Raw genomic sequence first — 72,089 nt, 5'->3', positions numbered from 1 at the left:
TAATTGATATTATGAAATTATGCAGCACATAGAATTTCTTTGTAACCTCCTGTTGTTTATCATGGATTTACTCGTTTACATATACTGTTGGGATCGTGAATGGATGGAAACATGAACCTCACTAGAAAGTACTTTATGCCTAATTAGCGGCACAAATGGTATTGTTCAGTCCATCTCTAAACAGTGTTGACATTCTATTTATGTAGACAGTTTCTGGTTTCAAGAATGATTTTACTATGGAAAACATTTATTTAAATTGAAATTTTTACTGTAGCAACTCATGTTAGTAGTATATAGAAGTAATTCAATCTAGTATATACAAGGGTGAAGTATGTTTGTGGACACAACCCAGTGGATTTGAGCTGCTACATAAATTTACACTAAGAGTGGCAGACGAGTCGAGCTCGCTCGATTTTGAGCTCTACTCAAGCTGAGCTTGAGCTCAATGCCTTCTGTTCATAAGCTTGCAAGTATTTTCTATTTTTTATTTTTTTAATTTTTAAAAGTTTTATATGTTTAATTCCATATTCAATATTTTATTAATTTTATATTCAAAATTGATTATATAAATAATTATTAATCAACATAGTATATTTTATTTTAGATAATAATAAATTATGGTACTTTTATTTATACATTTAATCTTTATACAAAAAACAAGCATAATCAACAATTTAAAAAAATTTATAATTTTTTTAAAAATAATTATTTAATATAATACATAAATTTTATGTTATATTTTAATATCTATTTGTAACTTCCTATACTTTTTTAAATTGACAAATACTAACAATTAACTTATGATTTTTTATATCTATTTGTGGGTTTTATATTTATATCGTGATACATAGTATGCAATATATTTTTATTAACTTAAATTGTTAAATACATGTGATTAGATTTACAATAATTAAAGTAGGGTGAGCTCGAGCTCAAACAATAAGAGCTTGTCTAGCTCTCAATCTCATTACACACAAATCTAGCTCGAGTTTGGCTCATTTACTCCCTTAATTTTATATGAGGCTCAAAGTATAAAATCTAAATTTGACTGTTGTTATATATAGAGAGAGAGGGTAAATCACAACGAGCTCCCTTGAGGTTTTGTATAATTATCTATACTCTTTGTTTGAAAAATTATCAATACCTCCTTGATTTTAATGTTGTCAATGATTAGTCTAATCTGTTAGCTTTCGTTACAATTCTATTCATTTTTTATGATAAACTGATTAAAATACGTTTGTGAACCGTAAATTATAATTTTACTTATTTTTTAAATTTTTTTGTGGACTAAGTGGACAATTTTTTTTATAAGTTTTCAAATTTCTTCATTCATCTCGTCTAATCTTTTTACAAATTTTCAATTTGTTTGAAAAAAAAATACATTAAAGTAAAGTTGATAATTCTATGCCTATAACTAAAGATTATATAATTTCATTAATTATTGGTGATATTTATAATTTTTAAATAATATAAGATATTTATAATTATGTCAAATGACTAAAACGGGCATGATACTATTGGAATCAAATAAGTTGTTATTTCTTGATATATTTTGCTTTAAAAAATTTTAAAATGCTTTTATAAATAGTACGCATTAGTTTATTCAAAATAAAAGTTTAATAGATAAACTTTTTATAATAAAAATGACGAATTATTACGTACACTTTTGAATAATAATATATATGTACATTTATACTAATCAAATATTAATGTAGATATATAGTTTATATTTTCTTTCTTAATCCAATGATTATTTCTAGTTGTATAATTTATAATGTCTTGAATTTATATATATTTTAATAATTATAATATTAATATCAATCTTATTTTTATTTAACTATAATAATTATTATTAAATAAATAAATTAATTTTTCTTTTTTCAATATTAAAAAAATAAAATAATAAAAAAAGTTTTTTAAATTCTAGAGAGGGAAAGTGTCTGTTGCGGTGTGTGTGTGTGTGAGAGAGAGAGAGAGAGAGGAGAGTGTGTGAGCGTATGAATAGGGATATTTTTGTCTTATGATATATTAATTTTATATAATTTATACAATCTTATACGATCCAAAACATCTTATTTTGAGATTAAAAAACTGATAAGCTCCAACAAAGTGTTTGGCTGATTTATTAAAGAGTTTATAAGATCCCAAAATAAGATGTTTTGGATTTTATAAACTCTTTAAAAGAAAATTAGTCAAACACTTTGTTGGAGCTTATAAGCTCTTTAACATCTTAGAAGATGTTTTAAGGAGTTTATAAACTTAACCGACACCCTCTAAATAAAAGATTAATAAGGATATTCTTCTTTAAGTTATTTTTATTTTAATATTATAGTTTGTGAATAATTACATAAGATGATTATCTTAATATTTGTTGAAATACAATTGTTTTAAATAATTTTTTTTGTGGGATATTTTCTTCTTCTTTATTTTTTGTTTTTTTCACATTCATATAAGACACAAGTTCAAAACAAATATTCAATACTAAAAAAAAGGAGCAAATATTTAATAAGAAGTTATCAAATTCATTTTTCGAAATTTAGTAATTAATCAAAATTTGAAAATTTTTCAAGAGTTCCAAAAAATAAAGTAAATTGTTTATTATATTATATTATTAAAATATTTTTAGTTGACGTACATTTTCTTAGATATGTATGTATTTTCACAAGTAAGGAATAAAAAAAAAGTATAAAAAATGATTTCTTCTTATTTTCTTTTAAAAAAAATGAAAAGTGAATTTCATTAAGTGAGAAAATTTAATTGGTATGCATAATATCTGGACCAATAATAGTATCGGGCTCTAATATTATAAATTAAAGGATTTAAATCAATTTTGGTCCCACAACTTGAGGAATTTCTCAATTTGGTCCCCTCCTTTTTCGATTTCTTAATTTGGTCCCGTATCTTTTTAAAATTGCTTTATTCTTGGTTCTTCAGACAAATTAGTGACCATTTTGCCCTTTTTAAGAAAACTGAATATAGTCCATACACATACCCTAGTTTGGCCCATCATGCTTCCGAAATAAAATAAAGCTTCCACAAATTCATACCTTGGTTTGACCGTCTTGCTTCTGGGTATTTCAAGTCCTCGGTTTTATGGACTTCTTCCAATCACACAACTGCAACTGATGGTTCACAAGTATTTGGCTCCTTCAGTAACAAAACAGCACAACCCTATTTCGTTTCCTACCTCAGGACGTAAAAGGTGTTTCAAAAATAGAGACTTAATAATATTTTTGGATAAACAAGTGGAACATAAACCTTTCTTTATTGAAGAAATATAGAGAATATTACATAGGTATTATTCCTCCATTAGAGGAGACAACTATTTAGCCTCTCATAAGATAGAGGACTAGACTCGTTGGGAAAACCCCCAAAAACTAAAAGATTAAAATACTAAAAAGTTTGAAAAAAGCTCAGAATTATAATGCTTTGAAGAGTAGAAGTTTTTCTGATGATTCCCCTCTGCTTCATTGCATCTTTATTTATAGGCCTCCACAGACTTCAAATTCGAACTCCAAACATATTTTTTGATGACGTCATTGCATTTGTCATCATCTTCTCTTTTTCCAATGACGTCATTACGGTCGTTATTACCTCGTCCTCTCCAACTGGTGGTCATAATGGTGCGTCGGTCATGTGCTTTCCAGCTGGCTTTCTTGCTTTGTTGACTATTGGCCCTTGTCGTTTTCTGCCGACAGCCTTATCCTTGCTTTTATATTTTTTAATTTTTACTTCTTTTTGTAAAATTTTTCATTTCTCCTTGTCCTGGTCTGGTTCGAGTTTATTTTGTGTGGCCCAAATTTTTATCACGAACAGGGGCTTCTCTTGCTTTTCACAGCAAGGGCATAGATGATTATGTTATTGCCCAAAATGCAACATGTTGCACGTCTTCATCTTTGTAGCTTCGGTCGCCGGCAGCTTATTTTCCCAAATTAACATTCTTTTCTTCTCAATTAAGCTCTCTGCGAACTCAGTGCTTTTTTCTTTCATAGAATTTAACAGGAATGATCCATTCGCTTTGTTGGAGAAGATTTTGAATGGATACTTAACTTTGTCCATCTTAGTGAGATAGACGCATAATTTTCAAGCTCTTCTAGTAGAGATATTATCTTCACTGATGGCTGATACCAGGGGAGCTTCTCCTTAGGTAGCTTTAATTTTATTGAAAGCAACCGTATCTGACCTCTGCAACTTCATAGAATGAAATGTTGGACGAGAACCTTTTCCTACTGTTTTTGGAGCAACTGATATAAATTATATCCAGAACATTGCTTCTCTTTAAGTGGGGGTTATTTTGCCATGAATCAAAGACCGCCCACTTATCCACTCCGGAAGTTTAGAAATCTCCGAAAAACTTGGTGACATAGTACGAATTAAAGCAAAAGCTCCAAAATCATACCATTCTCGGACATCTTCTAGTTTCGACCTTTCTAACATCCAGACCCTGTTATATTTTTCAGATATTTTGATAATGGTCTTGCCTGGGATTACTCGTTTGCGAGAAAATTATTCTTTCCCATATTCCCTAGTATTCCTGCCAAGTAGAAGAAGATATCAATTTGTTAGTATTAGCCTCTCTCACTCTTTAACCCCGATGCTGGGTTGACTTGAACCTACAGGAGTTTGCAGTTCCTGTGACTCAATTGTTGCCATTTCACCAGAGCCTGGTGATAGCCTTGTGCAATCGGTATTTGAATCCGACGCTACAAGTCTATAGCCCTGCACTCTAAAGGCATATTTTGGATCATGCTCCCTCAACTGATGAGTCATCTCCGAAGGTGACGCTTCCCGAATTAATTCTCGTAAGTCATTCCATAGCGAGGTGGATGCTAATAAGGAACTCTTTATTGCGACCTGGACAATGTCTAGATCAACTTTTTGGATTTGTCCGGCAACATGGGCATTAACCGCTAGCTGTCCGAACTTTCTGTCAAGCTCCTCGAGTTCAACATCATGGAGTTTGATTCAGATGCCACCATCTCTCGTCAGGAAATTTGCAAGAACATTTCATGAGATTATATAACAACAATATTATAACAATAATATTGGCATTCAACTTCCATCTGATAATACGAGCTTTCTCTATTTTCGATTTTAATTTATTTTTTAATAAAGCCTTGACATTAGTATTATCAACTTTTAAAGTAAATTCTTTAACATGTAAAAATAAAGGTCATTTCTTAAAAGCCTTCCAAACTGCAAAGAATTCTTTTTCATTAATATGCCAAACTTTGGCTTGTTGTTTTGAGAACAACCCTCCTGTGCATCTATAAGGTTCTTCCCTTGTAGTTGTCTTTTTCATGAGCACTGCTACCCTTCTGTAGTCATTGGCGTCTGTGTAGACTACCAATTCATCCCCTTCTTTTGCTATAGCAAGTTTTGGCAAGTTACTGCAAATCTATTTCAACTCACGAACTCTTTTTGTGTGGATTTCTTCTAATTTCCACTTTGAACTTTCTATTTCTTTCGAAAGTGGTCGAAAATCCTTCCTGTATCTTGCAAGATCTTTAATGAACATACTTGCAAAATTAACAACTCCCAAGAAGCTCTGCAAATGCTTCTTGTCCTTGAGCATATCTGGAAAATTATGGATTTTCTCCACAATATGGTCTTGTAACTCAATCCCTGTTTCATAAATAAGAATTCCTAGAAATTCGATTTTGTTGACAGTAATAGTAGTTTTTTCCTCAGAAAGTACTAAACCTTCTATGGCATGCATCGAAAATATTTCAAGATGTTTGATACATTCTTTCATATTTTTAGATGCGATCAATATGTCGTCGATATAGACAAACAAGAATCAAAATAATCATTAAAAAGATTATCCATCTTTCTTTGGAATATCTGGGGTGCATTAGCTAAACCCATTGGAAGCACATCAGATATATTGCCCTATGCCCTGTGGCGTGGAGAACGCAGTAAATTTTTTTGATTCACTCTCCATCTTAATCTGATAAAAATCAGATTTGCAATCGAATTTAGAAACTTTTGCTCCTTTAATGCAATCTATTAAGTGTTCTCTACTAGGAATGTAATCAAACTCTAATATCTTATTATTGCCTTGATAGTTAATTACTAACGTGGGTCACCTCTCTTATGACTTCTTACCAGAAATCTAGGGCTACTGTAGGTAGAGATTTCGGGCTCGATGAGTCCAAGACTGATATGCTCTTTGATAATCATCTGCATATCTTTATTGTCTTCCATGTTCATCTCGACAGGTTTATATCGAACGTACTCTGTACTTGCATTCCTCCTTGAGCTTTAGAGTAGCTTCGATCTTGTTCCTTTCCCACCATGCCAGAGGATTTTCACTGAAGTTCCTCTAGATGAGCCTTTTGACATTCTCAAGAGAAAGTCTGCTTTCCTCGCTAATATCTAGCGATTTTATTTCCAATAGTGCTTCCTTAAGGTTCATAATTTCCTCGAATTCCTTATTTAAGCTATCATTGTCTATGAGTCCCTATTGCCTGAAAGACAAAAGGATCTTACCAAATTTTCTCTTATCCTGCATTTTTGGATGAGTTAATCTGTCATCAAAATCACCACGTTTGCTGCAAAAATTTATTGGCATTATCCTGTTAAATGTCTTTTCTCTTTGCAACACTTGTATCCCACTACCACAGTTAGTAGTGAAGATTAACAAAAATTCCTCTGATTATCTTGCATATATTTTACAAATATTTGAATGAAATTGATACCCAACAAGATATCGGCACCTGTATCATGGAAGTAAATAGGAGGTATTTTTACCTTAAACCAGGGCGATCCGAATGCTCCTCCGATCATGATCTTGGCTTCTCGTATTTCTTTATTGAGTATCAGGATCTTTTGCGAAAATTCCCTTCCTGCAATAACGGGTAAGGTTTCTCTTGCTTCTTTAGGGAAAACTCCAGGTTTTGCCGTGCAAATATCTGATCCTGAATCAATAAAGCTGTGAAATATTTTGTCTTATATTGATCATACAACATACCAACAGATATGTATATAGAAAAGGGACTTCTCGTTCAATCTTTATGGTAACCCCATCAAGGTTGAATTCCATTACGTTATCTTTCCTTCCCCATGGTTTATGATTTTCGAGGAAACTTAACCCCAAAGTCATACACCCTGTTCTCGTCCTGCAACACTTGCAACTAGAACCTTCCCCATGGTTTATGATTTTCGAGGAAACTTAACCCCAAAGTCATACACCCATGTTCTCGTCCTGCAACACTTGCAACTAGAATTTCATGGCCTGCTGTTTCTAATATGCCTTTATATTTTCCAACAATAGATTGCTACAAATGATATAAGTCATCACAAGGGAAAAAATTTTCTTTCTTGGTGATGTCAATTATTACTTGTATTTCCTTCCATCCTTCAGGGCATCTAAGTTTTACGTTATCTACTCTAATCTCTTGGGAAGTTAAAGTTTTTAATAACTCTTTCTTCTTTCCTTTGTAGCCTGTAATCCTATTTTTCGAAAAAGACATTCGACTACTAAACTCAGTTCTAGAGCTAAGTGTTCTATCTAAAACTGGGTAATCTTTTATGATGATATCAACACCATATATTGTTGGTATCCTAATAGGATCTGATGTCATTACCTTGGCGAATTCCTTAAAAATTTTAGGAATCTCAATATACTCTTTTCTAATAAACAAATCTTAATGATGTGTATTGGAAAGGGCATAAACTATTCTATAAGTTATAGAATATGGTCTATTAGCTTCTTTCATTAGATCTTTTCTTTTGAAATCTTGATGAAGGGTTAAGACTCTACTAAAATCTTGATCTGCTAAGTTGTATGCAATCCTAGGGTGATTATCAAACATTAATTTTCCTGCATACAAATTACCTATCATTATCCCAAGACAACCATCTCTTAGGTTATTGATTCTTCTATTCATTATTGATAAATTTATTTCCGAATCAATTCCTTCCTTAAAATTCGCTTTTATTACTACTTCAATAGTTCCTATGTGGATCCATTTCGTAGTAACAACTACTTCTTCTCTAAGCTTACTTAATTCTTCAAGAGTTTCTTCTTTAGGAATTACTTGCATTTCCATCACATTACCAGTAAGTTCCATAGGTATAACAAACTCACTTGAACTTACTTTGTAGATTATGTGATGCTTCCTTTGGTTCAGTCCTATCTGGTTCAGGACTTTCCCAATTCCTCTAATCCTAAATCCATCGTATGGACTGAGGTTGGAATCTTATCGTATGATTCTTTCCATGGTTTTGTTTGACATCATCATTCTGGAAAAGAATCCTTATAGGCTTTTGGAAGTTTGAAGCCTATCTCCCTCGTTGTAATTATTCTGACTCGGTTGAAGATCCATCTGAATCAGTCTCTATTTCCTCCTCATAGACTCTTTCATCTGTCGAATTAGTAGATGGGTACCAAATTGCCATAGTAAACTGCATCTAGAATATCATACGTGGCTTCAAATTTTCTCATTTCACAACATTTCTGCGGGCAATCGGGAGATATATGTCCTTTTGCTCCGCAAGTCCAGCAATTGCAGTCTTTGAAACTCTCATTGGCTCGAGTATGGGCTTGTCTGAAAGTTCTTCTTGTAGGGGTTCTTCTCGTGGATCTTGCATCTGTTAGTCTGGATCCTTGGGATGATACCTTTGTTGGTCCTATTTTCTGACCAGATTTGTATGTTCTGGCTTTGGACTTGGACCACCATGATCGCCGTCGAGAAAAGGTTCTTCTGGAACTCGTGCGTATGAGTCACTATTTTGCTTCCTCCTTTTCTTTGGCTCGCTTGATTCTCCTATAATAGTTGAAAAATCATTATTATCACAACAGAGAGGAGTTCATTTGATTTTACCTCTCAGTCTTTTAATGTTCTTCTGTATGGATGCTTGATAACACCAATCCTTCAGTTTGTCTTTAAGGAAAGATATTCTTCGCGCCACTGAATAGCTGTCCTTCAGGTACTTTGTATGACTAGATCACATTTCCCTCCATGGACTGCATATCTTTGTGAAGAACATTGGAGCTGCTACTTCTGTTGCTACCCCACTCTGGAAGAAATACTTGCATCTACTATATAAATACTTCGTAGTTCAACGTTGAAGAGAGCTTGTGCATATTCTCTAGCCTTTTCTGCTCTACTTCCTTCGAAGTATCCATCTCCAATGAAGTCTACCTTGATAAGTCTTTCTAGCCGGTCTGCTATTGCGCCTTTCGAATCTCCGACAAGGATGTTGGGTTTGGTATCTTCTGAGGTATTATCCCATCCGATCTTAACAGATCCCTCCAAACTCAACTCCACAAGCTTTATGAAGTTTTCCTTATCGAGCTCTACGGTAGTTGTTGCTATCTTGATGGCTGTAACCCATTCATCTATCAATTTCTCGGTATTCAGAAATCAATAATATCCAGGTTCAGTATAGCACCATATGGATGTAAGGGCTGGAGCATGGTCCTTGCCGAAGGTGTATTTTCAGGCACTCTTTTTGGATTTCTCCCTAAATTTTCCTTTAGCTTGGTTCCCATAAACGTTGGAGTGGCATTAGTGTGGAAATCCGCACTTTCTCTCATTGGTAGATCCTTTGGAGGATCATTAGAGCACGTACTTCCCTCCAACGGTTGTAGTGCTAGAGAGATTTCATTTATTTGGATATTGACCAAATCCACAATCCCGTGTTGGGAAAAGGACTCTGCCAATTCTTGTAGATCTGATAGATCCACTCTTGTTACCTCCATTATTTTATAGATCTGATAGATGCGATAATCAGATCTTCTCTGGACTTTGGCTTTGGAATCTCCATGGCTTTCCTGGTACTGTTCCAAGGGCGTTCCTGATTCGCTCCTATCTGGATCTAAATGTCTTAGGGTTCTCCCTTTGGTTTCTCTTTAGATATGTTATTTCTGCCCTTAGATCTGTAACGCTCTTGTGTAGATCTGGAAGAATTTTAAGGACCTCGTCCACCTTTTCGCTCAAAGATTCTATTTCATAGATATATGGTTTAACCTATGTCCATAGTCTTGAACCGTCTTTTGTATCTCCCTCAGATCTTCGGAGATTTTCGATGTATCCGGCTCGAGTTCTTTACAATCAGTCATAATTTTTAGAACTGAAATTATGTAGGAATTTACCCGTTCCGCTTCTCCTGTTGGGATTCTATAGACGCCTTATTGCTTTTCCTAGTAGTACTTGTCGAACCTCAAAATTTCTCAGCCACTCTTGTTCTTCTTCTGGCGTGAGAAGTTTTGGATCGATCCTCTTGGGACCGTTGTAACACTTTTCAATAATTTCCATGAGAAATTCTCTTCTTTGTATTTCCAAAATCTGGAAATATTCCCTATTTTCAAAGTAACTCGAACTTTCGTTTGGTTCCATTTTCTCTCAAAAGTCTCCTCCATTAGTGGATAAATAATATCAAATGTAATATAACCATATATTCATTTAATAAACCTAGGCTCTGATACCATTCTAGGCGAGTATGGGTGAAAATATGCATAAAGATGCAAAAATAGTGAAAATGGACTAAAATTCGCACTTGAAAGTAATAGAGGGGTAAAATGGTCCAGAATTTGATCCAAATCCGTTCAGATTCTGGCAGAGGACCAAAATCGAGTGTTTTTGGAGAGTTACGGGACTAAAATAGGATCTCTTAAAATTAAAGGACTAAAATAAGAAATGGCCAACGTTAGGTGACTAATTTTGCCTTTAATCCTAAATTAAATGCATTGCTAAATAAGCAATTTTATCTTGATAATCACGTGAATCAAATACAACCATTAAATATAAATTGTCTGCTGGTAAATTTTAAATAAAAGGAGAAGTTCTCAGTTGCACCGGATTGAATTCAATTTAAGGATAATTACACTCTCCTTTCTTGAGGCATGTTGTAATTACAGCTAGACCCCCTGTGCTTTGGGATCTAACATTTAACAATCCTCAGATTTACTTCTTTTAATAAATAAGTCCCTCCATTAGTTAAAATTTACTGAATTTGTTGATATTACTAACTTATTGCAGGTCTAACAAATTTTTTCGACTAAACTACCCTTAAACAGTGGAGATATACCTCTTCACATGTACTATGAAGATAATTTGATCATAAAATGACTTATCTAACCTGTAATAAATCAGTAATAAGTTATTTTTTGGTTAATATCTACAAACTTGGTGAATTTTAACTAAATGATGGACTTATTTGTTAGACGTAAGCAAACTTCAGGGATAGTATATGTAATTTGTCAAACTACAGAGGATCTAAGTATAATTACATCAAATCTTAGAAGAGGAGAGTGTAATTATCCCTTTAATTTAGGCAACAATGAGATAGATAATCACGTGTCCATAGAACATAGCTTTTTTGATACACCTCAGGACTCAACCCCGATTCAGGATCAAATTGGCCTAATTTAAAAAGTGGATTGGTTGGGTACAGGCTCGTTTAGAATTAGATATGGCCTATTGGGCCATTTTGTTTTCCTTTTAATAATGGTTGGAATATGATTTTTTTTAATTAATTTAAGTTGGCTATTTTAATAGGTTTTCTTTATTCTTTTGAAACTCTAAAATTTTTGTTTTTATTATTCTACTTCTAATTTTTTACATATTAATTCATTAATGCTCTTCGTTTATTTGTTTTAAGTTTATTTTAAGCCTCTTTTGAATTTGTTATTATCTAAATTTATTATTATAATTATAAGCTTGTTAAATCAAATTATTATTTAAGCTCATTATATAGTTTAACATTTCTTTTTGTTATAATTTTTTCTGTAATTTAATTTATTATTTATTTCACAAAATAATTATAAAACTAAGTAGTTGTTCAAAAGAACACCTCATTTTCATAAAAAAAAAAAAAAAATAAACAGGCATAACTGGGCTTGGTCTAAGCCTCAACGGGGCTAGTTCACGAGCTGGACTTAGATTTAAAAATGGACCCTTTGGAGCCCATTTAAAAGTTCAAGACCACTCCAAAACCAGTTGTAAACAGTAGTTGATCAATCTTAGGCCGAGCTTTTTTGGACTGATCTGTGCTAGTCTAGGGCCAGCCCAACTATCTGTGCACCTTGAGGTACACCTTCAAAGCATGGTGGTAAATAAAAGAAAGGATAAATTATATTTTGTCCTTCAAACTATATTCATTTTTACACTTTACAATCTAAACTCTTTTTGTAGCAACTTAACATCTCAACTTTGAAAAATCTATACTTTGCAATATATAACCGTTTTTCAGTGATTTTTTTCTATTATAAAAAAATCACATGCACTGCACATGCGATATTTAAAAGTCATGTATAAGTAAAAAATTCACGTGTGTACTGCATCTGATACTTTTTTCAGCAAATAAATCGATCAAAAACTTGTGATATATGAAAAAATATAAATTTAATAAAGTTGATATAATAAATTAAAAAATAAAAGATAGCAAACTGTACATAGATACAATTAAAAATCGCAAGATGTGATTTACCCAAACAAGAATCACAAAGTTTCTTTAAATCATGAGGATTGTTTCGTTTTCGTAAAAGTGTCTGCAACAGGTAAAAGTTAGTATTCGTTATTTTTTAATTAAAAATAAATTGAAAATAATATATATATTTTTTAGTTTATGCCTTTAAATTGGTTGATGTGACAAATTTATAAATTTTAAATTGTTTTTCCATAATCTTCAATTTTAGCCTTTTTTTTTTCATCCTTTAATTTCATATTAAAATACTAATCACTTACGCATAAATAAAATTAACAATTTAACTTTTGCAGTATATGTCCACTCAAAGAATAAAAAATCTACTGCAAACTCCCCGCAGCAATAGTCTAAAGAATTGTGGGAAAAGTATTATTTTAGTTTTCTAAGTATGCCTAATTTTAATTTTAGTCCGATAATTATGTCCATTTTTTGTTTAGGTCCAGTAACTTACGAAATTGCTTACTTTTAGTCCTCTGACAGATTTTCGGACAATTTTACCCCTATGCAACTTTTGAAAGGCAGTTTTAGTCCATATGTACTCATAGGGTAAAATTGTCTAAAAATCTGCCAGAGGACTAAACATAAGCAATTTCATAAGTTACTGGACCTAAACAGAAATGGACATAGTTATCGAACTAAAATTAAAATTAGGCATACTTAGCGGACTAAAATAATATTTTTTCCAAGAAGTGTTGCAATAGTTTTGTGTGGAAATATAGGCTCGGCCTTAAGTTAGCTTCTCCAGCAAAAGGTGTGCACGAAGCGCATTTGCAGGTGAGAATTATGCTTTTTTGCAAGTTTTGAGAAAAATGTTTTTAATTTTTGGATTGTGGACTAATCACACGTCTGTGAATCCCCAACTTCTTCATAATATCCACCCCATATCTCATCCAACCTTTGTACACCTTCCTGATGGTACCAAACAAAAAATCACACATACAGGAACCTCTCTTTACATAAAAACCTTACACTCACAAATATGCTGAATTTACTTTCAGTCCCAAAGCTGTGTACCTCATCTTCCAGTAATTGTGTTTTTCACTCTACTCACTGCGTCTTGTAGGTCCAGGAGAATAGACAAATTCTTGGAGTAGGAAAATTGGTGGAGAGCATATACATTCTAGACAAGGCTTCTTTTTCTCCTGAACTATTTCACTTGTACATGAAACCAAAATGTTTCCATAGTCTTACTTCTGATACAGAAATGTGGACATCCTACCATGAATGTACTGCACCATGTTACTGAAATAAACAAATCTATCTCAACAACAAAACTGGAATGTACTGTGTGCCCTCTTGCTAAACAACATAGGTTATCCTTTCCTTCCAGCAGTACACACACCTCTCACATCTTTGATGAATTCACCTTGATATTTGGGGACCATATAAATTGCCATCTATTAGGGGTGTCATTACTTCTTGACAATAGTGGACGATTAGTCGAGCTACTTGGATTTTTTTCCTCAAACTTAAGACCCAAGTTCCACAAACACTAGAACATTTTTTAAAATGATTCAGACACAATTCCAAGCCTATTTCAAAACTGTAAGGTTTAATCATGGGACTGAATTTGTCAACATCCTTTGTCATACATTGTTCCAATCTCTTGGTATTATTTACCAAACTTTATGCCCTCACACACCTCAACAAAACGGGGTGGTTGAGATGAAGCACAAACTTATATTGGAAATGGCTAGAGCACTTTTATTCCATCCATCCTTGCCAAAGAAATTTTGGGGAAAGGTTGTTCTTATTGCTACTTATCTCATTAACAGATTACCAACACCTATCTTGAGCTAGAAATCTCATTTTGAACTCCTATATAACAAGAAACCACCTTTAGATCATCTCAGAGTGTTTAGATGTCTATGTTATGCCTCAAATGTATCACCTCATAAATCAAAATTTGACTCAGAGCATCTGCTTGTGTTTATCTTGGCTACAACCATACATAAAAGGGCTACAGATTGTATGATTTTCAGTTAAACACTACTTTCAGCTCCGAAGATGTGGTGTTTCATGAATCCACTTTCCCTTTCAAAGTCATTTATCCCCCCACAGATTCTGTTTCCCTTCATCTTATCTCTTTAGATACAGACACCACACATGACACTAATTCTGATGATCCCCCTTCTTCTGAATCTCATGTTCAGACCCTTTTCCAACCACAGATGCATCGCCACCCCTTAGAAGATCCACTGGACATATTTCTAAAACTATTTGGCTTGCAGACTATGAGTGTCACTGCTCCACCTCTTGTCATCCTTCTACGTTTACTCCTACACACATGCATTTTGTTGCTCTTTTGTCTTAACACAGGAACCAAGGACATTTGCTCAGGCTTGTAAGGACCAACATTGGGTGGAGGCAATGGAGAAGCAAATACATGCACTTGAAAGTGATGAAACTTAGGAGATAACACAACTGCCACCTGACAAGAAAGCAAATGGTTCAAAATGGGTGTTCATGCTGAAAATGAACCCGAATGGTAGTGTGGAAAGATACAAGGCTTGTCTTGTGGCTAAGGGTTATAATCAAATTGAGGGAGTGGATTTTTTTGATAGTTTTTCCTCTGTAGCCAGAACTGTTATTGTAAGGGTGTTGTTGGTTGTTGCTATTATACACTCTTTCCCTTTATTCCAACTTGATGTTAATAATACTTTTTTACATGGTTATTTAGAGGAAAATGTCTACATGTTACCCCCTACAGGATACATGAAGGCTCAGTCTAGTCAAGTCTGCAAACTAAAGAGGTCCCTATATGGCCTCACACAAGCTTCAAGGCAGTGGAATCTTGAGCTCACTTCCAAGCTTTTGGAATTTGGTTTTCAGCAATCTCCACATGATCATTGCTTATTTTGGAAGCATTCTAATCACAGTTTTCTTGCTTTATTGGTTTATGTAGATCATATACTCTTCACAGGGAGCTCTGTTCCAAACATTGATGACGTCAATGTCTGGAATAGGTGACCAAAAGTCAATTAGATTGACGGTTTTGAGAACCATTCAAGTAATCTTTATTTAAACAATGTTGTCCAGATGAATATGGTAAGTATTCGTCTTTGACACATGTATCTGTTGTGCTTATCAAATTACGTTAAGCACTGCTTTGACGTAACAACAAATGCCCAAAGACAACTTAATAACCCATGTAGTTGGGCTGCGGATGACGACTATGAAATCAACTTATGAGGATTAGTCTGAAATGTTCCAAGTTGAGAACCTCGAGACTGGGCATCGAGAGTCCTACTGAGACTTGCACTAAGTATTGCATTCATTAGATGAGTGTCGTGTTTCATCTGACAGATGTTGGACGTCTATGCAAGTTTAATGGGTTAGTTGACAAGGTGGTCAACTGACTGAACTGACTCATGGGATCGTCATATGAAAGCCTTACAGACTTGGTCGGTATTACTTGAGTCCCCGACTCCGATAGTATGGGAGTAGTCCTCAGACTTGAGGAATCACGGCAGTCACATGCAAATGATGACTGTATCTTGGGTTTGTGCGAGAGGTGATTGTATCACAAACACGGTCATCATAAGCCTTATCCAGCGCAATCGGAGTATGTAGCGAGGATGGTGAGTTCCAAGAAGAGGATCCATCCCCTATCAGTACATGACAGAGGTATCTCCTATGCGCTTGAAGATGCGTTAATGCTCTATAAAACTGTGGCCGTAGTGGTTTATTGAATAGAAAAAAGAGGTTCCTATATCGAGAAACTAAGCATGACTCAATCTTAAGTATTAAGCATAGATGCTTAGTCTAGTATGGGAGCCGACACCCAATTCCATGCCCTAAACTAAGGCTGGGATATGGCAGATGGAAGGACCATACCATTCGCCTAGTCTCTAGTGCCATAGACCATTGCTAGATGGCCACCTGTGGTGGCAGAATTTCTTGATCAAGGGTTGATCGAGAATTATTAATTAAATTAGATTTAATTAATAATAATATTTGATACTAGCCCAAGTATAGCTGAAAGGTGAACCTAAAGAGTCACACACAAATCACTGAGAATGGACGAGGAATTAATTGAGAATTAAAATCATAAGTAATTGGATTACTTACAAATAAGAGGGATCCATTGGATGGAGGAGCCCAATGACAAATTAATAGACTTAACTTATATTGGGTTTGCCTTTATTATTTAATAAGTTGGACTTATTAGTTAATAAAGGCTTATTAGGCTCATGTATTTAATTGAATTAAATATATGATAGCTTTAATTAGGTGGATATTAGTTAAATTGAGTTAAACTAAAATTAGTTGGGCCTTGCATTTTATCTCCAAAAATCCGCCAAATCACCCTAATTAAAGTTGTTGGAAAATTCTAAGAAAGAAAATAATTGACTAACAACTATCACTTTTGGAAAGTGTTAAATTAGTCATTCTTTATTTGGAATAAAAAATCTATTACCTTATGGATTATAGAATGAACTTAGACACAATCTAGTACATCCATAAAAGGTATATATATTAGTTATTTGAAATTACTAATAATGTTACACAACACAAAATTAATTTCCTATCCCTAAAAGCCCCATTCGGCTGCCCACTCTCTGAAGCACACTTGGTTTTTTTTTTTCCTCCCTAATTCTTTTATAGCAAATTGAATTGAGGGATCCCGTATTTCGATGTGGTTTGGAGTGTCTTTAGAGGGCTTCTACGTTGAAGTCACGCGTGAACAGACCAACGAAAAGGAGTTCGAAACAAATCAAGAAAAAGGTAATTCTTGATTTATGTTTCTTGCTCTTCTCATTTTATTTTTACCATTAGCCCCATTTAGTTTTAATTGTTATTATTAACTATACCGAACGCTCGAGAACTCCAAGGGTACATCCCTTGGAATCATGGTATTATTATGTTTGGCTTTTAATTTTCGTATTTTTTATTACCACTTTCGTTTGCACGTTCTCGGGCCGATCCACTCGTATTTTTCCTTTCTTTCAAGTGGTATCAGAGCCCGATTCAATATAGGGGCTATAGTTTTATGTGAATAAGCATGATTATACGATTTTATTGCTTTTGAAGCATGTTATTTGTTTTTGCTTATTTCTGAATGATTATATGAGAAAATTAACTTGTTTAATTTTTGCAATTTTGGATGCTTTAAGTATTTTAAAAAAAATAGGATTTTCTAGTAAAATACCTGGTTTTAGTTTTAGTTTAATGTGTGGAAAATAAAAAAAAATTGGTACTACAGCAGGCTGTCGCGCTCGATGGAAGAAAATGCGCGTGCAAGACAGTGGATGCCCCGCACGCTACGCAGACCTGTGAGCATGTGCAAGCGGTCTATGCGTGCGGGTACTGGTAGGGGAGCCAGCATGCACACTGCCGGTTGTGCGATCGCTGGGCTGCTGCTGCAGTTGATGGCCAACGGTTGGGCCGTTTTTCGCCATTTCTTCCAAAAAATCGGATTTTCTAATTTCTGCATATCTTTTTTAAAATTATTACTTTTTGCTAATTTAATTTTGGATAAAATTGGATCTTTTCTGGAATTAAATTTCTTTAATTAATTTGGTTAGATTGCGTGCATTGGATGCACAGGACTTTGTCATCCTTTTCTACATATAATTGTTTGTCGTGACATTGGATGTCACGGTATTTTCTTGGGATGTTCATTTTCTTATCTGGAATGCTTAATATTGTATGCTCGTTGAATATGGATGGATGATCACATAGCCCTGGACCGCATGTATGTCTTTTAATTTTGTTGGGTGGTCCCAAGTGCCCTTGTAATTTGTTTTTCTTCCTCCTTCTCCGTTTTAGCCTTGGAATAATAAGGCTTGCTATCTCCCTTCCTAACTTCTTATCGGGGTTTCTTTTTAAATTATAATGAGAGTAGTATAGGATATTCTGGTGATGTTTTTATTTTAATCAAGCGAATGGAGAAGAAGGTCCATGGAGGAGGAGGCCCACAAGAGGGCGGCCCATCGAGATATTACTAGGCTTATTTATATGTTGATGGATAAAATATTTAGTCAGTCTTTAGACTCACTACAGGCTCAGTAGGTCGTATAGGTTGGGCTCGTGATCACCAATAGGGGTATGCTAGGTTTTATTGCATCCGATGCATTTACTTAAGGCTTTAAATATTTTATATTTATGCATGTAATGCTGTCATGTGATGGGTCTCGGTCTAAAACTCAATATTAACTGTCACTTGGTTGGACCAAGTTAAATTGTGAGGGCCCAAAATGAACTTGAATCAAAATAATTTGATCTATCCAAGATTTCCATCAACAATAATTTGGTGAGGAAGCTGCCACTACCCAAGTATGGTATTATGAGTCATGGCACATTTAGACTACGTGAAGCTGCACCATTATTGTAAATATAGAAAACGCTCACTATTTTCTTGTCTCACGAGTCATGGGGGGCTACGATTGAGGTATGATTTAATTGATGGGTTAAGCCGTTCAACAATTAAGCCAGTTTCTCCAGCATCCTCGCACATCCCACTGGACTGCTGCCATTCATATCCTCCGCTATCTCAAAGGGACCCCCTCACTAAGTTTATTCTTCTCTGGTCAAATTTCATTTTTTCTCAATGCTACTCAGACGCGTCTTGGGTTGCCTGCTTCGATCCTCACAATTCCATCACTAGTTTTTGCATATCCTTGGCTCTTCTTCATTTCTTGGAACACGAAGAAGCAGGCCATTGTCTCTCGTTCTTCTACAAAATCAGAGTATTGGAGTAGGGGGTCAACTGCTTGCGAGCTTCTTTGCATTTCTTACCTTTTTCGTGAGCTCCAGGTAAATCTTCAGCTGCTTATCCCTTATTGGTGCGATAACAAAGCAACTCTACACATCACCGCAAATTCAGCCTTCCACGAGCATACGAAACATCTCGAAATTGATTGTCACCTCATACGTGATCAATTTAAGTTGGCGTTATTGCCCCTGCCCATATTCTAAGTTCGCAACAGCTCGCTGATGTCTTCACTAAGGTTATCTCTATTGGGGACTTCACTTGCATTGTTGCCAAGCTTGGACTTGCTGTCTCCAGCTTTTGGGGGGATGTGGAAACATAGGCTCGGCCTTAAGTTAGCCTCTCTAGCAGAAGGTGTTCACAAATGTGAAGGATGTGATTGGAGAATTCATGTTCTAAAGCTTTCAAAAGAATATACATTTCAGACTAGAGAGTGCTATCCTAAGCACAAATGTGAAGTCTAAATGGTTGTTAGGAAAATACGAAAGTTCTTTCAAATCAGACCCTAAGAGAAATGTTAAAGGCTTTAGAAATGATGTGATAAAAGATATTAGAGTTGGTGTGTCTAAATCTCAAGCTTATAGAGCTAAACATAAGGCAATTGAAAAAATTGAGGGTAAGGCAGAAGAACAATATGGGTTGCTATGGGATTATGCAGATGAATTGAGAAGAAAGCAATCCAAGATCCACAGTAATTTTAAAAGTAAGCAATGACATGGATGCTGTTGGTGCAAAAGCTTTTCAAAAAATTTATGTCTGTTTTGAGGGTTTGAAACAAGGATTTAAGTTGGGGTGTAGGCCATTGATTGGTGTAGATGGATGCCATTTAGAGGGTCCATTTGGAGGGGTGTTGTTAACAGCAGTTGGGATAGATCCCAACAACAACTCATTTCCTATAGCTTATGCAGTAGTAAACAAGGAGAATGAAGATAATTGGGAATGGTTATGCTTCTACTTGTTTGATATGAATGTGTACTCATACTCCCTCGTTATGCTTAGATCAACTTTTAACAACAACAGGAACCATTCCCAATTATCTTTATTCTCCTTGTTTACCACTACATAAGCTATAGGAAATGAGTTGTTGTTGAGATCTATCCCAACTGTTGTTAACAACACCCCTCCAAATGGACCCTTTAAATGGCATCCATCCACACCAATCAATGGCCTATACCCCAACTTAAATCCTTGTTTCAAACCCTCAAAACAGGCATAAATTTTTTGAAAAGCTTTTGCACCAACAACATCCATGTCATTGCTTACTTTTAAAATTACTGTGAATCTTGGATTGCTTCTTCTCAATTCATCTGCATAATCCCATAGCAACCCATATTGTTCTTCTGCCTTACCCTCAGTTTTTTCAATTGCCTTATGTTTAGCTCTGTAAGCTTGAGATTTAGACACACCAACTCTAATATCTTTTATCACATCATTTCTAAAGCCTTTAACATTTCTCTTAGGGTCTGATCTGAAAGAACTTTCATATTTTCCTAACAACCATTTAGATTTCACATTTGTGCTTAGGATAGCACTCTCTTATCTGAAATGTATATTCTTTTGAAAGCTTTAGAGCATGAATTCTCCAATCACATCCTTCAACACCACATTTAGCATATATTCTCCTTCCATCATTTTTTGTAATCTTGAGTGTCCTTTTAGTTTTTACTGCATGGGAATGGACAACCAATCTAAATTCAGTTTTGTTAGAAAATATCATCCCAAATTTTAGGTCATATGTATCAACATTAATGAAAATTGGAAACTTAGACCCCTGCTCAGCGTCAGAACCCTCACCACTATCAAAATCTTCATCACTAGATCCTTTGGTCCCCTCAACCCCACCATCTGAATCAGCCCCACCATCAGGTTCACCCCGCTCCCTATCATTGTTTCCAGTCTACTCAGCATCCATATTTGTATTGTCATTAAATAATTCATCATCATTTTCTTCTTCAGCCTCCCCCATCTCATATTCACGGTCACTAAAGTCCTCACATTCAGAGTATGTTTCATTTGTATCATTCTCATCAATATCAGCCCCCTCATTAGTTTCAAGCCTAACACTGGAAGACCCAACTTCAGTCCCTATATCATTTATCCTTATATCTAAGTACACATCAACTACCCTGTCAATATAATGATCCAAACAAATAGATACTAAATCATCTGCAGAGCATAAAAGTTGAAATCCATGTTCACCCAACTTGTAGTACATCTTGAACCCATTTACATACCCCAAATTCAAACACAAATGATCCAAATAACTTAGACAAATGGAATTTATGTCTACATAATCATAAACACCAATCAACCCCACTTTATAATCAGCAGAGCCATGATTACTACAGAATTGTCCACCATGATGCAATTTCAGAGTAACAACGGGAGACAAATATCTGAAATAATTAAAGCAAGTAGTAAATATCATGCTTATACAGTATAAGATCAATATATAAATATATATATATACACAGAAAAACTGAAAAATCATGTGAGAGATATATACACACATATATCAAAGGGGGGACCACCATGTGAAAGCAACAATAAAGCCTCAATTTTTTAACCAAACAACACCATAAAAAGCCTCAAGTTTTTAACTAAGCAACACCAAAAAAATCCATCACATGGTCAAAGATTCTTTTCAGCAAACAGAGAGAAATGTACATGTCGGACCACCAGTTAGAATAAATAAACAATGATACAGGTAATCTCTCACTATCTACTATTTAATGCGAAAAACCAAAAGCTTCAGTTCAAATGTGCTACATACCGTAATCGGGAGGGGGGTTTCCGTTTTCTGAGGGGTGGTGTAGAGCCATGTTAATTACCCACGCTCACCAAAACTTTGCCTTCAACAATGGCCGACACTTTGCTCACCAAAACCTTGCCTTCAAAGCGAGGAACAACAGTATTTCAATAGAACAAAAACTCAGCAAAAAGGGTTTTTTTTCAAAGCGGGGAACAGTCGTTTTTCCTCTTCGATAGCAAAAAATGTTGAGAGATTCTCTTAGTTTATAAGAATGTGAACGAAGAAGAAGCGCAGGTGAACGAACGAAGAAGAAGCGCAGGTGAACGAACGAAGAAGAAGCGTAGGTGAACGAACGAAGAAGAAGCGCAAGTGAACGAACGAAGAAGCGCAGGTGAAAAGGGGAAAAAATTTAGGGCTTTTGACTGTTGTAAATTTGGGTCTTTTCCTTCTAATTCAGTGCAAGATGAAGTGAACTTTCTCACGTGCAAATCACGTGAGAAACGACCTAACGGATTTCAGCAGCAGGCGTCAACTTTTAACGAAAATCCCCATCCGGTACTGAAATTGGAAAAAAAATCCACTTACAGGACCAAATGTGCGAATTGCCCTTAGTATGTGACTAAAATTGGAATCGGGTCCAATTATGGGACCAAAAATGTAATTTACCCTTTTTAACTCAATTTGGTCCCTCTAACAAATTTTCAATGAAAATATAGCTAGATTTTGACTCTTTGGAGGGTAAAATAGTTAATAAGTTTAATTTTAGTACTTTAGTTCCTTACGCCTCCTTCACTTTTGGTGATGTGATTAAAATTTGATTGATTAAATCGTGATTAATGTTAGGATTAGTGAAGGAGGGACCTATTTATTAGTTGTTTACATTACTTTCTTGAAACACAATCAAGACTCCAATATGAAAGATAGTATTTCTAACATCTTTACCTTGCATCCTTATTTTGAGTGATAATATATGGAAAAGTCATAAGACCCTTACAAAAGTCAAGGTTGTCAACATCAATTTTCAGCATGTGCGTTCTCCATTACTACTTTTTTTGTGATTTTTATTTTGCTCAAGTGAAATTTGCTCTATCTTCCCCAACAGGCCACCGCTTCTCAACATTCCAGTCACCAGGGTTGGTTGTTGGAGGCCGCCATAAGAGTCATTGTTACTGTTGAAAGTTATTTTTTAAGGCGAGATGTCATCATACAACATTATGACCACCTATTATTTTGCCTTCTTGACTGATTTGAGCTCTACAAAAACATAGTATAATATCATTTCTCATTACTACTATGAAAAATCCACCCACAAATCACTTATATTCTTTATTAACTGACATGGGTTGGCTATAATCTTCAAAGTCATTCATCGTATGTGTTACTAGTACAAGTTACCTACTATGTTTGGGAGCAATCACATAAATACTTCGTATATCTTTAACTATTCTAACATCTTAATGTTGTTGATTTATTTTGGCTTAAGATCATTAAGTAAGTTTTTTCTTTGAAGGAAAAATAAAAAAATGACTATATATGTAATTGGTGGAAATTTCTGTGGCTAAATTAAATAAAAAATTAGCTATGGAAACAGAGACGAAAATAACCAAGTCTCAGCCATCTCGATTTTTAAGCAATCATTTAGCATATCAGAGACGGAATTTAGCGAAATTATAAATCCGTCTCTAAAATAAAAATTATTAATAATTTATCATAAAAAAGAGTTCCGTTTCTAAATCCGTCTCTCATAAAGACGAATTTTGTTCCGTCTCTAAATTTTGGTCTCTGATATCCTGTTTTCTTGTAGTGTTTGGAGACAGATATTTGTTTTAGTATTTGACCTCATTAAGTGCAAAAGTTTTATTATTGAATTATCTTAACAAATTGTTAATCTATTACCGTAAATATTATTGGCATCTATTTTTTCATTCTCTTTCACCGTGCATTTCAGTGAAGTAGCATTTAAGAAAATCTACTAATTTCCAGATTGACTATTAGATGCAAAGTATCCAAACATGTGACAGTGAATGTGAGAAATGAGTCGTGATTTGATGCATAGCTCAGGTTCGCGGGTGAACTCTATGGAATTTAGCTCCACCAATAAATTAATTGTAATTCAGAGTTGCTTATGTGGAATGGAAGTTGTTACGTGAACACCATGGACGTCAAATAACCCAAGACGTCGATTTCGCGGATGTCCTAGAGAAGCTATAAGTTGTCTCTCCTAAACTTTTATTTTTAATATTGTGTAAATTTATATGTACTATTGGGACATATGTATAATGAAAAACAATTTGTTTGATCATTGATAAGAAACTAATACAAATGCAGAATACAATTCATGTTTACAGCAAGAATGGAAACTGCTTTCATTCTATCTTCACACCCCAAAAATTACAGAGGAGTTGGGCATAAATACAGAGAAGAAGGGGAAGAAGAAAAAAAAGAAAAACAGAAAACTAATCAGAAAACTAATCCTGAACAAACTTAGCAAACTGTACACATCACTGCCTACTAGGCGCCACGTCACGCTTACTCAACAACTAGTAAAAATGCAGAAGTAAAGAAACAACAAAAAAAAAAACGTAAAGATAGCAAGCATTCTGCAACTGTAGTTCTTGCTTGCTGATGATGAAGGTGAGTTCTTCAAACTCAACCTGGATGCTACTCGCGTATGATTGCAACATCCCCCCCACAAGTTGGACTTGGGAAGGTAAAGAGCAAGCCCAACTTGTCCAGCAAAACAGAGAAGGAAGAATCGGAGAGAGATTTAGTGAACAAATTTGCGAGTTGATCACCGCTGCGAACGAAAACAGGAAGTAGAAAACCAGATTTGTAGCAATTGCGTACAACGTGGCAATCGATATCGAGGTGTTTCGTTCGCTCGTGAAACACGAGGTTAGCCATGATGTGAATGGCAGCCTGATTGTCACAATGCAAAGGAATTGGGCGAGTTAAGGAGATACCAAAATCACGTAGTAAGTACGAGATCCATTGAAGCTCACATGTAGTCGCAGCCATACTGCGATATTCTGCCTCCGCCGAAGAACGAGAAACTGTACATTGCTTCTTGGTCTTCCAAGAAACAAGGGCTGGACCAAGGAAGATAGCAAAACTAGTAAGCGATCGTCGTGTGTCCGAGCAAGACGCCCAGTCTGCGTCACAGAAAGCTTCAAGCTGCAAAGAGTTGGAGGAAGGAAAAAAAAGACCTATGTCAGGACACCCTTACAAGTATCGTACCAGGTGCATAGCAGCAAGCCAATGTGATTGGCAGGGACGCTGCAAATATTGGCTTAATTGCTGGACTCCATGCGATATGTCGGGACGCGTGAAGCTGAGGTATAATAGTCGTCCAACTAGGCGGCGATAAGGTTCTGGGTCATCAAGCACAACATCAGTATCATAGCATAGTTTAGTCCCAGGCGGTAACAGAGTAGCTACACTCTTTCCTTGCTGCAATCCACAATCAGAAATGATATCCAATATGTATTTTGACTGAGTAAGAGATGTACTAAACTCTGAATGAGCTATTTGAAGTCCCAAAAAGTAGCGAGCAGTGCCCAAATCTTTAATAGTAAAAAGGCTGTGAAGGTGAGCCTTAACTTGAGCAATGTGGTCAAGAGAATGTGCCATGATGAGTACATCATCAACGTATACCAATAATCCAACAAATCCAGATTCTAACCTTTTGAAGAACAAACAGAGGTCGTGTTCTGATTGCTGAAAACCAAAGGCTTCGAGACTTCACATGAACTCCAAATTCCACTGACGCGAAGCCTGTTTGAGCCCATATAAGGATCGTTGGAGAAGGCAGGCATGACCGGGGGGAACCATGTATCCTTCAGGTGCTGTCATATAAAGTTCCTCATCAAGACGCCCATGAAGAAAGGCGTTATTAACATCTATTTGGTGAAGTGGCCAACCAAAAGCTGAAGTGATAGCCAAAAACAAGCGCACTGTTACTGTCTTTGCAACTGGAGAGAACCTGTCTGTGTAGTCGAGTCCCTCCACTTGTGTGTATCCCTTCGCTACAAGTCGCGCTTTAAACCATTCTATGGAGCCATCCTCACGTAACTTGGTCTTGTACACCCACTTGCAACCGATGGGGTTCTTATTAGAAGGTAACGGAACCACCTTCCATGTCTGGTTCTATTCTAATGCCTGCAACTCTTGATTCATGGCTTCAATCCACTGAGGTATAGCACAAACCTCCTTGTAATTCCTAGGCTCCTGCAACATAGAAAGTGAAGCAACAAAATCCACATATGCAGAGCTAAGGGCAGTAATGGTGGGAGTAGGAGAACTAGCAGTGAAGTGGCACACAAAGTCATCAAGCCACGAGGGCCTATGGTGAGTGCGAAGAGACCTGCGAATAGGAGGAGGAGTAGGAGAAGGAGTGGGTGCATTAGGAAGAGAGGAAGTCTCATTTGGCAATGTAGGACTTGGTAAGATAACCTCATCAGTGTCAGCTGTTAAGGGAACTTGTGGAAGAGGAACAGGGGATGGCGAACGTTGATGTGCAGCAAAAGAAAATATGTGCTCATGGAACTATACATTCCTGGAGATGAAAACAGAATGAGACTCAAGATCAAAAACTCTGTAAGCTTTCTGACCAGTAGGATAGCCAAGGAGTATACATTTAGATGAACGGGGATCAAATTTTGAAAGATGAGAATTAGGTTTAATCGCAAAACATAAGCAACCTATGGTACGTAGGTGTGAGTAAGATGGGACCTTGTGATATAGAACCTCATATGGAGATTTCCATCCCAAAACATGTGTGGGAAATCGATTGATTAGATAAGTAGCTGCCAAAATTGCATCCCCCCAGAAATAACGAGGAAGTGACCCCTGAAACGTAATGGAATGGGCAACCTCAAGCAAGGACCTATGCTTGCGTTCTACCACTCCGTTTTGTTGTGGAGTGTAGGCGCAACTACGCTGGTGAACAATTCCAGAGTCAAGGAGAAAGTTTGGAAGGAAGAGCTGAGAAATTCACTGCCATTATCAGTGCGAATTGACTGAATTTTCTTACTGAATTGAGTGAGGATTAGTTTGCAGAAATTTTGAAAAATTTCTAAGCATTGGCTTTTATATTTCATAAGAAAGGTCCATGTTGATCTGCTGTAATCATCAACTATCGTCAGAAAATAATGAAAATTTGATATAGTAGGAATTTTGTAAGGACCCCAAATATCGATGTGAACAAGAGAAAAAACAGAGAGTAATTTTATATTGCTAGACTCAAAGGGAAGCTTATGCATTTTCGCGAGAGGACAAATTTCACAAGGTTCATTAGCACCATCATACGGAGGCAAATCAACAATATGTTTCATTGAGGTTCTAGACAGATGTCCAAGACGTTGGTGCCACAAATCTCCCTGGCATTCAGTCAAGGTACAGGAATGAGATTTACACTCAGAAACTGACAACCTCCCTTTCTCTTCAACAATGCAGGACTTAATGATATAAAGGTTCCTAATCAAATGCCTAGTTGCCAATACTCTATTAGTCTTCTGGTCCTGCAGCGTGCAAGAAGACTTTAGAAAACGAAAAAAAATAGGCAAAGAACCACATAATTGTCTCACAGACTGCAAGTTAACAGAGAAGTTGGGAATATGGAGGACTTGTGTGAGAATGATGTTTGAAGTAAGTCTAACAGTACCTATATGGGAAACCGATTGGGTATGTCCATTTGGCAAGTGAATGAGTAAAGGATTAGCAAGCTTATCATAAATACAGAATAAACGAATGTATGCACATATGTGGTTTGTTGCTCCACCATCCACTATCCATGAACTGGAAATTATAGAGTCTGAGCTCAAAGTGTTACCTGCAAAGTTTTCCAATTGAGCATAGTGAACTTGAAGTGGATCAAGAGGTGTTTCATCGTGCATCAATTTCTTCATCTCAGTTCTCACTATGTCTGCAATGTTGGGAATCATTTCTCCAGTAATGGTCCCCTTGGTTTCAACAACAGTTACAGCACTGAAACCTCTTCCTCGCCCCACTGACTTTTTCCTTAGCTCATCCATTTCTTTGTACCAATCTGGAGTGCCGTGTAATTTGAAACATGTGTCTCTAGAGTGGCCAGATTTATGACAATACTCACATACCTGCTGCCTTTTGTCCATCACTGTTTTCTTCCTATGGCCTTGGGCTTTCAACTGAAATGCAGCACCATTGGTTGGCTACATGCTACTAATGCTAACTTGCATCTGTTTTTCAATTCGAATAAGCATCGAAAAAGCCTTGGTGACTGAAGGCACTGGATCCAGTAATAGTATTTGGCTGCGCGCTTGTTCGTAAACTGAATTTAATCCCACTAAGAACTGGATTAGTTGATTAGAAGCTGTCACTTCTGCCATAGCCTTGTTAACATCGCATGTACAGCCAGCCCATACGCACTTTGGTGCGGGAGCAAGACACAATAGCTCATCCCAAAGGCGTTTCAACTTGGTGTAATACTCTGTAATACTCATATTTCCTTGTGTAACTTGCCCAATTTCCCTCTGCAACTGATATATCATGGGGCTATTGCTTTCTCCAAACTGAGCCTCCAATTCTAGCCACAGTTCGCACGAAGAAGCCATATACATAAAAGACTCCGCGAGTTCCTTGGATATACAATTAAGTATCCAGGTCGTAACCATGGAATCGATGCGATTCCAGCGTCTGAATTCATCAGTATTGGTAGGTGGACGGCTCACAGTACCGTCGATGAAATTAAGTTCCATTTTCGCCGTTAAAGGTCTTCTCATTGCTCGATTCCAGGCAAAGTAATTGTTGCCTGTGAGCTGAGCCGATACCATCACCATTCCAGGGTGATCCGAGGACTAAAGCTGCATAAACTCTTGATCAAAACCACCATGTGATGTGGCATCATTACCCAATGAATCAGTAAATTTTGTCGTAGCCATGGCAGAAAAATTTCAACAATATGATGCTAAGAGATATGCAGAGACCTTCACAAGGAAAGCTCTGATACCATGATAAGAAACTAATACAAATGCAGAATAAAATTCTTGTTTGCAGCAAGAATGGAAACTGCTTTCATTCTATCTTCACACCCCAAAAATTACAAAAGAGTTGGGCATAAATACAGAGAAGAAGGGGAAGACGACAAAAAAGAAAAACAGAAAATCTAATCAGAAAACTAATCCTGAACAAACTTAACAAACTGTACACATCACTGCCTACTAGGCGCCATGTCACGCTTACTCAACAACTAGTAAAAATGCAGAAGTAAAGAAACAACAAAAAAAAAAACGTAAAGACAGCAAGCATTCTGCAACTGTAGTTCTTGCTTGCTGATGATGAAGGTGAGTTCTTCAAACTCAACCTAGATGCGACTCGCGTATGATTGCAACATCCGTAATAGACTCGTGTACAACCTATGCTTAATGGTTTTGGATATGGCAGGGAAGTAGTGCTCATTTTTTTAATGGTTTGACCATTTATGTGCCGTAGGGCGCACAAAAGAAATAATTTCAAATTTATTGAAAAAGTTGTCTACGGAAGAGAGGCAGTTGAGTGAGTACAGACAAAGGACATTTGTGCTTGAATTCCTTGACTGAAGAGTGTTTCGAGCTCATCTTGTGGCCCTCGGTGCATTTATACTTTTACTAATTATGTTTATGCTCTGCACTTACGTCGTTTATAGTTGCAAACGAGATAAATCGAACCTTATAATTTTGTGGTATTTTGTGTAACAAAACTTGAGCACAGTCCGTTTTTTTATTGCTGAGTCGGTGCCTGATTTGTTATTGCAGAAGTGTTCATCTAATTTGCACCACTAGTCACTTTTAGGCAGAAATTTATTGTAAATATAAAAAACAGAAGCCAACAAGTATGTGCTAGGGTTTAATGGGATATTATGTTAGTTAATCTTAAATGCAATTCAACCTCTTGTTCAATATGATAATTTGAGGTTTTGAGTCAGCAAAGCAAAATCTAAGTTCATGTTACATTTCTTATTTTGTCGATCCATGTTTTCATGGTTATATATAAGATTTTGCATGGTTTCTCGTGGATAAGTTTGGCATCTTGTACTATTTTCACAAGCAATATAAGCTTATTATCTTCAAATACAAGAGTTGTTTGTATCCCCTACCATGGAAAAATTAAATTACATTAATCTGTCTTTTTCATTTGATTTTGATTGTGAATGATTTTTTTCGTATTTTTTGTAATTTTTTATACATATATCTACAATGTTGAACCATGGCCTTAACATATGGATATTTGTCATTGTTTGTAATGCATTGCCTCTTGTTAGAATGTAACTTGTTCATAGTTTATTTCATTTTTTCTTGTTTGACATTGTTAGCTATTGCTACTTGTTTTATATCAATACCAATCTATACAAACTATACACATATATTTGTACTTGTATTAATTTTTCTAAAATCATACATAATTACATGCCAATTCGAATCCCGTTGTTGGTTGACAAGATATATGTTGGTTTTCACAGGAGAAAACAAGGATAATCCAGCCATTAACACAGAGAATAGAAGCTGCAACTGTACTGATTCAATATTCCAGAAAAACTGAAGCAGAAGAATGATGGGAACTTGAAGCCGTGTTTAAATACAAAGGCAAAAACTAACTCAAAAAACCACCTGTAACAAACTAACCACCTCATCTATGACTTGGACCAATAAGCAGCAGAATAAATGACAAGTGCACCACGTCACTAATGTGGAACAAAAAGAACAAAACAGAGCTATAAATCGCACTTCTAACATACAACATCTACCCACCGTCAAATAGAAAAGAAATAACATCATCTTCATCTTCAACCTCTATAACAGCAGTAGCAGTAGCAGCCTTATCTTCCATTGCTAAAACATCTCCAAGCTCAACAGCCCCCCCACAAGTGGGACTTGGATGCAGAGCAGCAAGGCCCAAATGTCCAGTAAAAATGCAAACGTCTTGAGACGCAGTGATTTCATAAAAATGTCGACAAGTTGCAGAGAGCTACGAATGTGCAGGGGAGTCAAGAAACTATCCTTGTACACAGAACGAACAACGTGACAATCAATCTCAGTGTGCTTCGTCCACTCATGAAAAACGGTATTGACCATAATGTGCAAGGCCGCCTGATTATCACAAAACAAACGAACAGGGAGGGGCAATGTAATGTCGAAGTCAGACAACAAATAAGATAACCATTTAAGTTCACAAACAGTAGCGGCCATGCTCCGATATTCCGCTTCTGCAGTAGAACGAGATACCGTAGACTGTTTCTTGGTCTTCCATGAGACCAAAGCAGCACCCAAAAAAATGCAATAACCAGTAAGCGATCGACGAGAATCAGTACACGATGCCCAATCGGCATCACAATATGCAGTGAGTTCAAAATTGTAAGTGGCAGGGAAGAACAAACCTTTAGAAGGCTCACCCTTAAGATACCGAACCACATGTAAGGCTGCTCTCCAATGAGCATCACACGGGCGAGTGAGGAATTGACTTAATTGTTGCACCGAATGAGATATTTCAGGGCGAGTAAAGCCCAAGTATAATAAACGGCCAATTAAACGGCGATACTGATTAGGTTGAGAAAGCAGAGCACCAGAAGCAGTGGTAAGTTTGAGACCCAAAGGAAAAGGCGTACTAACAGATTTTGCAGACGACATTCCGGTATCCTTAATGATATCACGAACATACTTAGTCTGAGCTAGATAAAGTCCATCAGAGCTTCGCGCAATCTCAAGGCCAAGGAAGTAACATGCGTTACTAAGATCTTTGATGGTGAAGAGTGAGTGCAAGTAGTCTTTCACAGTCTGAATTAGTTCCAAGGAAGGCGTTGTAACGATGATATCATCCACGTAGACAAGAAGAGCTAGAAGTCCGTTGTCTGTCTTCTTAGTAAAAAAACAGTGGTCATAGGCAGACTGCGTGAAACCAAACTCTGTGAGTTTAGCCGTGAGCTCGATATTCTACTGTCGAGAGGCTTGCTTCAAGCCGTAAAGTGATCGCTGCAATTTGCAAACAAGACCTTCCTGGACAGGATAACCTTCGGGCGGCTTCATGTACAAGTCCTCTTCCAAATAGCCGTGCAAGAGCACATTGTTCACATTCATCTGTTGTAAAGGCCAATTATGAGCAGCAGCTATAGATAAGAACACACGTACTGTGACTGGCTTCTCGACCGGAGAAAAATTTTCCGTATAGTCTACCCCAGGAATTTGAGTGAAGCCTTTCGCCACAAGGCGTGCTTTGTAGCGCTCCACAGAGCCATCAGCCCGTAGTTTAGTCTTGTACACCCACTTACACCTTATGGGCTTCTTCCCTGCTGGTAAAGGAGTACGAATCCAGGTGTGATTGTCTTCTAAGGCAGTGAGCTCGGCCTTCATAACATCAATCCATTCTTGGTGTCGCGTAGCCTCTTGAAACGACTTAGGTTCTTGCAAAATTGACACAGGGGCTACAAAAGATGTATATGCAGCATTAGAAGGATGAACAATGTGAGGATTAGATGTGACAGATACAAAATCATCGAGCCATAAAGGTCTACGAGTAACTCTACTAGAGCGACGGACAACGGGAGAAGGTGATTGTTCAGGCGCTGAAACAGGAGTTGAGGCAGGAATGTGTTCAGAGGGAGTATGCTGAGATATAGAGGGTTGAGTATGGTCTGGATGTAAGTGTAAAGGAACTGTGGAATCCAATGGAAAACCATAGGCAAAGGCAAGGTAGTATCAAGTGCTGCAGGAGCTTGAGAAAAAGGAAAAACTTCTTCATAGAACTGCACGTCCCTGGAAAATAGAACAGAATGAGATTCTATATCAAAAAATTTGTAGGCTTTCTGATGCATCGAGTAGCTAATGAGTATACATTTTAAGGCTCGAGGATGGAATTTTGACTTGTGGGGATTTATGTTGGTACCAAACACAATGAACCAAAGGTACGTAGATGAGCATATTCAGGACAGTATCCATGTAGCAATTCAAAAGGTGTTTTCAATGCTAACAGTTTACTTGGGGTCCTACTGATCAAAAAGGTAGCCGTAAGGATTGCATCTCCCCAGAATTTAATGGGAAGAGATGCCTGAAAAAGAAGTGCTCTAGCTACGTTTAATAAATGTCTGTGTTTTCTCTCGACCCGACCGTTTTGTTGGGGAGTGTATGTGCATGAAGACTGATGAATAATGCCTAACTTGGAACAAAGGGATTGACACTCATGATTCATGAATTCTGAACCATTATCAGATTGCAAGATTTTAATTCTCCTATCAAACTGATTAAGGATCAAGGAACAAAAATGTTTCAAAGTTGTAAGTACTTGGGATTTTTGTTTGAGTACGAATGTCCAAAGGCACCTCGAGTAATCATCTAACAAAGTTAAGATATATGTTCCGCCCAACAGATTAAGAGCAGCATACGGACCCCATAAGTCGATGTGAATAAGCTCAAACGGAACACTAGAATGAGACACACTAGTTGGAAAAGGAACACGAGTTTGCATTGCTTTGTGGCAGACTTCACAGGGAATTTGATTAGCATCAAAATACTAAGATCAATGTCAACTAAACGTTTAACTGCTTGTAATGAAGCATGTCCTAAACGCTTATGCCATAAGCTCGAAGTACAATTTACAGAACCAAGACTATGTTTAACAGCAGCAATAGCAGAGGTGAAACAGGAAGGATGTTGTCTAAAAATATAGAGATTGTTGAATAGATGAGCTATGGACTTGGTCGTCTTATTTTCCAGATCCTGCAAGAAACAAGTGTCTTTAGTAAAGTGAAGTTGGTAATCCGTATGGCTGCAGAGTTGGCTAACAGAGATTAGATTGACAGAAAAATGTGGAACAAAGAAAACATTGTTCAAGGTAATATCATCATTTAATTTGACCATACCCACATATTGAACTTGATTTCTGGAACCATCTGGTAAGTATATGAAATGAGGATTAACAGGTTTAACAAAAGAATGGAACAATGCAATGCTAGCACATACATGGTTGGTAGCCCCCGTATCAATGATCCAAGTACTCAAATCGATACAAGAAGGCTTAGCAACGTTACCTGCAAACTCTTCTTCAAATTGTGCGAAGTTTGCGTGATTGGTAATTGGATCCGGGGAAACATTCGCCTTTCTCAGCAATTCAAGCAACTGATTCATCATCTCTGCAGCATTGCCCTGTGTATCATCACCTTTAGCATCAATATTCGCTGCAAATGAACGCCCCTTTTTCTTACGATCATTGAGTGACTTGTACCAATCAGGTACTCCATGTAATTGAAAACAGGTTTCTTGCCCATGCCCCGGTTTATGACAGTGAGAGCACATCAAACTCCGTTTGTTTGCAATAAACTTCTTTTTCTGTGCATATCTATCATCCTCCCTCTTGTTCCCTTTCAAATTCAGCTGGTAAGCCATATTATTAGAATTCATATCAATAGATGTATGGATTGCTCTCTGTTGCTCAACACTGAAGATCATCGAAAATGCCTTTTCCACATTAGGTAGCGGATCGAGCATGAGAATCTAACTTCGTTCATTATTGAAGACTTCATGAAGACCCATAAAAAATTGCATTAGCTGCGTCAGTGAAGCTAATGCATCGATTTCTTCGTTGATCCCGCAGCTACAACCCCCACACTTGCACTTTGGTGGTGGTGCCAAACAATTGAGCTCGTTCCAGAGCTTCGTTATCTTAGTCAAGTATGCCGTGAGATTCAAGTCCTGCTGTGCCATTGAGGACAGTTCCCTCTATAGTTGATAGATTAAAGGTCCGTTACTCCGTCCGTATCGCGCCTGTATCGCGAGCCAAAGCTCTCGCGAGGTGTTGCAGTACATAAAGGATTCCACTATGTCCTTAGACATAGAATTCCACGACCATGAGATCACCATCAGATCAACGCGCCTCCATTGCTCAAAAATAACCGATCCTGCAGCTGGTTTGGGAAAAGAACCATCTATGAAGCCAAGCTTCATTTTGGTTCCAAGAGAAACATACACTGCTCGTCGCCAAACCAAAAAATTAGTGCCATACAACGGTAAGGAAGTCAGTGATAATTGTGCGTGTTCAGAAGGATGGATGGATAAAACATCCTTCTCGTACTGAGAGGCCATTTCACCGGGTCTCTGTCCCATCGTCGATGAAGCTACTTCATCCGCCATCATTCGAGAGGTAAAAGCGAAATCAACGCAATGTATCACACAGAGACCTTCACGAAGAAGGCTCTAATACCATGTTGGTTTTCACAGGAGAAAACAAGGATAATCCAGCCATTAACACAGAGAATAGAAGCTGCAACTGTACTGATTCAATATTCCAGAAAAACTGAAGCAGAAGAATGACGGGAACTCAAACCCGTGTTTAAATACAAAGGCAGCAACTAACTCAAAAAACTACCTGTAACAGACTAACCACCTCATCTATGTCTTGGACCAATAAGCAGCAGAATAAATGACAAGTGCACCACGTCACTAATGTGGAACAAAATGAACAAAACAGAGCTATAAATCGCACTTCTAACATACAACATCTACCCAACGTTAAATACAAAAGAAATAACATCATCTTCATCTTCAACCTCTATAACAGCAGTAGCAGTAGCAGCCTTATCTTCCATTGCTAAAACATCTCCAAGCTCAACAATATATACTAGCTAACAACCATTTCCATAAATAACTGGCTAGCATGTCGTATCTAATTATATGTTGATATTGAACACAAGTGCTATATGGAAATCTTTCAACTGTACTTTTTGCAATTCTATTTCATATGGTCTATTCGATTGTAAATGCTAGGTTGAATTTTGTGTCGGAACTGCAAGGTCAAGTCTCAATTACTGCCACTTTTTTCCACTATATAAACCCATACATTGGCATTGAGTTCTTTATCAAACTTCGACATCTATTGCATTCTCTCCTTTACCATTTTGTTTCTTACTAGCCTTCAGTCAAAACCTCTAAAAAGCATGGCACATGATTGCTTTTACACCAAAATGAGCTGTTTTATAGTGCACACTGGACGATTGAGGTCGAATCCACATTTGTCGACTTGTTGCTCGAACACCTCAAAAAGAATAACTTTCATATAGATTGGGTCAATTGTCATGCCGTTATGAGCACATTGTTTGACATCAACTCTAAACATGATACGTGTTTGTTGTATTCATATCGCCAAAATAAGTTGACAAAGCTTAAGCATCGATTTTGCACATTCCGGTGGATCACTAACTTGGCTTCAGTGGAATGGGATTCTAAGATGAAAAGTCTCAAAGCCGATGGTTATGTGTGGGAGCAAATATCAAAGGTATAGTAATTTGATGATCCATTCCACCAGAAATATGGGGTCACTATATATTTCAATTTCTAATATTATAATATTTTTGTAGGCACGAAGGACAGCAGGGCATATGTTAATGTGCCCGAGTTGCATTGGGATGCTATGTGCATATTATTTGGGGCTGATCAAACTTTTTCTTTTGCAGACATTGACGTCGAGTTCTACAATCTCAGTGAAACATGCCTGGACGAATGGGTGGGTTAATGAGTGCCTATTGGTTGAAGTCTAGAACGCTTAGAGTATATATTGAAGTATATATATATTTTTATAATATTGTGCCTCGTTAAAATGCTATTTTTCGAACCAAAAACCCTCTCGTGGAAGCTCCTTTCTTTTTTAGTTTATATTTTGATTTAGGAGCTTTGAAGTTATGATCCAAGTATGTAGTTTTAATATTAAGCAGCCATGACCTATGATATAAGTACTTTTGTTTAAAATGGTCCTGCCTATTTTTGTCTTTTTATTCTTCTTATTTAGTATGACAGTTTTGATAACTTATTAGAATTTCTCATTAATTAATAATAAATACAACGGGTGAATAGCAATTTATCCTCTGTGATATTAAAAATGAGCACATTACCCCCTATGAAAAAAATATAGCAATTTACCTTCTTATACTTTTTAAAATGATACAATTTACCTCCTTATATAGGGAGGTAGATTGCTTCATTTTAAAAATCATAGGGGGTAAATTGTTGTATTTTAAAAAATATAGGGAGGTAAATCGCTATTTACTTTTTTACAAAGGGGTAATTTGCTCATTTGCGATATCACAAGGGGGTTATTTGCATTTTTTCCTAAATACAACTGTACTACACGGTTTAATTTTCGGCCACAAAAGTTTACTTGTATATGGTTGAAATGCTATAGCTATCTAATTTTAATCTTGTAATTTAGGACCCGTAAAATGTTATATAATATAGCATATGAAAATAATTTAAATGGCATTGACATGAATTTGTTATTATTAACGTCTATTTTTACAAGTCCCAGTACAAAATACTTCACCATTTTTTTATTACTGAGCGGTTTAATTATAGCTAAGTAATTTCATTTTGCATATAAGACTCGTACGTCATATGCATATAGTAATTGAAAAAAAAAGTATATGAATTTTATAATTATTAAAATAAGATTACAATAGTCTACGTGTAAATGACTAAGCTAAAAAAAAATTACAATAATTAACTTATAGAGGACCTTATTCTTAAAATTACGAACATTTTAAGTTTCAGGGCGCATAATACATAACATAATTTTTTAAAATGCGTTATGTTATAGCTAAGTAACCTTAATTCGCATATACGACCTTCACTTTAGCGAGTATAAAATATTCCTCAAGTTCTTTCTTACGAATGAACTCTTTATATAGATTAAAAAAATTGATCATTTTGTGGAATAATGAACCTATTAAAACATATTATAAATTAAAAATAAATATGATGAAAGAAAATCATAAATCACAATAAGTGGGGCATAAAAATAAAAATTAAAAGTCGAACGGTCATATAATGGAGACTATAATAAAATGAGGTCATTAGTAAAATTTTTGAAATAATTAGTTTTTGAAAATAATTTAAAATAAGAAAATTTTAAAGCTTATTATTTAAACACTTTCCTCCAAAATATTAGTCCAGTAATATAGGAAAATAACACCAATTATACCAATGAATATTCATTATCTTGATGTTTACAGCAAAATATATGTTGTGTTTGGATTCCAGTCAGCGCATTTTTTAAGATAAGATAAAGTATATTTAATGTTTATTTTTGTGTTTTTACATCTTATTTGCGTATTTTTTTATTTTTCAACTTTCTATATATAATATATATATATTTATATATATACATAATATAAAACAGACATGATTTGACAATAAACAGTAATTTTTGTCTCCAAAAAATACAACATTAAACATAAATATATTCATATATAAAAATATATATTTTGATAATGAACAGTGATTTTTGTCCCCCAAATTCCAACATCAAACCTACACCACTTATTTTAAAATATTTTAAATTACTCCAAAATACAAATCCAAACATATCACCTATTTTCAACACACACTTATTTATCTTTATTTCTCTCTCTATTTTTAAAACACAAAACAAAACAACTAAAACACAAATCCAAACGGGAAGAAATTTTTTTCATGCTTTACGGGGATATCAATTTAGTAAAATATTTGTAGTTGTATTTGTTCTTACACATGATTTTTATAAAATTTGTAGGTCACATTCCTATTTGAAAAAGGGATTTGATTATCTAAACCATATCAATAACAATGAATATCAACCAGTATTTGATACTCCGTACTAACATATCAATTGCCATCTAAATATTGTCTACTATAAAAGAAGTAATATATATTCCATTTTTTTTTATATGGCTGCACACACTTTAAAACAAAGCAACACACTATCATAATGTTTGGATTTATTTTTTAAGTATTTTATTGTATTTTGTGGAGATAGAGAGAGAAAAACAAAGATAAATAAGTGTGTGTTAAAGATAATATGTATGTTTGGATTTATTTTTTAAAATAATTTAAAATAAGTATTGTATGTTTAATGTTGTATTTTGGGAGACAAAATTTACTATTTGTTGTCAAATTAAGTCTTTTTTATATATTTTTATGTATATGTATGTGTATATATATATGTATGTATTTATGCTAAAATAGTTTAAAACACTTAGATAAAATATATATTTTTTAAAGATGAAAAATATTGTGTATATTTTGACTCGTCTCGAAAATAATTTAAAAATGAAAACAAACATAATGTACAATGCCTATTAATGTTGTGTCTGCTTCCAAAAATTCTTCCCGGTTGTGACCCATTACAATGGGTATACTTTAATATCATGTCTACATCAAATGACAAGACAGGATAGTGTACTCAATCCCTGCCGATGGGATTACTCAATGCAAAGCTGCCACCACACTTTTGATTGTAGCAGCAACTATAAACGTTGTGTTTGGATTTGTGTTTTAGTTGTTTTGTTTTGTGTTTTGAAAATAGAGAGAGAAAAATAGAAATAAGTTAGTGTGTGTTGAAAATAGATGATATGTTTGGATTTGTGTTTTGGGGTAATTTAAAATATTTTAAAATAAGTGGTGTAAATTTGATGTTGGGATTTGGGAGACAAAAATCACTGTTCATTGTCAAATCATATATTTTTATATATAAATATTTTATGTTTAATGTTGTATTTTTGGGAGACAAAAATTACTGTTTATTGTCAAATCATGTCTGTTTTATATTATATATATTATATATGTAAAGTTGAAAATAAAAAAAACACGCAGATAAGGTGTAAAAACACAAAAATAAACATTCGATGTGTTTTATCTTGTCTCGAAAAACGTAAAGAGTGGAATCCAAACAAAGCCAAAATTTTCCTTCTTCTTCTCCTCGATAAATTCGTCTTCAATTGCAGAAAAATGCAATGATCATCCCTTGACACTTGGTGTAAATATATACTCCTTCAATGCGTATTAATTGGAGTAGTTGAAACAACTCCAACAACAATAGAACTGCAGTAACCTTCTTCCTCCATATCACCCTTGGGCTTCTAATTTCTATTTTCCATCAATCATGAGTGGTCCGAGGTAGAGGTAATGGTGCTCATGCATGTCCTAAGACCACAAAATCGATACTTCTATACGTATCGGTGGTCGAAGAAGCACGATAATGCGTTCATTCGTGCGCTCTACTATCAAGCTGGACTCGGGCATAAGCAAGTCTCACACACTCCTAACCAACATTCTCTGATATATGCCCCTGCTGTTATAAACTCGGGTTTCGGGTTGAATTTTCACTATAATACCATCAAGAACTGGTTGGAACATCTATGTTTACGGTATCAGACTTTTGATCGCACCCTAAAAGGAATGTGGCGCATGCATTTGATGAGGACTGGGATACAATGACCAACGTAAGTTTATTCATATAGGTTCTTATGAATCGTAATTTTGTTTATGTTAAAATATTTTTCATTATCTTAATAACGATTTACTGTGACAAGAGTCATCTTTTCGCCTAATCAGGAGCTCGAATTCGCTAATGCATGCTGCAGCAAAATATGTCCGCTACAGTCCATGAATATTGAAAACATGCATTGGCAGTTCAGTCATGGCCGTCTCCACGTCTCGGCTGGATCACCTTCTCCGCCCCTCCCTTAGACTGCCTTCTTGTGTTGATCTCTACTTTATTCGTTACGTAAGTTATTATGACTCTACTATTTCAAAATTCCAATTCATCTTTGGTTTTTACTGAAAATTTTTACGTAATGATATACTCAATTTCAGTGATATATTCTTCAATCTATTTTAAGGTTTACCTTTTATTTGCTTATGTCATTGTGCTTGTTTTGAATTTCTCTTTTTGCAGCTGCAATAATTTTTCCTTTTTCTGTTGTAGCAGATTTGCTAGATCCCATCAAATGGAAATGGTTAGTATTTCTCTCTTAGTTTGTTGATGATTTCTTGATAGAAAACTGGAGCTTGTTTGGTTGTGTTTTCAACGAGATTTTTTTCTATTTTTCATTGTTTGAGAAGGTGAGAATTTGTTTGGTTTGTGCTATTTTTAGTGAGAATGCATTCCCAATTCATTTCTCAATTTCAAATTTATAAAGGTCTAAATAGAGTTGTCATAGTTGTCTTTTCTTGTCCGCAAGTACTTGTTTTTTTCCCATCAATTACAATTGCTTTTCGCTCCCAACCGTTCCTTTCAATGGAATTTTCAAACATAACCAGCTCTCCTCCTCCTTTCCATTCCCCGGAAACTTGCCCGTCGATCCATCCTTTTTTTACTACCGTCGAATCCTGTGGTTCGAACAACGAATTCATTTGTCGGAAGAGAAAGCGCGGCACTCGAAATAAGGTGAGCTCTATACCGACAGATTTTTTCGTTCATCATGGTATGATTTTTGTCCCCGTTGCTGCTGTCGCAAAGAATATGAAAGCAGCTGCCAAACCATGTTCTTCTTGAGTAAACTTGTTTGGATCCCTCAGTGTGTGTTCATGTTTTACTGAACTTCTTCTTGTTAGTATATTTTATGGTTAAGCTTTTGGGATTCCGCACCTTAGTGAAAAATTCAAATACAGTACAGTTTTTTGTTGTCCACAGAGAATGCCGGTGCAACTCGAGTTAATTAATTTTTTATTATAAAAAAATTATTTTATTATAATTTCTTTTAATTAACTAACATAAACATGATGAGTCGCGATTTGAAATCGCGACTCGTCATTAAAATAAGGCCAAAAATTGTAAAATACGTGAAGTTGGGATTCTGAATCCCGATTTGGTATTTTTTTCCTTTTTTTGTTAATTATATTTATATAATTTAATTTATATATAATTAATTTTAACAACATATTAAAATCTAAAAATTAATAATAAATAATTTAATGTATATTTTCCAAAATATCAAAATTGTGTTGTCAAATTATTTATTATTAATTTTTGAATTTTTGTATGTTGTTAAAATTAATTATATATAAATTAAATTATATAAATATAATTAGACAAAAAAAAGAAGGAAAATATCAAGTCGGGATTCTAAATTCCGACTTCAGGTAGTTTGCAATTTTTGGCCTTATTTTAATGACGAGTCGCGATTTCAAATCGCGACTCGTCATGTTTATGTTAGTTAATTAAAAAAAATTATAATAAAATAATTTTTTTTATAATAAAAAATTAATTAACTCGGTGCAACTCTCACTAAATTTTATCTAAATTGTTTCTTTCAATTGTTGTCGGATTATTGAGTTTGTTATAGCAATGTTTTCACTTGTTTATTGAAAGCAGCTGCCAGTTGCAAAACCATGTTCTTCATCCAAAATTTTGTTTTGATTTAAGATGTGTGTTTGTTTATTTACATTCTTAATTGAGCTATGAAAGAGTGGAACTAGTTTGGGTAAGACTAATATATATATGTATGTATATGTATGTATATGTATATATATATCCTATAAATTGTCAAACATCATATGAAAGCTCACCCATAAATCCTTCAACGACCTTTTTTAGTGAATAATAATTATATCAAAATATTTGGTTTAGAAATTATATTTAGTTTAAATTGGGTTTCGGTCGAACAAGATTTATTTATAATGAATATGTTACACTTATGTGATTTGGTTGTAGTTTAAATAGACTCATCCATAAATTACATCAATATTTGCAAATCGCATTTAATTAATTTAATTTGGCTAAATCTAATTAGAATAAACAAACTCGATGTTAAGGATATTTATTCAATAAATTAAATCAAATTAAATTTTGATAAATCAAAATGTGATAGGTCAAAATGATTTATAAAATACTAAACTAAATTATCGATTTAGTTTTAATATTTATTGAATTTCTTTTGCTAATACGAATGGTTTGTATAAAAAATTGAAAAAATAATAAAAGTATTAAAAAATAATTAAAAAATACATACAAAAATAGTTACATTAAGATAATTGACAAATACATATTTACATAAAAAAAATACAAAGTTATGAGTTATGATTTGTCCAATACTGAATGAAAATAGGGGGAAATAGAGCACTCAATCTGGTTGATTTACTCAGTGTATACGGGCTGATGTTTTTTGGTTGATTACTTGAAGAAATAGTTGTTTTTTGTTTCTAATTCCATCTAATAGTGATTGAATTGCAATTTTGTATTCTGCATAACTATATACAAATGTTTTCCATCATGAAATTCTTGTGAAGAAATGCTTTATAGTCTACATTTGTTGCTTGTTTTCGATTATTTGTTTGTTAATCTATTAATACTTTAGATATTTTAGCAACATACATTGTAACTTTAACATGGTAGATGAGTCGAAAGGGGAAGGAGGCATGTGGTACGTATTCGGAGCCAAAGTCACGGGCTGACGATGCTTGGTAGGATATGCCACAGGTGTCTTTGCTCATTGAATTAATGTGAGCATTACAAGAAAGGACACCTTATCTCATCAATATTTAGTGAGCAAATTTGGCGTGAGATCGGGGTTGAATTGTCCCAACATAATAAAACACAATACACAGTTGCACAGCTTAAAGGTAAAGCTAACAGGCTTCAGATGCTTTGGCGTAAGTTTTATGATTTAGTGTACAAACGGACTTGCTTTGGTTGGGACCCAACAACGTGTACTGTGACTTCCAGTGAGGATCGTCGGGCTGAATGGATCGCGGTAATTGTATTACATTTCTCATGTTAGTTTTTTACATATATTCATAATTTCTTGTCATATGTCAATTAAGTGTGACTGATTATGCAGGCTAATTCGAGAGAGTGTGGCTTGAAAAAGAAGGGTCTTCCTCATTTTGATTTATGTACTGAGATGTTCTCATCTTCTGTGGCCACCGACAGTAATGCCCGTTCCTCTGACATGCCTCCTGTCTTCAACAATGACGATGATGAAGTTGATGTAAGCTATCCTGCAATGGATAGTGGTAATCCACTCTCATCCAGGCTCGAGAAAATTTGGAAGAGCAACAAAAAAACAAATAAGATTTACTATTAAGTGCAAAAAGAAGGGTCTTTCATATGGCTTACATAAAAATCATCCTCCAAATTAACAAATATTGAAAATTATAATTATTTTTCGTTGGTAGGGGGTTCCTTCGGCGGCTGGCATTCGATGAGCTTGCACCATCGTCTTTTGGCGCCTTTGGAACATTTAAGTCCGCATCATCTTTGTCTTCCGAGCTCAACGATACATCCATGCAAATAGAATAAAAAATTACAATAGCAAGCTCGTTATGTGGGGGGGCTGCCATATCTGGAATATCCAGGAAAAGATCATCATCGTCTTCTTCTTCCTCCTCGTCGGGTACTGGACTGTCGAGGTTCTCGTCCTCATCGAAGAGCTCGCACAGCTCTTCCCACTTTGGCTCGTATGCATTCTGGTAGTATCGAGCCAGTCGCTTTTCCTATTCATTAGCATTCAACAATTATTTTAATAGGAGAAGCGACTGGCTCGATGCTACCGTAATGCGTACGAGCCAAAGTGGGAAGAGCTGTGTGAGCTCTTCGATGACGACGAGAACCTCGGCAACCCGATACCCGACGAGGAGGAAGAAGAAGACGATGATGATCTTTTTTTGGATATTCCAGGTATGGCAGCCCCCCCAACATAACAAGCCTGCTACTGTCATTTTTTATTCTATTTGCATGGATGCGTCGTTGAGCTCGGAAGATGAAGATGACGCGGACTTAAACGTCCCAAAGGCTACAAAAGACGATAGTGCAAACTCGTTGAATGCCGGCCGTTGAAGGTACCCCCACCAACGGAAAATGATTCTAATTTTCAGATTTTGTTAGTTTAGAGGATAATGTTTATGTAAGCCATATGAAAGACTGTAGGGTGGAAAAGCCCTCAGTGACACTTTAAAATGAATGGCCTAACCAACTATTACACTGATTATGGAGCACAAAGCTCCTTATATAAATACACACCAAAAAAATTAAACAAATTATATTTTAACAAAAGAGATGAGAGGCTTAGATAGAACCAGATCCAGTACTATAACGCCGACAGAAAATCAGCAACAATGTCATAGGGACTCCGACCACCACACACACAGTCAGTCCACGGCTACTCCACAACAGGTTCGTCTCAGATCACAAAGATCTACACTAGTCATAGAGATCCTCACTGAAATATTTCAAGTCTTTTTAAGATAGTAGAAGCACTGTATCATTTGTCGAAGGGGATGACCCCTTTTATAGGGTTGTGAAGAATACATAGAAGGGAAGCCTAGGTGGCTTTCCAAAAGCCATTGTATTGGCTTTGGAAAGCCACCATAAGATCAGAGAAGATCCATGAGAGAAGAGCGGCGCAAGTCAAACGAAGAGGAGAAGGAAGAATACTGCTAGGTTTTTAGAAGATAAGGAATAAATAGGTAGAGACACGGGTCGGGTTACCGGGTGTGGACCGGGTCGGTGTGGCTCAAGCCAAGTGTCGTGTGTTGGGCTTCGCCAGACCGGCTTAACTGAGCATTGGGCCATATACCAACATACTCCACCTTGGACCAATGATCCATAAGGAAACATTGTCCGGAGTTTTTAATTTTGGATCTGGAACTTTCATCATAGCCAAGGGACCCTCCTGCGTGTACCTACACAAAGAACACTATGATAGAAGAAAGGTTAGTCAGGAACTAATCTCAGAATTTTCAAACATGTAATGAACTTATCCACTGGCAGGCTTTTGGTCCTCATATCAATAGGGTTTTCCTCTGTCTTGATCTTTTCTAGTTTTATAACTTCCTTACCAACGATGTCATAGATGAAATGAAATCTAACATCTATATGTTTTGTACGATCGTGAAAAACAGGGTTTTTGCAAAGTTATATAGAGGACTGACTATCCGAAAAGACAACCAACTTTCCTTTTGAAAACTCAATTTCTTTTATAAGACCATCAAGCCAAATGGCTTCTTTGAAAGCTTCGGTTGTGGCAATGTATTCGACTTCAGTGGTTGATAAAGCGACTATGTGTTGTAGTTGGGATTTCCAACTAATGCATGCACCACAAAAGGTAAACACATAAGGTGTAGTGGACTTACGACTATCTCGATCGTTCATAATTTGAGTCCACATAACCAACAAGTTGAGTATAATTAGAATTTCTAGAAAAAGTAATGCCAACATCAATCGATCCATGCAGATATCTAAGCAAAGATTTCAATGCTTCCCAATGAGGTGTACCAGGGTTCAACATGTATCAACTAAGACAACTAATGGCATATGCAATGTCAGACCTTGTGCATACCATGAAATACATGATGGATCCAATGACATTTGAATAAGGAACCCTTTCCATTTTGGCTTTTTCAAAATTCATTTTGGGGGATTGGTCTTTAGAAAGTTGAAAATGTGCAGCTAGGGGTGCCGATGCAGGTTTTGCATTTTCCATGGAAAACTTTTTCAAAACAGACAAGATGTAAGATTTTTGGTTTAAAAGGATGGTAGAGTTTTCTATATTTCTAGAGATGTTCATGCCAAGAATTTGTTTAGCATTTTCAAGATCTTTCATTTCAAAAACATTACAAAGTTGCTTTTGCAAATCATTTATGAGAAGTGGATTAGTGCTAGCAATTAGCATGTCATCAACATAGAGAACAAGGAAGATAGATGAACCAAGTACATGTTTAAAATAATGACATTGATCATAGTGACTTCTAGTGAACTTTAAAGAGTGCATGAATGAGTCAAACTTCTTATTCCACTGTCTCGGTGATTGTTTTAAATCATATAATTTTGATGGTGGCAAATACTTTCACATGACTTATAAATTTTGTCAATATTGTTAATACTTTGATAAAAAAAGCAAGGGGAAGCCGGCCTGGCCTGTCCTAAACTTGGCAAAGATCGATGATGATTATGACAAAGGATTTATTATTCAGGTAATGCAATTTTTGTATTAATTCACAGCTTGTCCTAATATTATTAATCACCTAACAATAATTTAATATAAACATTCTCTTCACTTGTTGGATTCCCTATCGTAATTCTTACAAGAATTTTCTGTCCATGTTCGTTTTCATATTCTTGCTTTTCTTTCTCCTGAATTGTTATCAAATAAAATTACTGAATTATAATAATAAATAGACAAAACATCTTACTATGATATATCTATTGTTTAGATGCAAAAATTAAAAGGATGGGAAAAATTTTGTATATTATCGTACGTGAAACTACCACACTTCAATATTACAGCCCATTATATTAACTTCAATGCACATGTCTACATTTAGCCCATCATGTGAACAAAATTGTTATACCTTAAATGAACGAAACAAACAAAAAAAATGTACTGAAAAAGAAAATGGCAAGACTCATTTTGATTATTTTATAATTTCTCATATTCAATCATTTCGGTCAAACCCTCATATCTAATTCCTGTCATATAAAAAATATATATATATATATTCTTAATTCTCACGCTTATATACCTATATTTGGAAATAACTAATCCAAATATATTTTCAGTTTTCGCACAGAAACCAATAAAGCATTTTTATACAATTGTTTAAAACTGAAAATGAAAACACAACCAAACGAGCTCTTACTATTACATTTCCCATTCTCTTGCCATTTTTCTTACTATTTTTTCTAGTGTTGTTTTCTCTTAATACTTACTAGTGAATAGAACAAAGGAATATACCTTTACTTTTCTCTTAGTGTATCTTGGGTGGATGACAGATTTGCTTGGCTACTGTCTCATATCATTGCTATACTGAAATTAGATGGTTTATTGAAATCAAAATTGTACTATATGCTTGCCCTTATACATTAATCTCTGTGTTTGCAGAAAAGTTTCTCGTGTTTTTCTTATTGTGATTTGTTGATTTAACTAAGTATTTATTATACTAATGATGACAATGATGATGATGAGGATGATGAAAAAGCACTTTGGCTGAACTTGAGTATTTAAGGAAAGAAAAAGCTTGTAAGTTGTGTCTATTAACTGATACTTGTGTCTTTACTAATTATTGCTAATTTATCTTCCATTAATTCCACTGGTATTATTCTTTAATTCTTTTTCATTTATGCATATCAAAGAGTTATATGTGACTATATTGTATTTTGTTGTTTTAGCTCACTTGCATATTGGATTTTACTCTATCTTCTATTCTCTATAGATTGCTTTAGATGAAAACAAAGATTGAACAATGCTGGAGACCATTATGGAGCACTTGCGTAAATGGATGTCCGACAAGTTGAAATATTAGTTATCTTGGAATTTTGTTGGGACACTTTGTGTTGTCTCCAAACTAAATCTTGACACTTATAAATGTCCTATTATGTTCTTTTTGAGACATTTTAAAATACATTAAGTAGTACATATAATTGTCTCCTATATATTTTGAGGCATAAATAAGTGTCTCGAAAGCGTTTTTTATTTTAATTTTTATTTTGATATAGGGACACTTGTTTGTGCCTTGTAAATATATTAATACAAAACATATAAGCATCCCAATAGAATATACTATAGAGGTGTTTTAACTGGCCCAAATCTTGCTATACCAATGTATGCGACACTTACACTAAGTGTCCCAAAAATTATAAGCCACCCAATATGCAACATTTTGATGCATTTTTTTATGCTTCGATAGTAGTTCGCTTTGAAGGAGAACCCGACTGGATCGAGTTGGTTGCAATTTTCGAACTCGATGAGCCAGCGAAACGAGCCAAGGAATATGTAAACTTGTCAAGTGAATCAGAGGGCTCAAATTAGTAGATGTACTGATAGTTGAATATGTATGTGTGAAGTGGGAATGAAGATGTTGGTATTATAAGCGGTGCATTCTGTTAAATGTTCTTCTTGTAATGTTCGCAGTCTCAGTTTAATGTATTGTGATTTTATGCTATTATGTTGTGTTACGTAGATTTGGGTGCTATTAGTAAAACATATCGCATAGATGTATCCATTATTATTTCTTGCTTCGAAACTATCATATATCTGTTTGCCAAAATGGAATACAAAATTTGCAAAACATGGTGGTTATATATGTTGAATTCAATTGAGGGAAACAAATATCACAGTGGCAGCCATAGGAAGAATTTTGTATTTTTTGTAATTTCTGTGTCTAATATACAGAGCAAGAAGATGATCGAATATATATATATATATATATATATAAAGACTTCCAAGTAACTACCACCTAATAGAATAACTGACTAGGCACTGACGTGGCCCAATGGATTGCGAATAAATGAGTCAGCGTACAACTGAAATACAAGACTTAAAATTGAAGAAAACGTGCTAGGCAAAAAACGATTTATCCTGCGTCAATGAAGCCAGTATCTCCTTCACTCTGATCACCATCTTCTTCGAACTCTGAGTCCTGCAGCTGCTTTGTCTGTTGCTACTGCTGCTGCTGAGGTATTCCATCATCCCCCCACAAGTGGGACTGGTGTCGAAGAGAACCAGACCCAACTTGGACCGAATCAAAGCAAAGGACTTCAACGGCAGAGACTTCGTGAAGATGTCGGCAAGTTGAAGCGAGCTAGAAACAAAGGAGGGAGAAATAAACCCCTCCTTGTACGCATCACGAACCAAGTGGCAATCCAACTCGATATGTTTAGTACGTTCATGGAACACGGGATTGACAAGAATGTGCAGCATGGCCTTATTGTCACAGAATAAATAAATGGGAAGAGACAGGGGAATGTCAAATTCAGCAAGAATGTAAGACAACCAACGAAGCTCATAGACAGTGGCCGCGAGACTGCAATATTCAGCTTCGGCAGTGGAACGGGAGATGGTAGGCTGCTTTTTAGTCTTCCAAGACACCAGAGCATCACCGAGGAAGACGCAAAATCCAGTAAGGGAGCACTTAGAATCAACACAAGATGCCCAATCTGCGTCGCAAAAGGCACGAAGAGCAAATGAATTCTAAGCAAGAAAGAAAAGGCCCTGGGAGGGGCACCCTTAAGGTAACGGACAACGTGAAGGGCTACGTGCCAATGAGCATCACAAGGCTGCGTAAGATACACCGATTGAGAAAATTTCGGGGGCGAGTGAAGCCCAAGTACAACAACTGCCCAACAAGACGTCTGTAAGAGTTCGGATAAGGAAACAGAGCACCAGAAGCTGAAGATAGTTTAAGACTTGTGGGCGGCGGAGTGGAGACAGATTTCGCCTGAACTAAACCAGTGTCGCGAATGATGTCCATGATGTATTTAGTTTGCGATATGAAAATGCCTGAATCACCACGGGCGATCTCCAAGCCAAGGAAATAACGAGTGTCGCCTAAGTCTTTGATCGTGAACAACCTGTAAAGATAAGTTTTTACCTGAGATATATCGGCAATAGAAGGCCCAGTCACCAAAACATCATCAACATATACAATTAAGGCCATAGGACCCAAGGGAGAAGGCTTGAGGAACAGGCATTGGTTGTGAACAGACTGCCTAAAACTGAAATCAGTGAGCTTGCGAGTAAGGCCGTAAAGAGAACGCTCCAGTTTGCAAACCAAATTAGGAGCTGCAGCATACCCATCAGGCGGCGTCATGTAAATGTCCTCATCGAGGTTGCCATGGAGGAACGCGTTGTTGATATCCATCTGCTGAAGAGGCCAACCATTCGCATCGCATAGATAATAATTACCTAGTGGTGGTGAGGCTGAACAAGTGGTGGTTTGGTGGTGGTTGGTGGTGGAAGGTTTAGTGTGTACTACCACTTAAGTTGTCATGAGTGATTTTTGATACTTAAACATATTTATTAATCAATTATACTCTTTTTTTTAGTTTAAAACTCACTCGGAGAAACTGCTTCTATTTTATTTAATCAACCATTATAATGCGCTACTTGCTTATTTGTTGAATATGTGTATGATACTTTTCTTATTATGTGACTGTATTACTAACAACCTGCTTAATTCGGTGTATTTGCATATAATATTATCATGTAACTCATATGCAATGTTCTTAAATTCTTGAATGTACATAAGATGAATCACGTGAAGCATAGAGAGATATTAATGGGCTATCCAACTTAATTTGGATGAGATTATTATAGCACTATACTTGTTCTGTTATGTGTATCGAAGACTTCATAGGCGTCTTCGTCGAGCTAGTTATGGTGGAAACGTCGTACAGGATGCTCAGTACGATACTTGAGCAAGTTAAGCATCTTCGTGACATAATAGATATTAGTGGTGTGAAATGCATTGATAATTTACGCGTGACAAGAAATGCATTTGGTCGTTTATGTAAATTGCTAGAGTTTTCTAGTGTTCTAAGAGCAACTAGGCACATGATTATTATGGAATAAGCTGCAATATTCTTGAGTCTCATCACGCATCACAAGAAGAATTGTGTTGTAAAGCATGCCTTCATCTGCAGTGTTCAGACTATTAGCAAACACTTTCACTCAGTTCTCATGGTTGTGCTCCATTTGCATCCAATTTTATTGTCGTATACATTACCGATAGGTGAAGGATGTCAGGACTCATGTTGGCGATGGTTTAAGGTAATAACTCTTATTATCTTATTGATGGTGCCTACTTACTTATATTTCAACTTTCTAAATATCTTCCAACAACTATTCGTTATTTGTTGCATCATGATTGTTTAGGTGCATTAGACGGCACACATGTTGACATTCGTGTTTCTGAGACTGATAAAGGTCGTTACCCAAATAGGAAGAGTCAAATTTCTATCCATGTATTTGGTGTTTGCAATACTGATGGAAAATTTACATATGTTCTTAGTGGTTGGGAAGGAAGTGCAGTTGATAATTGGGTACTACACGATGTGATCAATAGGCCGAGAAGGTTGAAAGTCTCGAGAGTATTACAATAATATACCTCACATTATTAGTTCCATTTAACTACGCAATTCCAATCTTCACTAATATGAAATTGATTTTCATTTATGCTTTGTAGGTAATTATTATCTATGCGATGCGAATGATTGGCCTCTTTAGCAGATGGATATCAACAACGCGTTCCTCCATGGCAACCTCGATGAGGACATTTACATGATGTCGCCTGATGGGTATGCTGCAGCTCCTAATTTGGTTTGCAAACTGGAGCGTTCTCTTTACGGCCTTACTCGCAAGCTCACTGATTTCAGTTTTAGGCAGTCTGGTCACAACCAATGCCTGTTCCTCAAGCCTTCTCCCTTGTATATGTTGACGATATTTTGGTGACTGGGCCTTCTATTGCCGATATATCTCAGGTAAAAACTTATCTTTACAGGTTGTTCACGCGTAAATTGTCAATGCATTTCACACCACTAATATCTATTATGTCACGAAGATGCTTAACTTGCTCAAGTATCGTACTGAGCATCCTGTACGACATTTCCACCATAACTAGCTCGACAAAGACGCCTATGAAGTCTTCGATACACATAACAGAACAAGTATAGTGCTATAATAATCTCATCCAAAATAAGTTGGATAGCCCATTAATATCTCTATATGCTTCACGTGATTCATCTTATGTACATTCAAGAATTTAAGAACATTGCATATGAGTTACATGATAATATTATATGTAAAACACGAAAGAATTCAACAGGTTGTTAGTAATACAGTCATATAACAAGGAAAGTATCATACACATATTCATCAAACAAGCAAGTAGCGCATTATAATGGTTGATTAAATAAAATAGAAGCAGTTTCTCCGAGTGACTTTTAAACTAAAAAAAAGAGTATAATTGATTAATAAATATGTTTAAGTATCAAAAATCACTCATGACAACTTAAGTGGTAGTACACACTAAACCTTCCACCACCAACCACCACGAAACCACCACTTGTTCAGCCTCACCACCACCACCAACAGACAATCCACCTCCTCCTCCACGGCGGCGTCACCGCCGCGCCGCCGCTGGCCGATCGCCGAAAATTTCCATCGGCACGTGAAGCCACACGCGCACCACCATTGGATGCATCTCGAAGAATCCGTCACAATGATGCTGGTCGTGCAGTGATCGAACTCCGGAAGTCGCCGGACGCGCCCTACAAAACAGTTTGAATCGCGCCGATTTTGCCCTAGATTCGCCGGTAACTTCTCTCTAAATTTTGGCCATTTCCCGGCGAGTTGCCGGCCGTGCCATATACCGTTGGAATCGCCTCGATGAGTACTACAATCCCCTCAAACAATTTGAGGTTTCATGCACGCACGACGATGGGCTTGGACCTCCACCGCCGCTAGCCTCCGCCGTCGATTCGCCATCGTCAGGGCGACCCACGGTCGCGGACCACCAGCGTTCGAACCCCCTTCTCAGTGCGAGTCGTTTGAGACTAGTCTTGCCCAATTTCATGGCCGGAGTGAAGAGATCTTGCATTTCTCGTCCGTGCGCCGTCGCCAACGATCGGGCGCCGTATCTCCACCGTCCGACGTCGTTTCAGTGGCGGACCAGTATCATTGGCCTCGCCTGGTTCGGCGCAGCCAATCGTTCGGTCAGAAACGGCCACCGGAGAACGGCCAGAAGCTCCTCCACCGGCATCCCGCGCGTTTGACCTACCATTGACCGATTTTGACTTGTTGACCGAGTCAACAACCCAACAAATTCAACAGCCTGCTTCCTCGATCTCGACGCCGAACCTTCTGAAGAAATCATTTGCTGAAGTTGTTGCGCCTCCACGGGACTCGAAAACTTCAAAACCGGCACCTCACAAATACTTCCCTGCGGACTCACCACCGGCTGCTTTCGGAACAGTTTTGACAGGCGACAATGGTCCAACATTGCAGTTTACAGACGCTGAGACCGAAATCCTTGCAGGTCCATTCAGATTCGCGCTCGTCGGAAAATTTTCACATGGAGCACCCTCGTACAGCATGCTGCACAAACTGATCACGGGAACTGGCATAAAAAATAAATTCACGATTAGTATGCTGAACAATAGACATGTCTTAATTTCCCTTTCTTGTGAAGCACCACTATACTCGCATGTGGTTGCGGCGTAGTTGGTATATCCAGGGGTACCCAATGCGCATCTTCAAGTAGACTCCTACTTTCACTCCGTCTCAAGAGTCATCGATTGTACCGGTTTGGGTTAGTTTCCCGAAGCTGCCAGCACATCTGTTCCGCAAGGAAGTTCTATTCATGGTGGCGAGCATGATTGGAAATCCTTTGCAGATTAACGACGCCACGCTCAATCAATCTAAGCTAGCCAAGGCACGGGCATGTATTGAGTTGGACCTTCTCAAGCCACGCCTTGAAGAGTTTAAAATTCAGATTTGTGGGGAGACTATTGTACAACGTATTGAATATGAGCAAATCCCACACTACTGCTCTTTGTGCAAACACATTGGGCATTGAGGTTCAGAATGCTATTCGAAAGGCGATGCTCCCAAACCGCCACCCCGAAAGCCGAGCAACCGTGCTGTTGTTGAGAAAATGAAAGGACAGAAGGTTGCTGAAGAGGTCGGGCGGGGCAAAGCAGTAGCAAAGGAAACTGGTGAGAGCTCAAAGATGATGGACCAGCAGAACAGTTTCAGCCTGCAAAGGACCCCAGGTACCATACTGAACACAAAACTGATTTTATGGCTAACGTGGATGAAACTATCATTTCTGTTGATGTCGCTAACACCACATGTGAGGATGAAAAAATGGGTGAGGAGAATTCAAAAAATAATATGGCTGAAGGAAATTGGATACAAGTGGGAAATGCTTCCATGCTTCTCCAACAGAATCCAGATGAGGGGGAGAGTTTGGTTAGTAATGCCATGCCATTGAAGATCTGCGACCCGACTTGCTCGACCAATTGCAACCCTGCCGATACAAACTCGGCGGAGCAGCTGTTATAAGAGCTGGCTTCCCCCGACAGACTGCCCAAAAATCAATTCCTCGTAGACGGGATACCGGAGTACTTGGTTAAGAATACGGAGGTGAAAATCTGTGTGATGAAACAGAGGAGTACCTCGTGTGGCCCAAGAATAAAAACAAATCAAATCAACAAGAAGAAAGGGAAGATACAGAATAGTTGAGGTCGTGCAAAAATGTAAAGGAGTAGTACTCCTACTTCCTTGTTTGTTGAGTTTATTGTAATGTGTACTGTACTTTATTTTCAATGAAGAAGGTATGGGGACCCTGAAAAGCCTCCCCCCATCTTCGGGTGTTTATTTAAAAAAATATATATATATATTTAGAATTACATAGCTAAGGGTTCAGAGAAAGATATGAAAAGAAAAAAACTAACATTTCTTGGTCTCACTTCATGAGTTATTAATTCAATTATCAAACAACCAAGGCTGCTTGCACGCGTGTGGGGATCCCACATGAATAAGCGATAATACAAAACACAAAAAAAAAATGAAATATATAATCACGTTCCTAATATGAAATATTTTCCACAATATTAAAATAAGCCAACATTAAGCAAACAAAATATAAACTCCAGTTTTTTTGGAAGATAAAATTAAAAATATTTAGAAAATACATTCTTTCTTCATCTTGTCATAGATGCAACAAATCCTTTTTAACCAAAGGTGTTGTCTACTACTTGGGAACCCACGATCTGGGAATGGCACCAGATGCTCACGATTCTTGTCCTATGTCTTCAAACCTGAGTGCAAAAAAGAAAAAAAATAGACATATTGTGTACTGTTTGAAGAACCTGACCAGAGGTACGATAATACTCAAATAACAGATAATATAAAACTCATAGATAGTATTGACCAGTTTGATACACTAAAACTTCACCTATATGTGCAAAAATGGGAAGATTTCAAAGTGAAGCATAAGAAGAAATATTGCTCATGGAAGATGAGTAGTTTCACTGTTGTGAAGAAGAAGAGTAAAAAGTCAATAAAGTAATTTTTTTTATATAATGCACCTGACAAGATTGTTGGGAAAGTATCGTAAAGTATAAGGGTATTTTCAAGTGAATCGATATATTGATGAAGATAATTTGGACGTTCAAGATTTTCAATCAGCATTTTGTGGGTCCATGCTAATTCTAATACTAGCAAGATAGGGGGGTTTTGATATCACAACACAATCATCAACAGTTTCGGGCTCTAGATTCTTATAACGGGCTGAGCTTTTTAAAAGTAAACACAAAATTGGGCATGATAAATTGGAAAATCATGCCTAATACCCAAAAGTAAAGGAGGCTTAAGTTTGTAAAATTATGAAATTAATCATTTTATAAATGAAAAAAATAATATATGTTTTTTTTGCTGATATGTTGTAGTTATCTTATGTGAATAATGAAAATTTTGAATTCTTGTAAACAAATTAATAATAATAATAATAATAATAATAATATATTGCTTAACTTAAAATAAATAATATTTTTTTCAGTAGTTAAAAAAAATCAAAATTATGAATAAATTTTGTAAAACTTATCTAATCTGAAAATATAATTAAAAACCTAAGTCATTATTTTTTTATTTCAAGAGTTAAAGATTAGTTTTAAAAAGTTAAACCTTAATTAACAATACTATTAAATGTTTGAGTTTTCGAGCAAAAAGTTGGTAGATTATGTTTTTTAACTAGATTTTTTTGTGGATTTCATATATATAAAATTAATTTTAAGAGGTTTTATAAATATATAATTCTTAATATTAATATATTTAAAGTCCACCAAAAAGTACAACTAAAAGTACATTTCACCAACTTTTTCTTCATAATTATTTAATAAAAATTGTTAAGATTAATTTTATTAGACATATTTTTAACTCCTAAGATTAAAAAAGGACTTAGATTTTTTTTATTAAAATTTTTAGATTAAATAAGTTTTTATAAATTTTATTTATAATTTTGATTTTTTTGTCACTTTTGAAAATTAAAAAAAAAAGAAAAGAAAAAATTATTTTGTTTTAATTTAAGCAATATGTTATTATTATGTTCAAACTTTTTATTTTTCATACAAGATAATTACATCATATTCGTCATATAAAAATATAAAACAAAGAAATAGTTTTCTTTTTAAATAATGATTAATTTGATAATTTTACAAACTTGACTGTCTAAATAAGTAATAAACCATTTTAACCCCCAAAAAGTCAAACGTTAGTCATATTTTCGCTAGAAAATTGTCAGAGGGACCAAACTGAGACAAAACTTAAAGTTTAGGGTTGTTAAAGTTAAAAAATAAACTTGAGAAATTAAAATGATTTTTAACGAAAATATAAAGGATCAAATATAACACTTACCCTTATAACTTTATTAATAAAATACAGAAATTGATAGAAAATTATTTATTGCTTTTGACTATAAGCAAAAAAATTAAATGTAACTTTTAATTAAATAATTTAAAAGCAAAAATTATAAAATAAAAATATTTTTTTCAGTTCATTTTTTACAATTAATTGATAAGCGGTCGTTTTCAATGTTTACAACACCTCCTAAAAATGGATCCTACCCGGATGTACTGCCCTCATTGGACCCTACCCGGATCCGCCACAAACCCGACAAGATCACATTTGACAAAAGGAAAAGGAAAAGGAAAAGAGCAGAAATACATAAACAAAGAACCTTCGACGCTTCCATCCCGAGAGTGAAGCTTCATAAAAATGTCAATCGCCGGCGAATCACCGGGAGGAAAACCGCCTGAATATCCATCGGACGAGAGGATTCCGAAATTGCCTGGGGGAATCGAGGGGATTATTCTCTGGACGGACTACGCCGTGCAGCAAGCAGTGATTGCGCAGAAGACAGTCGAGAGCACTGTGGAGAGCGCAATCGAAGCCACCAGATCGCGAATTGATCGCATCCTCAACACCTCTTCGGCGCATTTCAACCAAACCATTGTAATGCTCTGATTTTTTTCCTCATGCTCACTGCAGTAGAAGAAACAAGGGAAGATTGTCAATTTTTGCTTTTGCTGTTCGCTGTGTTGCTGAAATAGAAAATGTAGATGCTTTTTACATAGGATTGTTTATGATAACTCTTGGAACTGGAAAATGTCAAATTAAATGTCCAAAAGCAGCGGAATTGTAAATTACATTTTCATGTGTTGGATTAAGAATTGGATGAGATCAAGAATTCCAAGAAAAATGCTAGAGAGAAAGGAAATTTGGAAATAAGAATGCTTATCTGGAAAATCTAAATTGAGAAGTACCGTGAAACTGTAGTTCGTAAAATATCTTCTACTTGTATAAAGTTTCTCAACATGAGTAGGGGATATACGAGTGTTTTCAAGAGAATAACTATTGGATTATAAAAACCATCGAATAACTATTGGATTACAGAAATCATTGACTCTTTTTAACTTGGAATACTAAAGAAGATGGAAATGCTAAGAGAGGATGACAAAAAATTTCCTAAGACTTGTTCCCATTTTATCTTATCTCAAAGCACACCTATTTTTTCCAGAGTTTGCTCTTTCTCTTGCTCTTCTTGATGTTCAAATAGAGAGGAAGTGTATTTGTTGTGAAATGGAAGGGAAATACTGCTGATATTGTTCAATTTCATACTATTCCGAGCAAGTATAGAATTGAGCACAATTGGAAAGGCATTCTTTAGAGTGAGGGTATATCAATTGATGCACTTCCTATCATGCATTAGATGTTGTATGTGGTCCAGTAAGGTTTTTGATATGCTTGGGTTTGAGTAACTTGTTACAGGATTCTTTTCAAGACTTGAAGTCTGACTATAGCCAATATGAGGATATTGCTTTTGGGAAGATTAAAGGTCTGTTAGAAGTAATTCACGCGGCATAAGTACATTCGCCTAAATCATTTACCAGTTAGTTCTCAACTCAGTTCGCGATCTTTGTGGAAACTATTAATTGTTTTGCAGAGGGCTGTCTTCTTGCCGCTTCACACCCATTGATTACAACAGGAGCTGTTCTTGGTGTGGGATTTCTGGGTCTAAAAAGTATGTTTAGTGCATAAACTGAAGCATCTGAAACCATACTATTTATTGTCCTTCAGTAGGCCTCAAAGTTTTTCTTTAAATTTATTTTGGAATTTTTCTGCAGGGACCAGACAATTCTTCTACTACAACACAATGCGCCTCCTTTTCAGTGAAGAGGTAATAGAGCAAAGATAGGCATTCTTATTGATGATGCCAAACTAATTTTTATTTTGCACAGCATTAACCACAGGAAAAGTTACTTGTTTTACCGCTTATATATAACTAATTTATCTGCAGAGGCAGAAATTAGTTTGATTAAACCATGTTTAGTGGTTAGAAACGTAGAAGAATGTGAGAATATTCTATTGAATTAGCATTATTTCCCATTGACATGGTGAAGTAAATCGATCAGCATACTGTGCATGTTGGTGTTTGAAAGTGTTTGACAAGGAATTGTGATGCTAACAAATGTTGTGTTGACAGACTTTGCTTTCTCGAGCTGATGCGAAAGTCAAGCAGTTGCGCCAATCAATTGATCTTTTGAAGGCTGAAAGTGAGAAATTGGAGGTATTATTTCTGCACAAAACTCTGTTTGCTTGATTTATGCTTTTATGTTGCATTTGTCATTGCTCCACATTTTGTTGAAAAGAATTCCATTCACAAGAGATGTTGAAGCTGCATAGATTATTTGCATTGCTCCTACTATCATCAACCAAGGAGAAAATATACAATGAGCATGAGGGAATAATTCCATATTGATCCTAACTAATACGTATGCTCCCATTCTCAAAATGATTTCAGCTAGAAGCGTATAAGTACTATAATACACCTCTCCATGTGTATCTGGGAACCATGTTTGTTTGGGATATGATTGGCAATTTGACAGCATACTCCTCATTTCCCTGCTTTGCTCCAGTGGTCTCATTGAGAAGGGTTTTAAATAGTAAGCGGTATGGAGGATTGAAATGGAAAGTCAACGTCCTCTCTCTTCTCATGTTGTTTTCTTTCCCTGATGCGTTTTCTTTATATCTTTTATCAAAACTTCCACGTGGATGAGGGTAGTTAATATATTTATACTAAATTTTCTTTATTTTTTGTTCTTTCCTATATTAAAAATTTTAAAACAGCAGAAGCAAGCTTGTAGCTTATCACTTTTGACTAGCACTTGAATTCACTTTGTCTTGCCTATGAAGCAGCTTGTATTCCAATATCACTGGTTGACTTAACTTATGTGCTTGTGGTATCAGAAGAAAGCGATGCAAGCTGAAGAAGACGTGGTGCGAGGAAGGACAAAACTCAGGTTTGTGTTTGCTATTGAGTTTTGTTTTCAAGCATATTTTATTTTAGTATTTATCTAGTTCTGTAATTATGCTTCCTGCTCAAATTTGTTCCTGACAGGCAAGCAGGAAAGCAAATACAAAGTGCCCTAAACTCTGCTTATAAGATAGAAAGGCAAGCAAGAGGTATGTAGTCTGCATTTCCTCCCCTGCCTGTCCTTGACTTTATGCACACACATTCACAAGCTAAGTTTATGTGGCATCTTTGATTTTAAGCAATTAAAATCTTCTCTATTCTCTGGACGAGTCATCTGATAATGCCATCTGATTGATTATAATCGTGTCAGGCTTGAAGGATGTCCTTAGAGAGCTTCCCAGTAGAGAATCATCGCGATTTCGAACTCAAGTGAGTGCTTCTCACCTTTTCTGTGAGGGGCATTTCTTAATGCTGCACATGTACATATTCAATCTTGCATGTCATGAGTTTCCATAGAGTGGGCTTGCGCATTGTTTGTGAAAATTATGGTATCAATTACAGTTCTTACTTAAAGCACTTAATAGTTTGTTCATTTCATAATACGGTGAGGTCTCTGTTTCTAGGTTAATAACGTTGCGAAAGAGGCAAAGAAAGAAAGGAATGCTCTGTCCAAGGAAGTCGCCAGAATCAGCAATCATGGGATCTCAGTCTGAACATCAATCATCTCATTTTGCATTCTCTCCATTGATATTAAGCCTATATTAGATTGTTGTTGAACTTTTTTGATGCTTTATATAGTAACTCAAATAAAAAGTTTGATTTCAAAGCTGTAGCTCAAAATTTTGCTATAGGACAAATACAGTCGAAATTCATGGATGAATCGACGGTCCTAACCTCTTCTTGAACAAGTAAAGATTTCAAGTGCGACTATGGAGGTCAAGTAACTTCCGACACCCTCAATTGCTTTTTATATTGCATGTGCATCTTTTCTTTCCTTGCCATAATCTTGCAGTCATGTATTTTATTCTTATGCATATCTTATGGCTGATTTATCGAAATTTTTACATTGGCATCCTGTGGTTGCATCGGATAAATGGTTTTACATTATTGCTTGCTGTTCCGCGGTAATTTTGAATCACCAGTACTGTTAAGGCAACCAGGCTAAAAGAGTTTTGATTTTATATTAGGATTTTGGCCAGAGTTTGGATCATTTCAATTGAAAACGTTGTTTTATTTCAGAAGTTTGTTGACCATTATTTCGCGGTACAAGATAAAATTTAGGATAAACTACAATGAGCTCTTTTGAAGTTCGGCATAATTGCAAATACTCTGATCTTGTAATTCGCCCAATCTACTAATCTCCTTTAGGTTTTTATTTATTTTTTTATGGTTAAATTCAATATACCCCTTGTGTTAGGGGAAATGAGCACTTTACCCCCCGTGTTATAAAAAATAGAGCAAAATGCCCCTAACGCGTTTTGTGTATTACACGCGCTATTTTTTATTTTTGACATTTAAATCCTTATTTAAAAACCGTTAAATTTTAATTTCAATCTAAGGTTTAAATTTAACTAATAAATTAATAGACTAGATTTTATTTCATTTGAATCAACGATTTAGATTTAACTAAATAATAAGTGAAACATATATAATTAAATTATATAAATAAATATATCTAGAAATATATGTACTTATATATAATATATATAGAAATATATCTAGAAAAATATATAAATGTATGCATATATAGAGATAGAGAGAGAGGGAGGTGGTGTCGGCGAGGAGGGGAGCAGCGGTGGCGGGTTGGGGAGGAAGGGCAAAGGGTGGTAGGCTGAGGAGGGGGTGGATTTGGGCTGTGGGGCTGGGGACGGGGTGGGAATGGGAGCGGGTTTGGGCGCGGGAAGGGGTAGGGGCGGACCTAGGCAGCAGGCGCATGGCCAGCGCAAGGGTCTTAGGGTGCGGGGGAAGGGGGGAGGTGTGGCCGGGCAAGCGGCTGGAGAGAGGGGGAGGAGGGGGTGGATTTGGGCTGTGGGGCTGGGGACGGGGTGGGAATGGGAGCGGGTTTGGGCGCGGGAAGGGGTAGGGGCGGACCTAGGCAGCAGGCGCATGGCCAGCGCAAGGGTCTTAGGGTGCGGGGGAAGGGGGGAGGTGTGGCCGGGCAAGCGGCTGGAGAGAGGGGTGGCTAGCGCAAGAGGCTGGGAATGAGGGTGCTCGGCGCGAGGGGAGAGAGTCAACAACAGGGCACGAGCGGAGGTGGTGGTGATGGCAGCCGGCAGTCGGAGGAAGAGGAAGAAAGTGACCATATATATATAAATAATGTATGCATTAATATATATATAATATAAATAATATTTTATTGATTAAAAATCAACCTCAGTTACAAAAGGAGAGTGTGTAATGCACTACTGGGTATAAAGGAGTATTTTTCTCTATTTTTATATAACACAGAAGGATAAATTACTATTTTAGCACATTTATCTTAACACGGGGGCAAATTGCATTTTTTTATAGCAAATTGATCAAAAGACTCTTATAAATTATGAATTATAATTGTATTTATTTTATTTTTATCCTTTTTTAAAAATAATACAGTAAGCACAGTATTAACAATTCTAACCTCCATTCAAGAATTATAGAATTTCATCAAACATTAAAAGTGTATTTATTGTATTTCAAATATCAAAAGAATATTCATAATTATACCAAATTTTAATTGGTCACGTTGCTATATATATCCTAACATTTAAAAGACATGTACAAATATCTGATCTTTGCCATAAAAATATGCACCAACCGTCAAATGTTTTGGATTACCATAAAATTTGTGTAAATGTGAATTTCAGAAAATGAACCTCCTCCAACGCAGTTGGCAGTTTCTCAACTAACAATGCACAGCCAAAAATGAACCCTAAACCCGCACCCCACCCCCAAAAATAGAGGGGGGAAATCATGATGCAACAAACTCGCCACCATCCTATTGCATTCATAAAAACAGAATGTTGCCAAAAAAATAACCACCGAAAATTTTAATCCTCATCATTCTGGTTTTCATCTTTAACCAGCTTGATCATGTCATCGATCCGAAGAATAGTAATAGCTGCCTCGGTAGCAAACTAACAAAAAAAGAAATAAGAAAGTATTGAATTAGCATTTTCACCTCACCAGATGCTAAGAACGTAAACATCAAGCATTAAGTTTCAGACATCATCAACCTGAATTATCTTTACTTTGCTCATTGCGGGCTCGATTACTCCTGCTTCCAAGTTGTTCCGAACAATACCTTTCATCAGGTCTAGACCCATGCTGCAACCATAAAATGAAGACCAATCAGACACCATTTCATACCAACTCCTCTGCTATGAGCAATGAAAATGGTATATCTATAAGCTGCAAATGATAACTGCACTCCATTGTCCTACCGTTGGCAACATTTTAGCTAATTGTTAAGAAGATCAAGTGTTCAAGAAACTTACCCCGAAAATATGTATGGCAGAATGGTAATATAGCAGTCGGTACCAAAAAGACATTCAATCTTGCATGTCAAGAAATTTCCAAATTGTGGACAATAAAATTGCAAATTACAACACAGGTTCTTCCACAGGTCACATATTTGAAACTACTTGAAGCAGCACCAAGCGACATGATCATAAAGAATAATATGCAATCCTTCAGCACCCAAAAACTAATAGTACAAGGAGGATTTAATAAATAATTGGGTAACTAATATATACAGCAGAATATCTAGGGTCCTTTAAACCTACTGCATTTTACTTATCAGCTCAGAAACCTCGTAAATCTCATATCTACACCATTAAAGACATGTGAATCCTAAAAAGATACTTATTATGATTATGGAAAGGGATAAATGACGCAGAATAAGCTCTGGGCAGCAAAATTGCTGGATCGTTGATTGTAGGGGCTGTTAGTTTGAAGATTTCTAATTCTCTCTTCGAGAACAACATAAAACAGAAGTACACGAAAGGTCTGGATCGTTGATTGTAGGGGCTGTTAGTTTGAAGATTTCTAATTCTCTGTTGGAGAACAACATAAAAGAAAAGTACACTAAAGGTAGCAACACAGGATATGTACCTTGACAAATGCTTTTTATCTGCCTTAGTTTGTGCAGTGTGGTGGTAAGCTCGTAATTTAGCAACTAACTCAGTAGCATCTTTAGCAGCATTTACCGCAAGCACCTAAAAATAGCAACATTCAGAATTTTTCACTTCAGACAGCAAGTGACAATCGATAAGATTGGTTACTGAAATGATTCAGGCACATTTGTTGGAGGACCTTTGGTATGATTAGTAAAGCTTCAGCAAACTCAGCAATAGCCAGCTGTTCCCTGGATCCCAAAGTTATTGCCAAATTCTCCAGATATACAGATAGTGCAGCCTCTACTGCACCTCCGCCAGCAACGACCTATATTGCCATGGCATTTGAGAATCCAAATCAAAATGTATCCACATTCTCATCATACGAGAATATTAACACACTAACCTGCCATGAATGTCTAAAAAAGAAAAAAAGAGTAAAATACTATCTGACCTCCACATTTCAAGAGGTGCAGTTTCTATCGGCTCCAAATGACCCAAGAAAATTTCATCTTACAATAATGTTAATCTTAATCTTAAAAAGACATACATATATGGCAATAGGGAAATATTCTGCTCAATGCTCAGACAGTAAAGGCAAAACGAGGCATCTTAGACAAACTTCTAACTAGGATAAATCAACAACTGCAGTCCTTACGTTATTAGATTCCAGAGTCCTTTTGACAATGCATAGAGCATCATGCAAAGCCCTATCCATCTCATCAAGCATGAAGTCATTGGCACCTCGAAGTATTAATGAAACCTGAAGAAAACACATCTCAAGGCAATAAATATAATCCTGTATGGGGCTACAACTTAAACTGATCTTCGTTTCAAAATGGAGCAATTTTTCCAAATAAATGGAAGAGTTGAAATAAGTAAATATGACCTAGTACCAGCACGATAGAAAGCAAAAACGAATTATAAGTAGCTGAAGCATTTCAATTGAGCGAAAGAAATTACTGATGATGTTAAAGAAAATATAACTCATACCGCACTTGTGGTTTTGGTCCCTTTAATCATAATCACATCATCATCAGCAATGCGTTCCTCCACTACTTCATCAGCATATCCTAGAAGTGATGAATCAAATGTTTCTTCCCCTTCCATATCTGCAAATGTGGAAACCTGTACGAGTGGAATTTTTAGGAAGAAAGTTTGCCTCTTAAAGACATTGACCAAATACATTAATCCATGAAACTGTTTTCCCATTTCCTACTTTAATCCATCCAGTCCGACCTACTATCAGAAACTATAGACTAGATCAGGAGTTCCCAGGTTGCAACTGTTCACCCTCGATCTTCTTCTGACATGATTACCAAATATCCAAATGTTTCATTAATTAAAAACTTCACGTTTACAGGTAAGCACATACTCGTCGTGTCTAAATGACTAAGAATGATGCCTTTTTATGATCTCACTTTGAGACAAATGATCAGAACATCAAAACAGAAATGTTCAAGGAAGAAAAAAGTACCAAAAACATTGCTTTTGTATGAAGAGCATAATTCTCAAGAATGGATACACCACGCCATGGCCATGACCTTATTTTTTAGTTTCCTCATGACTCAGACGATAGATAACAAATCGACTGCATTTAGAAGGACAGGATGACAGTAGAGAAACCTCCTTGTTTAACACTACTTGAGGATACAACACTTTCAGCTTCTCTACATGCTCATTCATTATTACTTTCTTGATCATCTTTGCTACATCCTTTCCTAATACGCAAACTGGATGGTAGGTTGTTTGGTGTAACCCCAATATTAAAACTGAAGTAGTTTGTTAAAAAGTATCCCATGATTGTGGAAATATATCTACAAGCCAGGCATTTGTATCATTTAAAGATAACATACCGCAGTTGCACCAGTCGCCTTGGCAACATGGCGCAGATCTTCCTTGCGGACACGTCTCACAGCTATGGCACCAGCCTCCACAAAGTACTGTTTACAGATAAGACAGGATTCAATTAAAAACAAATCCAGAAATAAGATGAAGAGAAGATGGAGATGGAAAAATTATGTGGATTCCTCAAAGGGTTTTCTGATTGGCATAATGCTATAAATTATCTTACATGCCTACAAGAGATGATTCTGACTTCAAAGCTATCCAAGATGATGCCAATCAACTAAGCTTCTTGTAAGAGAGGATTATCCATAACTAGTAATGATATTTCAAACATGAATCGATGGAAATGGCCAGAAATGCAGGTGGGAGCAGGAAGTTGGATGCTGGCCACTCTCATTACTGCATTGTTGAACTCAAGCTAAAACTTGGGGAAAATAAGAAAAGAGGTACATAAACAGGCATCCTAGTAATCTGCCACATGTAGCCCTCCCACCCCACCCAACCCCGGCCAACCCCCTCTCCCCCCCCCCCCCCCAAAAGAAAAAAATAATTAATAATAAAATAATAAAGGGTGGAGGAGGGTGGAACCGTCAGACAGCATGCACTACCCAAAGATTATAGTTGAACCAACCATTTGATACGAAATTCAAAGAGTTAACATGCATATATCAACTTTACTGGAATTAAAGCTGAGAAAGAAGCTTGCCTTGAGTGCCATGTCATCAATTCCTTTTGTGGTTAAAACAACATTTGCCCCGGCCTTAAGAAGTTTTTCAATACGTTCTTTTGTCATGTCAGCTTCTCTGCAAGACAGCTTACATCAGTCATTACTAGATTACATGTCAAAAGTCTCAAAGACATTCTCTATTGGTAAAAATTGTTCCGCAGTGTACCATCACTTAGCATGCATAAGCAATTGAAAAGGGTGAGAAAACTAAGTTCAGATTGAAATACAAATTCTAGGAGATCAAAGTACTCAATTAGCTTAGATTTAAAAAGGCATTCTGCTTTGATTGAGCCAAATACACATGCTAACCACAAAAGATACAAGTACACACAACAAATTAATAAAAGCTGCATAGAATCATCCATATCGACTGTCTTCTTTTATGACACAAGCGTTTACAGAAGATAAATAGATAATCACCTTTGACGAATCCTTTCCAACTCCCTGGGGTCAGTAACCAAAACTTGGACTCCCATTTGCATCTTTGTCTTTTGAAGATTAAAATCAAGACAAGCAATTCTTGCTGGTGCAACCCTCAATGGCATCCCCTGTGCAGCACGGCCTGTGTTGAGAGCATATCCTTTAAGTAAATAGCTATCTCTGGCACTTTTCCCGTGCGCTTTAAGTATGTTGATTCCCTGAACATCAAGAAAATCTTCTGAACTTCCTTCTTCCAGATGAAAGGTTAAATGATAATGTAAGGCAAACTTCATTACGATTTTTAGGAGAATCCCTCTCTTCATACCCAGTAATCAATTCTGATTTTTATTAACCCTCTGTGCGCATCCAGGAGTAGATGCAGGACAGTGAAAAGGAAAAGAAACATCAAAGTAAAACTGGATTCCTCACACTTACCTCAGGACAACACAAATATCAATTTTAAGCATGGTTTAATGTGCCAAACATTGAAAAATGAATCTAAGCATTCACTATAATAGATGTCTCACAAAATTATATACTTATACTTGTACTATGATTTCCTGCATTTTTTCTTTAATCAGAAATGTCTTCATTAGCAATTTTTTCCGCTAAATCCTAAGATCCAAACAGAGTGTTCATTAAATCCACAAGATGTCTTTGATGAAGAAGATAATTAAGCACCATCGATTCTCCACAAGTAAAAAGAGGAATAAAATTTATGAAGTATCTGTACTGGAAACGCTGATGTACAGAATATGCATACTCATGGGAAAACAATCTCTTAGAGCGAGTAATGTCAACAATCACTAACAAGTTAATGCTCAACTGTGCACCACGGACCTTGATTGGATATTTAACTTCACCTCTTGCATTGGTCATCTTTACTGCTTGTACAGCTTCCACAACCTAAAAATGAAATAAGTTGTGTTATGTCTTCAAAATGAAGAGAATGCATATTGAGCCATGAGAATGGAGAGCCACAAACATGAAAAGAGTATGAAGATTAGATAAGCAGAGTGTAATGGGTCAACATCTGACACAATAAGCATTCTAATCCAGCAATAAAATAAAGCAAAAAATTACAGATAAATCTGAAAACTTAGAGATATTATCTTAATTTACTGAACAGGAACAGTCATAAATAGACATTACTGCTCCTGATGCTTATGGCCACATTAGAAATGAAAGAGAGGTTATTTGGAAGCTGTATCGTGCTTTGGTTAAACATCAAAAGGCAAATACTGTGCTACCAAATAAACAGGTTAAGCAGCTGATGAAAAGAATGCTTAATAGATGACCACTTTCCTCTCCTCCCAACCCAACGGAAGAAAGTATACATATGTGTCTGTGTGTGTGTCTGCATGTGTCTGTAAGAATAAAGCAAGAGCCAGTGAATTGGCCACCAGATGGGAGACAAGAAGAGATGCAAACTGTTGATGAAATGCCCATACAACATGCAACTTGTGGGAAAAGGTAGCACTTGATGCCATGCACTTTAACAAAATTCAGCCCAACAACTTAGACAGTGGCTCATCTATAAGAAAACCAATAACTCCATTGTCCATCCATTCAGCAACTTACAAGATTTGCAAAGAAGTCGCTATCACCACCTATCAACTTCGAGGACATGCTGGTCTTGGCGCAGTTTATAAGAGAATCTTTACCAAGCTTTTCGACCTAGCATACATATGAAAAATATGTAAGCTAGAAGACGTCAATGCATTACATCTTCTAAAAACCTAGCAAGAAAATCCTGTAAACGTTTTAGCTCTCTTTGGGCCGTTTACAGATTCAATATGCATGATATTATATGAATGTGAATATTTAATTTTCTAGAGAAACAATAGCTAGGAGCGCATACCTTCACAGCAAGTTTTTCATCAACATATTTACATGCTTCCCTCATTGCAAGCTGCCACAAAAGTTTTATGCAATTACAGATACCATGAGCATGCAGCAGAGTCGATTTAAAAACAAAAGATAAAATAAAAACATTTCATACGCACTCTGTATCCGCTGATTATTGATGTTGGATGTATCTTATTTCTCACTAAATCATTAGCTCTCTGTAGAAAAAGAATGTCAAAATATTAGTACTTATGATAATTTCCCAAGGACTCAAACCAGAAGCACAAGGCAATAGAGCTGTTCAAATAATGCAGCTAGGATAGTAGTACTACCTTAAGCAATTCTGCAGCTATAATGACCACAGAAGTTGTTCCATCTCCAACTTCTCGGTCCTGAAGTTCGGCCAACTCAACAAGAACCTGTGATCATTAGAAGATGAAGGTCAAAGATAAGACTCAAGTTACTTAAATCACGGATTTATAAAACACAAAGAAATGGTCCATTCACCTTGGCTGCTGGGTGTTCCACTTCCAACATCTTCAGTATTGTGGCACCATCATTAGTAATCGTCACATCACCAATATCATCCACAAGCATCTGTAAAGTACCATAACTGGGTGATGAACAAACATACTGCTACTTCAATCATGAGCAAATACAAAATTTAGCTAATTAGTCATCTCCAAACAAAATGAGCTATGTGCATCTTTTTCATGCCAATAGTGGGCCAATCACTGGTATTCACAGAACTCTAGCACCAAGCCAGGAATTTCAACACCATGTCCACCTTAACCCTATGGATGCAGACTTCCATAGTAAAACGAGGAAAAAAAAAATTCTATAGTATAACAGAAGTCTAACCAAAGAAAAATTTCAAACTCCAAATCTATACAAATCTACTACACACTAAGACACGCCTACTTCAAAAATGAAAAATTAAAGCAAAAAAAAACATACCTTATCGAGGCCAACAGGACCAAGCGAAGATTTGACAATGTTTGCAACCGCCTGGCACGCCACCACTGTTGGAAATAATTTGACAATGTAGAAAATTTTAATACTATATGTAATTGTGATACTTTATATAATATATATATATATATATAAAGTTATATTGAGATATGGTTATAAACACAAATCACACAATTTTCACAACAACCACTGCACATTTCAAAAGGATAAATAAATAAATAACAAATGACCAAAATTACATGTATTCATAAACACCAGAAAGAGAGAAGCATGCTCGCATACATACAGACAATTACAGTTACAAATAATCGCACATTCATACGTAACAAATACGAACAACGTACCGTTTTGAGTGCGAACATCCTGTCCAGATTGGCGTTCGCCGGAAATATCTGGTGCCTGTACATTAATCGCCATTCTGATTTATTCAGATAAAATCCTAGATCCGATCCTCGGCTGCTTGTTTCAGCTGGATGGAACAGAGCTCAAGAGTGGAGCAGCTGAGAGCGGGAATGCAGCTGAAATTTGCAGACTACGCCTTCTCTCGGCTCGGCTTGGCTTTCTCTTCACAGAATTCAGGGCTTAAGACAATAGATAGAAACCTCAGTGTGTTTGGGAGGGTTTGAGCAAAATCATTTGAAATCAAACGAGGCGTAATTTACCAACTGGGCAATTTGGGCTGTGCTTGGTTGAAATGGGCTGGGCTCAGTTTGAAGCCCAATCTCTTGATATTAAGTTCCTTTCCAAAGAACCAGACAAGTCCAGTGGGTCATATTTATTGGGTTGGATGCAGGGAGATTAGATACTAGGGATAGCAGACGAGTGGACCTGGCTCACGAGCTTAGTAAGCCGGTTCGATTTTGACCTCAACTCGAACTTGAAAAATTCAAGTTCGAGTGGAGCCAGCTCGAGGTCGAACTCTTAACGAGCTCAATTCTCTCTGTTCATCAACTCACGAACTGGCTTACGAGCTTTCTCTATTTTTTTTATTTTTTTATATAAATTTATATTTATAAAATTTTTATATATTTAATTTTATTTTCAATACTTTATAAATTTTATACTCAAAATTGACTATGATGCATGCGATTTTAGCATGGGTCTAAAGGTCTTGGATCTTGATGTTAGATTTGGGCTAATTGAGTGAAAGTTTTTGAAAAAGAAGACATGCAAAACAAAAGGTTAGCAATATGATGCTTAAGTTAGTTTCGAATTTAAGAATAGATGAATATAAAAATAAATTATGACGAGAAATTATGATAAAAATGAGAACTCTGTATGTAAGAGGACGAAATTAGAGTAGTAGAGTATCAACAAGGGAGGTTCTCGAGTGTCGAAGGAGACTGTCTGTTGAGGGGTACCTCCTCTATTTATAGAGGGGGAGTCCCTCTGTGCTAGGAGTTTTGGTGAGAGTGATCCGCATTCCCAGCGAGGAAGGCGAGATTCAGGAGGGGATAAGGTTGCACCTTATCCGTTCCTTAAGCAGTAAGTTTTTGGATGAAGGGGGACTCCTTCTTTGTGCAGACTCCTACCTAGTGGGGAGTACTCTTAGGTTGAAGAGTCCAACCCCTTGAGGGCACCTTCCTCCCTTCAGACTGGCCTTAGAAATATGCAGCAGGCCTTCGTACTAGGCCTCCTTCTTGGGCCAAACTTGCAGGCTTTATCTTTAGACGGGTTTTGAGGTGGGGCGCTCCTCCTTGGGTCTAGCCCAACAAGCCTTCCTCTTGGGCCGATCTTGAGGAACATGCCTCCTTCTTGGGCTCATCGTATTTGGCCCATACCCATCATTCAGCCTGTCCACTCTAAAGAGGAAGGATGTCTCCTAAATTCTTAGAGAAGAAATACTTGTCTCGTTGGAAGGAGGGACTCGCCTGCCTTTAGAAGAAAGGAAGGCATCTCCCAACTCTTTGAATGGGGGTTAACGAGTGCCTTTGGTGCCTACTCCAGTATAGGGCTTTATTTTATGCAAGAGAATATTAAATAAAAAAGACATGTGTATATTACAAATAGATATCGCACGGAGCAAAGTTATTGTGCCTCCTAGGAGGAGGGCTTATTTGAGAGAGGGCCCTTCTTGGAGTAGGCTTAGGAACCTCATCGAAGGAAGAATAAGGTGTCCGCTGGAAGCAGGGCTTAGATGCCTCCGTGGAGGAGGACTTAAGTGCCTGCACGAGACAGAGCTTATGAGTCCTCCAAAGAAGGACTAAGTGCCTGCCCGAAGAAGGGCTAAGGTGCCTATGTGGAATACAGGGCTTTTGTATCTGTGTGGAAGACAGAACTTTTACTTCCTCGTGAAATCCTTACAAGCAAAATATGTTAACATATTGAAGGGATAAAATAAATCTCCAAAATTATTAAAACAAAAAGTACTCCTTGATGAAAGCAGGTACGTAAAGATTTAATTCGCTGAGGAGGATGCCTGCTTAGGGGCAAGGCTTATTCT

General features: G+C 36.3%; 4 protein-coding genes and 2 long non-coding RNA genes across 6 annotated transcripts in view; 4 read left to right on the top strand and 2 right to left on the bottom strand.

The window, feature by feature from the left end:
• The window catches only part of LOC105173299 (protein transport protein Sec61 subunit beta), a 1,848-nt gene extending 1,803 nt beyond the window's left edge, over positions 1-45 (top strand). The window contains exon 2 of the mRNA XM_011094992.3: positions 1-45. This exon is cut by the window's left edge and continues 476 nt beyond it. The gene's annotated coding sequence lies outside the window, so the exon portion shown is untranslated.
• Positions 46-28,090: 28,045 nt separating this feature from the next.
• Positions 28,091-28,717, bottom strand: LOC110012911 (uncharacterized). Its single transcript, XM_020698047.1, has one exon. It carries the CDS (start codon positions 28,715-28,717, stop codon positions 28,091-28,093), a length of 627 nt encoding a protein of 208 aa, XP_020553706.1.
• A 10,971-nt stretch (positions 28,718-39,688) lies between these two features.
• On the top strand, positions 39,689-43,975 carry LOC148785015 (uncharacterized). Its single transcript, XR_016062720.1, has 5 exons — positions 39,689-40,149; positions 40,262-40,433; positions 40,638-41,096; positions 43,044-43,401; positions 43,489-43,975. It is a non-coding gene; the product is annotated as an uncharacterized LOC148785015 (long non-coding RNA).
• A 158-nt stretch (positions 43,976-44,133) lies between these two features.
• Positions 44,134-48,589, top strand: LOC148785014 (uncharacterized). Its single transcript, XR_016062721.1, has 2 exons — positions 44,134-44,822; positions 44,943-48,589. It is a non-coding gene; the product is annotated as an uncharacterized LOC148785014 (long non-coding RNA).
• An 8,545-nt stretch (positions 48,590-57,134) lies between these two features.
• LOC105173298 (alanine-tRNA ligase) lies at positions 57,135-60,700 on the top strand. The gene is made up of 9 exons (XM_011094991.3): positions 57,135-57,438; positions 58,255-58,321; positions 58,430-58,507; positions 58,611-58,663; positions 58,970-59,053; positions 59,734-59,786; positions 59,885-59,949; positions 60,111-60,169; positions 60,364-60,700. The coding sequence occupies exons 1-9, from the start codon at positions 57,202-57,204 to the stop codon at positions 60,451-60,453; spliced, it is 786 nt and encodes a 261-aa protein (XP_011093293.1). The 5' UTR covers positions 57,135-57,201; the 3' UTR covers positions 60,454-60,700.
• Positions 60,701-62,525: 1,825 nt separating this feature from the next.
• On the bottom strand, positions 62,526-70,283 carry LOC105173297 (T-complex protein 1 subunit alpha). The gene is made up of 17 exons (XM_011094990.3): positions 69,991-70,283; positions 69,632-69,696; positions 69,182-69,271; positions 69,007-69,093; positions 68,833-68,892; positions 68,688-68,738; positions 68,408-68,503; positions 67,667-67,732; positions 66,827-67,044; positions 66,386-66,482; positions 65,688-65,774; positions 64,825-64,959; positions 64,490-64,594; positions 64,031-64,159; positions 63,830-63,933; positions 62,953-63,043; positions 62,526-62,853 (listed from the first exon to the last, which is right to left on the bottom strand). The coding sequence occupies exons 1-17, from the start codon at positions 70,061-70,063 to the stop codon at positions 62,767-62,769; spliced, it is 1,641 nt and encodes a 546-aa protein (XP_011093292.1). The 5' UTR covers positions 70,064-70,283; the 3' UTR covers positions 62,526-62,766.
• Positions 70,284-72,089: the final 1,806 nt, after the last annotated feature.

The sequence above is a fragment of the Sesamum indicum genome, linkage group LG11 (assembly GCF_026168435.1).
Source record: "Sesamum indicum cultivar Baizhima isolate 11 linkage group LG11, ASM2616843v1, whole genome shotgun sequence".
NCBI lineage: Eukaryota > Viridiplantae > Streptophyta > Magnoliopsida > Lamiales > Pedaliaceae > Sesamum > Sesamum indicum.
Note: the sequence above shows the minus strand (reverse complement) of the source record. Positions and strands in the feature narration are given on the sequence as shown.

What these genes read in the sequence shown, in the direction of transcription:
- LOC105173298 (XM_011094991.3), top strand. Translation starts at nt 57,202, where the DNA reads ATGTCAATCGCCGGCGAATCACCGGGAGGAAAACCGCCTGAATATCCA. An exon ending in TGCTTTTGGGAAGATTAAAG is followed by an intron (nt 58,322 to 58,429) that starts GTCTGTTAGAAG and finishes ATTGTTTTGCAG; the next exon opens with AGGGCTGTCTTCTTGCCGCT. An exon ending in GATAGAAAGGCAAGCAAGAG is followed by an intron (nt 59,950 to 60,110) that starts GTATGTAGTCTG and finishes TAATCGTGTCAG; the next exon opens with GCTTGAAGGATGTCCTTAGA.
- LOC110012911 (XM_020698047.1), bottom strand. Translation starts at nt 28,717, where the DNA reads ATGGTGATGGTATCGGCTCAGCTCACAGGCAACAATTACTTTGCCTGG.
- LOC105173297 (XM_011094990.3), bottom strand. Translation starts at nt 70,063, where the DNA reads ATGGCGATTAATGTACAGGCACCAGATATTTCCGGCGAACGCCAATCT. An exon ending in TTGATGACATGGCACTCAAG is followed by an intron (nt 65,775 to 66,385) that starts GCAAGCTTCTTT and finishes ATCTGTAAACAG; the next exon opens with TACTTTGTGGAGGCTGGTGC. An exon ending in AGGCGACTGGTGCAACTGCG is followed by an intron (nt 64,960 to 65,687) that starts GTATGTTATCTT and finishes CCACTCGTACAG; the next exon opens with GTTTCCACATTTGCAGATAT.